We start from the raw sequence: 72,089 nt of genomic DNA, 5'->3' as shown, positions 1-72,089 counted from the left end.
ACCATGGATGTCATCATACTACATGTTTTTCCATTATCACTTACTAGCGAAGCTACAACTTGATTGACTGAGCTTTCATACAACTCAATCACAACTTGGAATGAATTACATGAGGCGTTCGTTGAAAATTATTTCTCATTGTCAAAGAAGTTAAAGTTAACGGACCAAATTAATAATTTCCAAATGATGGTTGGAGAGTCAATTAGTGGAGCTTGGGAAAGATTTTTAAAGTATCTGGGAAGTGTGCCAAATCATAGAATAGCCGATGAGTCGCTTCTTCAGCTATTCTACCGTGCACTTTATGACAATGGAAAAGCTGTTGTAGACACCATTTTTGGAGGAGCATTCTTGGCCATCATGTTTGAAGAGGCTGCGGAGAAACTAGATCGTGTTGCAAAAATTAATCGAGCTTGGATCACTAGGGAGACCAAAATTCAAAAAGCTCTTTTTTATTGGTACAAATCATGGTTCCAAGATACCAAACAAAGAGATACTCCAAGAGATCACTCAATAAAGAACTGAATTTAAACTGTCATTCAAGAACTTGGGACTAGAGAAGATCAATGCAATTCACCATCAAGGTAGGGCACCAAGTCATGATGATTATAGATATGAGAAATATGCATACTATGTGAATGATCAAGAAAAGGGTTTTCGGACTAACGCCCAAGCATCCAATTAGGATTCTTGGCGCCAAGGTCAAGGAAATCATGGTCGGAACTATAACAACTTCAATTGAAAGGGGCATTACAACTGCGACAACAACTATACTCTTGAAGAGAATAATAGTAGTGAGAATAACTACAATCATAATGGATATAATAATCATAACCGCGGGCAAGACAAAGAAGGAGATTGGGGAAGGAGAGATAACAACAACAGTGGTGCATACATCCCAATTGAAATTTGAGATGGGGGATCCAGACTTGCAAGAATCAAAGTCATGATGACAAAGATGATGAAAAAGTATGACACAACAAAGGATAACCTTAAGGACATACATAACGATCTTTCAGGAATAAATCAAAAAGTTGAGTCATACTACACATTCATAAAGCTTATTGAGCAACAATTGGGGCAGATTTCATCGTGTTTGAATCCATACTAGAAAGGACCTCTCCCAAATAATACAATTCAAAATTTAAATAATGACGGGAAATGCATGTCTATGACCACCCAAGGTGGCATTCAAATAGTGGATCCTCCAATGCCAAAACTTAAGAATGATGCATACAACTCAGCTATTAGTGAGGATAAAACATAAAGCAAAACCGAGGAAGAGGCAATGGGTGAAAATCTAAGCACCAAATAGCCAGAGAAAGGAGATAAAAAGCATGATGAGAAAACTAGCAATAAGAAATAAGATACTCCAACTCTGATTCTAATGCCATGACCTCCTCCACCTTTTCCAAGATTGAAAAAGAAGGCCAAAGATAGGAACTTTCTTAAGTTTATATCAATGTTGAAACAAATTTAGTGAATTTTCCTTTGATAGAGGCGTTAGAACAAATGTCTAGATATGCCAAGTTTATAAAGGATCTTGTTACAAAGAAGAGAATGGTGAATTTTGAACCAGCCAACAACTTGCATCATTGTAGTGCAATAGCGACTTGATCACTTGTGCAGAAGAAAAAAGGACCCTGGAGCATTCACCATACCATGTACCATAGGGGTATTCAACTTTGTAAAGGTGTTTGTGCGACTTGGGTGCTAGCATTAACTTGATGCCCTAGCAGTGTTCTGACAATTGGCATAGAAGCCCCTAAATCAATGTCAATGTAGCTCTTGATGGCAGATCGTACTATGAAGAAGCCCGTGGGCATTATTTATGATGATATAGTAAAGGTTGAATCATTTATATTCCCTGCTGACTTTATCATTTTTTACTGTGAGGTAGATTTTGATGTTCCTACCATCCTGGGTAAACCATTCTTGGCAACTGGACGTGCTCTGGAAGACATGGAAATTCGTCAACTAAAGTTTGGATTAAATAATGAAAAAGTGGTTTTTGATGTATGACGAGCAATAAAGCACACAATGAGCTACGAGTATTGTTCGTGATTGATGTTATTGATAATATGTAACTGGAAATACCTATTAAGGAAAGATTAGGTATTGAAGCTCTAGCTGTTGTCATCATGAATTTCGATGGAGATCACATTGGGAAGTATGAGGAGATGGTTTATACACTCAATGGCCTTGGTATATTCAATCACCCACCAAAGAGACTTGACTTAGACTTGAAGAATAGAGCAACCCTTCCTACAAAACTATCCATCGAGGAACCTCCAAGTTTAGAACTTAAAACGCTGCCATCTTAGTTGCAATATTCATTCTTAAGGCCCAACAACACACTACTGCTGTAAATCTTCACCAAAAGCAAGAGGAAGCTCTAACATCTATCTTGAAGTGTTTTAAATGAGCAATATGAAGGTCCATAGTTGACATCATAGGTAACCCATCGGGCATATGTACTCACAAAATATAACTCATACCAAACTTTAAACCAAGCATTGAGTACCAAAGGAGACTCAACCCACCTATGTAAGAGGCAGTTACAAAGGACATCATCTAGTGGTTAGATGTTGGGGTTGTTTACCCAATTGCTAATAGTAATTGGGTAAGTCCTGTCCAATGCGTGCAAAAGAAAAGTGGTATTAATGTGGTGCCAAATGTAAAGAATGTGCTTATTCCAATGAGGCATGTCACTGTATTTTATTGTCGCTTTATCAAAGACTTCTCCAAAATAGCACATTCATTATGCAAATTACTTGAGAAAGAGATCAAATTCATTTTTGATGAGGCCTATTATCACGACCCAACCCTGCGGGCCGTGATGGGTGACTGAACTAGAAACTCGCATATACCCCTGCTAACTATAAGTAAACCTATCTCCTATTTGAGTCATAGCGTGCCAACAAGCAAGATAATATATAAGCCGATAAGGCTATCGTAACATATAGGCACAACTGTTCACATATACATATACAACCCATACACATGTATACACAACCCACGTACATGTATACACAACCCATGTACATGTATACACAACCCACGTATATGTATACACAACCCACGTATATGTTCACCGACCTCTAAGAGTGAGAACAGTAACATAAGATGGGACAGGGCCCCTGCCGTATCCGTAATCAAATAAATATATATACATAGAAGGTTTAGTACCAAAACTCGGCTCTAATTCAATGGAGCTTCTTCCAAATTTGCTGAGTGGAATCCTAAGTTGGCGGATCCCCAAAACACGCGCCTGTACCTGCGGGCATGAAACGCAACCCCCTAGAAAGAGGGAGTCAGTACGACATATATACTGAGTATGTAAAGTATAAAATATCAAAAGGAGGGCACAACTAACATAGGGATGCAGGAGGAAAGTATAACATTCAACAAACCACTATACTTGCATCTCATAAAATAAAGTCATACATACTATCATCTCATACGGTACTCTGCCCATTCGGGGACCCAGTGTAACAACCACATCACTCTGTTATCACAAGCATATATGTGCTATTAGTGCTATCTCATATAATAACACCGAGGAACGTATGACCCGATCCATTTATCATATAGTAATGCCGAGGAACATTCGACCCGATCCATATATCATATAGTAATGCCGAGGAACATTTGGCCCAATCCATATATCATATAATAATACCGAGGAGCATTCAGCCCGATCCATTTATCATATAATTATATTATAGCCAGCTCGGGACTCGGTAAAAGATGTATCAAAATATATATGAGTGGAGTAGTGAGTAACCATATGCAATTTAAACTATCATTGGAGACTTGTTGAAATAATCAAAATGAACTATCACTCAAAAATTAATACAACAGCCGTAACAAGTACCTTTGGAGTGTCCTTATGGTTTGCATCAAAGTAGCACTTTTGGAGTCATCTACTCGTATAAAGGCATAATAAAATATCTTTTAGAAATCAAGAAAATGGCCATCTTAGTGGCCTTGAGAATGGGGCTTCCTTGGGACCACCCATACTTCGTCTATTTGTTTCATACAGTTCATACCAAAAAAAAGAAGATTAACTTTACCTACTTACTACTTCCCAAGGTATAGAAAAACTTGAGAAGACATAGTTCAATTATTAGAAGGGTTTTAGCTTAAAGGAGTGAATAAGGGGCATGTTTTATACCAAAATCTAAATTATACCAACTTAGGATGGTTGGACACTTTCACATGAATCGAGGCAAAAGGACATAAGTTTTAGGAAATTAAAAACGTTAGCCATCTTAGTGTACTTAAGAATAAGAGCTTCTTGTAGACTTTGTGCATTCTTCGTCCATTGCTTTCTATGGTTCATGCCAAAATAAGAAAGAGAATAAGCTTTATATACCCTCTACTTTCCCTCATAGATTCATTATATATATATATATATATATATATATATATATATATATATATATATATGTGTGTTGTGGAACGTACGGCCCGATCCTTAGGTAGTAACATATATCATACTTGGCCCATCAAGGGACTCGGTACCATAAATATATAATCATAAGATCATAACTTACGTCAAGCGCATATCAAGAGGGAAAAAGGGTAGCTCTATTTACTCATGCCAAAGACATGCCAAGAGAAGAAAGGGCTTCACATACCTTTGTCGGGATTAATTGAAATCCGTCTTGCCTTGATACCTCCTTAACCTATTGACATGAAAGTAATACTAAGATTAATAGTATTTCACTTTCCAATATCTCACTCTACAACCAAGTACTAATAGGAGTCATTTCCTTATCCGTTACCCCCGATTAGTTTGTTACTAGTTCCGATGCTACCGAATATCGGGCAGCATTTCCCATATAACTTCAACATCTCCGAGATTTAAACTCGGCCACAATGTCAACAACCATACCAACAACAACAACCAGCAACATATTTATAAGTAATTCACTTCAACTTTACACAATACAAGCTCCAAACAACTACCTCCCAACTAATCTTTATTTCGCAAAATCTTTAACCATACCAAATAGAGGGTCGTATGGCTGCAACCAGCAGCACCCACACCCTTTTTAAATCACTTTAAATATCTGCAACATGCAACCCCACCATCTTCACCCACAGCACCACAACGGCAACACAACACGCAACTTTGATTTAGCTACTACGACTTTAATCTAGTTTGTTTCTATCGCCAAGCATCCTTATGCGATTTTTCTAATTACAACCTTATTTAATACATATAATATACCCCATAACATCATCATAAACTCCAGTTCTAAATAGAAACTTTACCTTACCCGAAACTCGCCAAAACTTGTCGGAACTCGCCTCGGAATTTCCTTTAGCGCAGATGAAACTTCGGGGCTGTTTGATAACATTTTGGGATGATCCAAACCATAAATTTTTATTTCTAACACCTTTATAATATCGTGGTGCAACCTATATAATTAATTCACAGAAAGAAACTGGAGGACTTACCTTTTTTTCTCCCAATTTGTAGCCCTCTTTCTTCTAGCTTAAGGTTTCTTTTTTTTTCTCTAGTTCATTCTTGAATGTAGATGAAGTGTATGGATAAAGATAACTTAAAATTCATCAACATATATATATATAGTCTACTTTGTGAATTTTCCTTTTTGCCCTTTGCCTTTCCCAATATTTCCACACTATTAATGTTCATAACCAACTTGTATATTAAAATAAATTTTGAAAGATGGTCATTCCCTTAACTTCACCATGGCTACCTTAAAATATCCAACAGTATAAAATACAGGATATAACATCCTCCCCCCTTTAGAACATTCGTCCTCGAATGTGAACCAAAACTCATACTTTGTTTCGCTTTCAAGATCTTATATATTACAGGGGAAATTTCTTTCTATTGCAATAACTTATACTTGTTTCGCTTTCTTTACTTACTCTTAAGTTCTCTTATATTCTAACATAGGAAAGATCTCTTATTCTCTCCCTTATGCTACTTGTATGTCATATTATCAGTAGCCAATAACCCTGTTGCCAATGTTTTAACCCTTAGTCAAGTATAGCCTTGCTACCCTTCACAATATAATATCTCACAAGTTGTTTTATTCATACTTCATATCCATCACCATTCTCTTTCCCTTGTACTCTTGTCTCAATCACACCATTACTCCTTTAGCTATAACTCATCACAATTTCTCCCTGTTTATCAATTCAGTCGGTGCCTTCATATATTCATCTATTAAGATATACTAGTCCTCTCTAAAGCATCTTTTAGTATCACAAGTCTTTTCTAAGTCCCTTTCTACCATACCAGCATTGATCTCCCAATTACTATTGCCGTCAAGTCAGTAATTAACTCATTACTCGAGGTCAGCCAAACTTGTAGTTTAGTCAAATCTTATCATTACGGTGGACACGACCTTTCAAGACACACTACAACCCCATATCTCATTCTCTTTTCATTTTTTGGAAAATTTTGGCAGATTTTCCTCTATATTTCTTACCATCTCAAAAACCTACACGCAGGAAATACTAACATTGCCTCACAGGGCTCCCAATATCAGTGCATATATATTCCGGAAGAAAATTGATAATATACCTATTACCACATTTGGTGACGCCTCCTGATCCTATCTGCTAGCTAAGGCGTAAATGCGATTCGAAGGACCACTAGTACTGGAAGCTCCCCCACGGCCTCTACCACGGCCTGCTGGTACCTGCATACCCCGACCCATAGGGCGTATAGCTACAGAAAAAGAAGAACTAGCCATCAATCTAGTAGGCTGAGTTGCACCAACCAGGTTACTCTTAAGTGGGCAATCTCTCATAAAATGGCCTTGACGACCGCAAGTGAAACAACTACCTCTATTCATCTGTGAGCCTGAGACCCTGGAGCTTTGTTCAGCACTCGTATACTCGGCGCTATCAAGTCTCCTGCCTACAAACTGTAGGGGTTCACTCTAGGCTGATTGAGGAGGATATCTGCTATACTATTGAGGTTGCCCGCCTCGAAAATAACCATAATAACTAGCTAATTTAGTTTTCTTTCCCTGTTCTCTGTCATAATCTCGGTCAGATTGACGCCCTCTATGCCGATCCTCCACTCCTTGTGCATATGCCTGTATCCGAGCAATATCCATGCCTACTGAAAAGACATGGCCATACAACTATCAATCAAGTGACAATCTAGCCCCATCACATAGCGATGTACCCTATTAGCAATATCGGCCACAATAGTGGGCGCATGTCTTACCAATGAGTCAAACTCAAGGCTATAGTCTCTAATGCTCCTACCATTCTATTTCAACTATAAGAATTTATCAACTCTAGCTCATTTCATTTTTGGAGGCAGAAAATGTCTAACAAAGACTTCTACGAACTCATCCCATTCAGCTGGAGGAGCACCCTCGCCCCTTGATAATTCCCACAACTCATACCAGTTAGCAGCTACGTCACGCAGCCGATATAAAGCCAATTTAACCGACTTAGTCTCCGAGGCCCTAATGATTCACAGTGTGCACCGCATCTATCGAGTGTACTCCTGTGGATCCTCTACAGGTCTTGACCCATGAAATTCCAGGGGATTGCAGGCTAGGAAGTCACGGACCCTCAAGCTGCCTTATCTGTTTGCATCATCTAGGTCATGCCTACGAGCTTGTCCTGCTATTAGTCCGGTCAACAACTATACTGCATCTCTTATAGCTCTATCCCCCGCCCCTTGCTGTGGGGATGGAGGCTCCGGTACTGGGGCTTCAGGACCTGCGGCTGCTGCCCCAAACTCCTCTGGAGGTGGCGGCATAGTAGAACTCTCCAACTGAGGCACAATCCTCGGCATAGTCTAGGAACGAGCCCTAGTAACTCTCGGGGCCTGACTGGTTTCCCCCACTGCCGACTTGCCATTCTGGGTGGTTGTTGCTTTCCTCGGAGGCATTACTGCAACCATAAGGGTAGATTAGTGAAAGGTCATCCTAAGAACACAACTCTATCGTAAGATCTAAGACAAGAAAGAAAGATAACATCCTAAATGTCCTGTAGCCTCTTGTTTATAGAGGTGGTTCACAACACACCGATAAACAAGACGCTACTAGACACGGTCTATAGAAATTCTAAGGAAGGACCGCTTTGATACCACTTTTATCATAACCCAACCCCATGGGCCGTGACGTGTGCCCAAACTGGACACTCGCATATACCCCTGCTAACTATAAGTAAACATGTCTCCTATTTGAGTCATATCTTGCCAACAAGCAAGACAATATATAAGCCGACGAGGTTATCGTAACATATAGGCACAACTATTCACACATACATATACAACCCACATACATATATACACAACCCACGTACATGTATACACAACCCATGTACATATATACACAACCCACGTACATGTATACATAACCCACGTACATGTCCACTGACCTCTAAGAGTAAGAACACTAACATAAGGCGGAACAGGGCCCCCTTCGTACCCATAATCAAACAAATATATATACATAGAAGGTTTAGTATCAAAAATTAGCTCTGATTCAATGGAGCTTCTACCAAATTTGCTGAGTGGAATCCTAAGCAAGCGGATCCCCAAAGCGCGCGTCTGTACCTGCGAGCATGAAATGCAACCCCCTAGAAAGAGAGGGTCAGTACTACATATGCACTGAGTATGTAAAGTATAAAACATCAAAAGGAGGGCACAACTAACATAGGGATACAGGGGGCAAGTATAACATTCAACAAACCACTGTACCTGCATCTCATAAAATAAAGTCGTACATACTATCATCACATACGGTACTCAGCCCATTTGGGGACCTGATGTAACAACCACATCACTCTGTTATCATAAGCATCTATGTGCTATTAGTGGTATCTCATATAATAATGCCGAAGAACATACGGCCCGATCCATTTATCATATAGTAATGCCGAGGAACGTTCGACTCGATCCATATATCATATAGTAATGTCGAGGAATATTCAGCCCAATCTATATATCATATAATAATACTGAGGAGCATTCGGCATGATCCATTTATCATATAATTATATTACAGCCGGCCTGGGACTCGATGAAAGATGTATCACAATATATATGAGTGGAGTAGTGAGTAACCATATGCAGTTTAAACCATCATTAGAGACTTGTTGAAATAATCAAAATGAACTATCACTCAAAAATTAAGACAATAGCCATAACAAGTACCTTTGGAGTGTCCTTATGGTTTGTATCAAAGTAGCACCTTTGGAGTCATCTACTCATATCAAGGTGTAATAAAATATCTTTTGGAAGTCAAGAAAATGGCCATCTTAGTGGCCTTGAGAATGGGGATTCCTTGGGACTACCCATACTTTATCTATTTGTTTCATAAAGTTCATACCAAAAAAAAAGATTAACTTTACCTACTTACTACTTCCCAAGGTATAGAAAAACTTGAGAAGCCATAGTTCAATTATTAGAAGGGTTCTAGCATAAAGGAGTGAATAAGGGTCATGCTTTATACCACAACCTAAATTATAACAACTTAGGATGGTTGGACACTTTTACATGAATAGAGGCAAAAGGACATAAGTTCTAGGAAATTAAAAACGTTAGCCATCTTAGTGTACTTAAGAATAAGAGCTTCTTGTAGACTTTGTGCATTCTTCGTCCATTGCTTTCTATGGTTCATGCCAAAATAAGAAAGAGAATAAGCTTTATATACCCTCTACTTTCCCTCATAGATTCATTATATATATATATATATATATATATATATATATGTGTGTGTGTTGTGGAACGTACGGCCCGATCCTTAGGTAGATATATATATGTGTGTGTGTTGTGGAACGTACGGCCCGATCCTTAGGTAGTAACATATATCATACTTGGCCCATCAAGGGACTCGGTACCATAAATATATAATCATAAGATCATAACTTACGTTAAGCGCATATCAAGAGGGAAAAAGGGTAGCTCTATTTACTCATGCCAAAGACATGCCAAGAGAAGAAAGGGCTTCACATACCTTTTCTGGGATTAATTGAAATCCGGCTTGCCTTGATACCTCCTTAACCTATTGAAATGAAAGTAATACTAAGATTAATAGTATTTCACTTTCCAATATCTCACTCTACAACCAAGTACTAATAGGAGTCATTTCCTTATCCATTACCCCCGATTAGTTTGTTACTAGTTCCGATGCTACCAAAAATCGGACAACATTTCCCATATAGTTTCAGCATCCCTGAGATTTCAACTCAGCCACAATGTAAACAAACATACCAACAACAAAAACCAGAAACATATTTATAAGTAATTCACTTCAACTTTACATAATACAAGATCCAAACAACTAGCTCCCAACTACGATATAAAAATAGAGTTTTTAATCTTTATTTCGCAAAATCTTTAACCATATCAAATGGAGGGTCGTGTGGCTGAAACCAGAAGCACCCACACCCTTTTTAAATCACTTTAAATCCCTGCAACATGCAACCCCATCAGCTGTATCCGCAGCACCACAACGGCAATACAACACGCAGCTTTGATTTAGCTACTACGACTTTAATCTAGTTTATTTCTATCGTCAAGCATCCTTATGCGATTTTTCTACTAAAAATTTATTTAATACATGTAATATACCCCATATCATCATCATAAACTCCAGTTTTAAAGAGAAACTTTACCTTACCCGAAACTCGCCAAAACTTGCCGGAACTCGCCTCAGAATTTCCTTTAGCGCAGCTGAAACTTCGGGGCTGTTTTATAACATTTTGGGCTGCTCCAAACCATAAAGTTTCATTAATAATAACTTTATAACATCTTGGTGCACCCTATATAATTAATTCACGAAACGAAACCGGAGGACTTACCTTTGTTTCTCCCAATTTGTAGCCCTCTTTCTTCTAGCTTAAGGTTTCTTCTTCTTTTTTTTCTAGATCATTCTTGAATGTAGATGAAGTGTATGGATAAATATGACTTAAAAGTCATCAACATATATATATATATATAGGCTACTTTGTGAATTTTCCTTTTTTCCCTTTGCCTTTCCCAATATTTCCACACTATTAATGTTCATAGCCAACTTGTATATTAAAATAAATTTTGGAAGGTGGTCATTCCCTTAACTTCACCACGGCTACCTTAAAATATCCAACGGTATAAAATATGGGATATAACACCAAAAAGTGTTCAAGGAATTGAAGCAAAGGCTAGTATCGGCTTTTATCATTATTACATGTGATTCGGAGCAGCCATTTGAAGTCATGTGTGATACAAGTAGAGTAGCATTTGGCATAGTACTAAGATAAAGGAGCGAGAAGATTCTACGTCCAATATACGATACTAGCAAATCCCTTAATGTTGCCCAAAGAAACTACACTATGACCGAACAAGAGTTGCTCGCAAGTTTAGATCCTACTTGATCGGTACCAAAGTCATTGTACACACAGATCATGCATCATTGAGATACCTCATGGCAAAGAAAGACGCTAAGTTGAGAATGATTCATTTGGTGTTATTATTTTAAGAGTTTGATTTCAAAGTGAAAGATCGAAAAGAGACTATAAATGTCATGACCAAAGCCTAGAGCCTAGACGTGACATAGCGAATAAGATACCTGGAGGTCCCTTACCCAATCCTCTTAGGATTTATTTAGCTTTTATAGGTAATGACATTCAATACAAGCAAAAATAAATGGGATAATGGTACTAAGGAAAACGACATAGAATAAAATCCAACAACAATCTTAGATCAATATATATTTCGTCTGAATATACCTCTACTAATAGACTAGGCTGGAGCTAAGGCATGTCTCTATATCACCCTCAACTGTAGTTTCAAAAGTACCCAAAGATAACCAAAAGTTTATTCATGTCATAAGCTAGAAAAGGAAAAGGGGATGTTGTTCCCAAAACATGGGAACTCACCTATTATGTAGCCTTCAACGAATTAACTAGCCACATGGAGGTGAGTATGGAGAAACTCTAGTCCTACATGGTGATATCATATAGGTAATAGAGTATGCGTTAGGACTTTGAATGTACTAAGTATGTATATATACATGAGAAAATAGAAGAAATATTAGAACATTAAAGTAGTATGAAACATAGTGCAATGCATGCATAATCAATCATGTAAATAACATGTGAAACATTCATTTTGTGGGAACATAACCATAATCAACATTTAAGACCATGTGAGCTATTACATGGAATCAAACATAACCCCCTACGTTGGCACGGGGAGACTACTTGCCGAAATGAACTCGGTCCACTTCATTCATTTCTTTAACTTTTACTTTAAGGGATTTTGTGCATCCACTAGCCTAAGCCTACAAGGGCTCCTATGTTAGCATATAGTTAATGAGACAAGGGATTGCAACTAGAATTCCCTTACCTAATCCTACCTCAATTCCCCATTCGGTGCTAAGTCAATCCCATGGAATAGTTCATATAACATAAGAACATAATCATTTACATAGCTTTAGATCATCAAAACATCATTCGGTGGAATAGCTCAGTAAAACCTTTCATTTGATTCACACAAGCGAGAATTGGCCTTTCACAAGTGGAATACATTATTTTATCATTCTTTTATTTCATAAGACTCCCTTTAATCATAGACATTTGCTTTCTTAAGCATTTATTTTAGAGTCAACGCCTTCAATTCAAACTTCATCGAAACATAATGAAACTAGGTGGGTTCTATTCAATCAACTTTCAAACCATTTAAATCAATGCTAGCATGCATGAGAGTAATATAATGCATCAATTAAAACATCTTTAAGCAAACCATCAATACACTTTAAAACTCCTTTTCATGCCTTCATATAAGGTCATTTGTTAAATCACCATTTTATGAAATTAAGAGTCAATATAAGCTAAAATAGGTAGATAAACTTCAAATATCCCATAATCTATGCATTTGTAATCATAATATAAAAACCCATAAAATTCACCATTTAAAATTGAATTGCTAGGTTTAGAAAATACTTGGGCTCCATATATGGAAGAACCCATGAATAAGACCCACATACCTTGGAGAATAAAGCCCTAATGAAATCTTGAAAGTGGAGACTTGAAGTTGTAAGAAAACCCTAGCTTTCTTGGTGAAGAGGAAGACTTGAGAGAAACTTGAGAGGATAGGGTTTTGGATCTTAGGATGTGAGTGAGAATAAATAAGTATGGGAAGGCTTAGGGTCCTTTATATAGGTGAATTCATTCCCCAAAATGACCATACTTTGACAATAAAAGAAAAAGACTAAAATACCCCTTTTAAAAAATGGCCAAACTAACTCTATGGATGACCCATCATAATCCGTGGTGCTCACTAGGGCCCGTGGTGGTGTCCTATGGTAAATGACTTGGAGGAGAAAATTTTGGGGTTTGCAGGAAAGTCTCTGAATTTCCTCCACGGAGACCTTCACGGTCCATGAAGGGCATCACGACACGTGAAATATGGTCGTGGTGCAGCACCTGCAGGAGTGACTACCATGGAGCACACCATAGTCCGTGAAAAGCTCCACGGCTTGTGGTCGTCACTCGTGGTCCTTGCCTTGGAAAAGTTTCTGAGGATTATGGGGAGGGATCACCACGAAAGTCTTCACAACTCGTAGTGTTCACCATGGTCTGTGGTCCCTTGTCGCGGGCCCTACCCTATAAGACTAATTTCCTGAATCACCACTATGGTGGATCACCATGAGCATAGTGCGTACCACGGTTCATGATGACCTTTCGTGGTCATCACCTGGTGCTAGTTTTCTACATTTCTCTGGGATTTCATCCTTTAATCCTCAGTTTAGGACTTTTCAAATTTCCATGGTCTTACAATATCTCTTCCTTGGGATCATTCGTCATCGAATGAGATTTAACTATCATAGAAATGACATGGAATGAGGACTAGCAACCCAATACGAATACAATGACACTTTGAAATGCATAAAATATGAGATCTTTAAACTTAGCATAAAACATGACTTTAAAACTCACTTCATGAACATGTATGCATATAAAGACTTAGGAAAATCTGAAACATAGGATTCTTAAACAAATCATGAATAGCTTAGTACCTTAGGTTTATGTAGAGTGAAAGAGATAAGGGTAACATTTCATCATATCCGCTTTTGCTTCCCATGTAGTGCTTCAACTTGTTGATTTCCCCAAAGTACTTTGACGAATGCAACTTCCTTATTCCTTAATCTCTTGACTTACAGATCTAAAATTTCAACCGGAACCTCTTCATAGGTCAAGTTTTCTTCAACATTCACTACTTCCAATGACAGAAAAAAACTAGGATCACCCACACATTTCCTCAATATAGACACATGGAACACCGGATGAACCATGTCCATTTCCAATGGCAACTCCAACTCATAAGCAACCTTTCCAACATATCTCAAGATTTTATACGGCCCTAAATAACTAGGGCTCAATTTCCCTTTCTTACCAAACCGTACTACACCCTTTATGGGTGAAACCTTCAAATATACTCGGTCATCCACATTGAACTCAAGATCTCTTCTCCTTGTATGGGGATAGGACTTTTCGCAACTTTGAGCTATCTTCAGCCTTTCTCTAACGACTCTCACCTTTTCCAAAGCATCAAGCACCAAATTAGGAACCAACAAGGTCATCCCACCTACTTTGAAACCAACCAGAGACCTACATCGCCTCCTATACAAAGCCTGAAACAGTGCCATCTCAATACTTGAGTGGTAGCTATCATTGTAGGTGAATTCAATAAGCGGTAGATGGTCATATCAACTTTCCTTAAAATTCAACACACAAGCCCTAAACATATCCTCTAGTGTTTGAATTGTCTGTTTGGCTTGCACATCGATTTGAGGATAGAATGTGGTACTTAGCTTCATCTTAGTGCTAAGACCTCATTTGAAATGATCTCCAAAAGTGAGTAGTGAATGGGCTACCACAATTAGAAATAATTGACAAAGGCACACCATACAACCTTACCAATTCCTGAATATATAACTTAGCATAATCCTTGGCACTATAAGAAGTCTTGACCGTTAGAACATGAGCCAAAATTTTCATTCTATCAACAATCACCCAAATCAAATCATGATGTTTCTGAGTGTGAGGGAAACCTACTATAAAGTTCACGTTCACCTCTTCCCACTTCAAAGTTGGGATTTCAATGTATTGTGCTAGGCCACCCGATATTTATTGTTCGTCCATGACTTGTTGGCAATTTGAGCATTCGGCCACGAACTGTGGTATGTCCTTTTTCATGCCATCCCACCAATAAAGCTCAGTTAAGTCTCGATACATTTTAGTCAAACTAGGGTGAATAGAATGTGAAGAGTTACGAGCCTTCTTCAAGATCAAACTCCTTAGACCATCCACATTCGGAACACATAATCTACCTTGGTAGTGAAGTACTCCATCTCCTCTTTGGGAAAAGAGTTGTACCTTATTTACTTTCATTAACTTTTTTAACTCCACAAATGTCAGGTCAAGGTCTTGTTTTGACTTAACATCCGCCATCAAAGATGATTCGAACCCTATATGAACAAATATACCACCATAATTAGAATAATTCAACTTCACCTCTAATATAGACAATCGATGAACATCCTTTACCAACTCTCTCTTCCCTTTATCAAAATAAGCCACACTCCCCATAGACACCCTACTAAGTGCATGGGCAACCACATTAGCTTTACCCAGATGATAATTCATACTTATGTTGTAGTCCTTGAGGAGTTCAAGCCACCTCATTTGCCTTAGATTGATGTCCTTTTGAGTGAACACATATTGGACACTTTTGTGATTAGTGAACACATCTAGATGTACTCCATAGAGGTAATGCTGCCAAATCTTTAAACCAAATATAACCGCCCAAACTCAAGACCATGGGTAGGTTAGGGTAGTTACGTTCATGCACCTTCAATTGTCTAGAAACATAGTCTATAAACTTACCATTTTGCATTAAGACATAAACAAAATCAATCTTTGAAGCATCACAATAAACCACAAACCCTTCTAACCCTTCGGGTAGAGTCAAGATAGGGGTAGAGGTAAGTCAATCTTTTTTAAAGTTTGGAAACTCTTTTCATACTCATCCATCCATAGGAACTTTGCCTTCTTTTGAGTTAGTTCCATCATCAGAGATGACATAGAATAGAACCCTTCAATAAACCTTCTATAATAATCGGATAGACCCAAAAAGCTCCTAATGTCTGAAAGAGACAATGATATAGGCCAATTTCTCACCACATTCGTTTTCTTAGTGTTAACCTTGATCCCATCACTGTACACTATGTGACCAAGAAAAGCCACCTCTTTCAACCAAAACTCATATTTACAAAACTTGGCGAACAATTGCCTATCCCTCAAGGTTTGAAGCACAACCCTTAAATGATTTTTATGTTCTTCCTCACTCCGGGAGTAAATCAAAATATCATCAATGAAGACCACCACAAAAGTATCTAAGTAATGCTTGAAAACCCTATTCATTAGATCTATAAACACCACCGATGCATTCGTCAACCAAAATAACATCACTACAAACTCAAAGTGACCATACCTTGTCCAAAATATCGTCTTGGGAATGTTGCACTCCCTTAGCCTTAGTTGATGATACCCAGATTGGAGATCGATCTCCAATCTTGGATAAATGACTTGCTTCTTCCAATTGATCAAATAAATCATCTATCCAAGGGAACGTATATTTGTTGCTAATGTTTACTTTGTTCAATTGATGATATTCTATGCACATCCGAAGCGAACCATCTTTCTTCCTCACAAACAAAGAGGAAGCACCCAATGATGGCTTAATTTAAATATCTAAACATAGCATAAGCTAGATAAGGTAGGAGTGTCATTCTCGGAACACGAGAACTCACCAAAGTGATAGCCTTCAATGTTCAACTTAGCCATGGGGAAGAGAGTATAGAGGGATGTTGGTTCTTACATAGTGATATCATATAGACAAAAGTATGCGTTAGTACTTTGAATGTACTAAGTATGTGAGTGTGCTATGAAATAAAGAACATAAGAGAGAGACATGTATATGCAATATGATAAGTGAATGCATGCATAAGAAATCATCATATGAATCCTTAAAATATTCATTTTATGGGAAAACGACCTTAATTGATATTTAAGACCATGCAAGCTATTACATAGAATCCAATGTAAACCCCTACATTGGCATATAGAGACTACTTGCTGGGTAGAACTCCGTCAACTTTACATTTATTCTTTAACTTTGACTTTAAGGGCTAATTGTGGATCTACTAGCATAAAATAGCCCACAAGGGCCCCTATAGTGGGACATAGTTAATACAATATGAGACTTTACTTAAGGACCCCTTTGGTTGAGCCCCTATCTACATGCTACATTCGATGCTAGGTCAAGTCCCACGGAATAACATTTAAACATCAATATAGCATAAGCATAATGTAACTTTAGCATTAAAACATCAATCGGTGGAATAGCTCATTAAAACCTTTCGTTTGATTCAATACGAGAATTGTCCTTTCACATTGAAACCTTACTTTGGCTAAGAATCCCTTCATCAATCAATCATTTCATAAAGATTCCCATTCATAAGAATTTACTTTATAATATTCATTGGATTCAAACTTCATTTCAACTTTACCTCATCATAAGAAACTAGGTACATTCATTTCGTAAAAACCTTTCAATACTTTTAAAGAACTCTTACATGCATGAGAGTAATGGAAATGCATAAAATACACATTCTTAAAACAACCTACCATATATGTCTTAAAACTCTTTTCAAGCCTTCATATAGGCACTTTAATAACATCATAACTTCATAAAATCAAGAGTCAACATCCATCAATATGTGTAAGAAAACTTTAAATATATTGTAATCTATGCATTTAAAGTCATCATATAAAAGCCCATAAGATTTTATAATTTTAAATTGAAATACTAGATTGAGAAAATATTTGGGCTCCAAGGGTGGAGGGACCCATGGATGAAAACCCATATACCTTGCTTGAATTAACTAGGAATTAAAAAAGAACCTTGAAGAAGTTGGAAACCCTAGCTTGAATTTGGAGAGAAATCTTGAGGAGACATGTGAGTTCTTACCTTGGAAGTTTTGAGAGAATGAATTGAATCGGAGGGGGTCTTAAAGAGAAGAGTGTTTTCAGACTTTGAACTTGGCCATAAAAGTTTCTAGGTTCATTAAACCGAACTTTAGAAAAGACACAATTATCTTTCATTAAATCTGGAAAATTGGCCCTACGGGGCCCTTATACAGGTCATCATCATAACAATGATTCATGCAAATGACCCTCTTGCAGGCCTGAGAAAAGGGCCTAAAACATAGTCTCTGAAGTTTGGGAACGACTCGTGTAAATGTCTCATTCTCAAGGAAATGGCCTGTTTTCTTGGCTTGTCTTGCGGTTTCCCAAAACCTACAAATATTCAAGCCTCTAAAGTTCATGAACGGCTCATGTATATGACACGTCCCCAAGAAACAGCCATTCCTTGGGCTCATAGACTTTTCCCTGAGAGGTCCTTGAAACTTTGCCTACGAACTTAGCATACGAGGGGTTTCTACGACCCGTCTTCTAGAGGATGACTCATCCTGGGAGGTCATAGAACCTCTCTTGAGTGGTTTATATGACCCAACCTTATGATCCATTGAAGGACCTATGAGCCATATAGGGATCATTCACATAGATGGGTTCCAGATTTTGAGACTTTCCTCTTTGGTTCCAACTTTTCAATTTACGGGGTCTTACACTTTGGACACCCTTTACCGATTAGGAGGAGAAAAACATGCAATATCTTCCACTTCGCTTGGTCCACTTGAATCCCATGTCCCAAAATTTTGTGGCCCAATATTATACCTTCTTTCACCATAAAGTGGTACTTCTCCTAGTTTAGCACAAGATTTGTTTTGACACATATTTTCAACACTTGACTAAGATGTTCAATACAAGCATCAAATGTATCCCCCACTAACAGGAAATCATCCATAATGACCTCCATGGTGTCTTCTACCATGTTGGCAAAAATTGAGAACATACATCTTTGAAATGTCGCCGGAGCATTGCATAACCTAAAAAGTATCCTCCTAAAAGCAAAAGTGCCATATGGGCACATGAAAGTAATCTTCTCTTGATCTTTAGGAGTAATAGAAATTTGGTTATACTTAGAGTATCCATCTAAAAAGCAATACCAACCCCGACCTGCAAGACGATCCAATATTTGATCTATGAAAGACATAGGGAAATGGTCTTTCGTGTACGCATTCAGGTTTCAATAATCAATGCATAATCTCCAACTGATTACCAGTTGCATTGATACAAGCACATTATTTTCATTCAGTACGACTATCATGCCACTCTTTTTAGGAACGCATTGCACTGGGATCTCACATTTGCTATCGGCAATGAGATACACAACACTAGCATCGAGCCACTTAAGGATTTCTTTCTTCACCACTTCTTGCATTGGAGGGTTTAATCTTTTTTGGTGCTCCATACTAGGCTTACTATCACTGTCCAGTTTAATCTTATATGTATACACACCACGAGGGATGCGTACAATGTTGGCAATTGTCCACCCAATATCTTTGATGAATTTCTATAACACGCTGGCAAGAGCATTCACTTGCTCCTCAACTTTATCAGCAGCTATTATGGTGGGTAATGTAGAACTGGCCCCCAAAAACCCATATTGCAAAGGAGATGAAAGTACCTTAAGTTCAAGCTTTGGCGGTTCATCTATAGATGGCTTGGCAGGTGGTGAGTCTCTATTCTACAAATCAATCCTCTAACCGTACATGGCTTTTGGGGTAGGAACCAATACTCGTAAGTGCTGCCACCACTTCATCATAGTCAGGAATTTCTTCCCTATTATAATTCAGCAACACTGCCTCTAACGACTCTCCAACATTAGAAACTTCTTGTACACTTTCCACGGCTTCATTCATAACGTCGATCACGGAGATGACATAAAGATGACTAGGTTATTTTATTGACTTACAAACATTAAAAGTGGCCTCCTCACCTGTAATGACCCGTTAGGTTATTTTGAGAACGAGTCTTCTTCCCTTCATAAAAGCCTCCTTCCGTATATTTAAGTTGAAAATTTTAGACCTTTCGGTAACTTCGGTTAATTAGTTGAGGGATAATTTTAGAGAATTAATTTAATTGGTGGGCTAAAGTATTCATTTATTTAATACTTATACCACTTTTCTTATATTTATTAAAATAGGTTAGTGGGGTTTGTTACTTTAGTACCTAATTAATTAGAAAAAGAAGGAAATAAATAATAATAAAAGAAAAGAAAAACATAATAATATATATACATAATTTCTGATGGCATTAAGCCACAGATGTGAAGCAGAAATTGGAAGCGGCGAAAATGAGAAACTAATGCAGAAATTGGAAAAAGAAATACGGAGGAAGAAAGAAAAGAAAGGGGAAAATAAAAATAAAGGAGAAGAGAAAAATAGAGATTTTCATTCCAAAGCGTCAAGGTAATTATTTTCATCCTTTCCATTAAATTTTCATGTGATTATGAATATATTTTTAGGGTATATTGGTGGAGAAACAATGCTGAAATAAGAAAATATGACCCTAGGGTTCTTCATAAAAAATCTTGATATGGGGGTCGAATAATGATCCGTTTTAGCTTAAATTTGACATGTGGGTTTATTTTATCATGAGTGAACATAATCAGAAAAAAAAATTAGATTTGACTTCAATGACATAGAATGAGTTAGTTTCCGAATTTTGATATATTGAGATAGATAATTAAATATTAGGTATATTATATTTTATGAATTCCATTAAATTTATGATATTGGGGATATTAGAACCTAACCCTAGGCTTAAAATTTAGAAATATGAGAGTTGACATGTTATTTGACATCAACATTAGGAACTTAATTATAGATTTGGGTAGGTTTTGGGTCTAGGCTAGATATATAATAATATGGGTGTTGTTAGTTTCAAAATCTTATTGTGGTTATTTATTTGATTAGATTATACTTATTTGGAGGCCCAACGAAAAGGGAAGGGTCAAGTACTGGAGTAATTGCTTGATTAATTAAAGCAAATGAATTTCTAAACCTCAGTTTAAGCTTGTAGATGCTTGTATTTCCGTGTTATGTGTACTAGAGAGTAATGAAAATTGGATTGGATTATTGACTGTATGATTGGCCTTAAAAATGGAGATGAGGGGTATAAAATAGTGATCTAATGACATATATTGGTGAAATTGATATATTGTGATTATGAATTTATTTTGGACATGTGAAATGACTATGTCAATGTGAGATAGGAAAAATTACTATTGTTGTCATGTTATTATCGTGAATTATATGAGTATAAATTAATTGCATTAGTTCTGACATATTGTGTTGAGACTAAAAATGATATAAAACAAAGGGGTCGGGCCATACGCTCCATGGCAGGTATTATAAAACAAAGGGGTCGGGCCACATGCTCTGTGGTAGGTATTATTATGAAATAAAAGGGTCGGGACACACGCTCTGTGGTAGGATATATATATTGAGGGGATGGGCCACACGCTCCATGGTAGGTTACATAGACAAAAATGTCCATCATGGGTTCCAGACTATAGTTCATCGGATGTGTACTGATAGGACAGACATACATCATCTCATTGCATTGCATCGCATTTTATTGATATTTGTGAATTTTTGTTTACTACTTATTGCTCTGTATATGCTGAACTTGACTTGATATGATTCATTGATGAGACTATTGATGAGTATTCATAGACTGTATTACTGTTATTATTGTATAAGTGTAAAGTTTGGCTGGTTTTATGCAGGTTGTAGTTAAGGAGGTTCGGTTGGGAGGACAGGAGTACTTGTATCTATTGAGCTTTGCTTAGTTTTAGTTGTCCACTTGTTGAGTACCATGTTGTTTGGTACTTACCCCTTGCTTCTACTCTTGTGTAGGTTGTGAGCCCGGACCTGCTTGATCTCCTACTATTTTATACTACATCCACGGCTATCATTCCGAGTGTTGAGGTAGTTGTTACATCCATCTAGCGGACACCTCTTACTTGTTAATATGTTTTTAGTCCTATTCTAGAGACAAAGACATTGTGACTGTATTTTCCTTTCTTACTTCGTCAATGTATTAGTGGCTTGTATATGTGACAATCAGTCTTGGGGGAATTTGAGATTATTTATTTATCTTTGAATAAGTTAAGCCTCACTATATCTTAATTACTTCTGCATTCACTTTCCATTGAGTTTTAGGCTGACTTATCTCGGTGGGTTGAGATGAGTGCCATCGCACCCAGATTCGGGTCATGACATCACCATTTACCCTAAATTTTAGTTCACCACTCTCCACATCAATCAAAGCTCATCTCGTAGACAAGAACAGCCTGCCAAGAATAATAGGCACCTCCATATCAATTTCACAATCGAGGATGATGAAATCCGTAGAAAAAATTAATTTTTCAACCTTTACCAAGATATCATAGAGAATACCAATGGGATGCTTGATTGTTCGATCGGCCATGAGTAATCGCATAGTAGTTGGCTAGGGTTCACCCAACCCGAGTAGTTTGAAAATGGCATAGGGAATTAAATTTATACTTGCAACTAGATCTCAAAGTGCCTTAGAGAATTGGTATAACCCTATAGTGTATGGAATTGTGAACGCCCCTGGATCATCTCTTTTCAACACAATGTTGCTTGACATAATCACACTAGAGAAGTGAGATACTTTGATAGTTTCGAAGTCCATATTAAATTTTTTCATCACAAGCTCCTTCATAAACTTGGCATACCTAGGCATCTCCAATAGTGTTTCAATCAATGGCAAATTTATAGAAAGGGTCTTGAAGACCGAGAGGAACTTTTGAAACTTTATATCTTCATCTTTTTTTTTTCAAACATTAAGGGAAATGAGGCTTTACTTTTGGAAGTGGCTTTGAAGAAACCATCGGTGGAATAACACCCGTATTGAACATTGGAGACACACCGGAATCAATCTCTGTTGGTGCATCTTTCACTTCATCGAATTGATCATTATTGAGATATTCGGATAGCTCATCCTTTTTGAGTACCCTAGTCTTCCCTTTGGCTAAACTTGTTGCTTCATTAGTTGGAACTTCCTCACCGACAACCTTTCCACTTCTTCTCAAAATAGCCATGCATTGTGCATTGTCTTTCTTAGGAGTAACAACGGTATCATTTGGGAGACCTCCCTTCGGCCTTGGGTTAGGATGAGCTGAGATCTGACCTATTTGAGCTTCCAGTTGCTTAATTAAAACTGAATGCAAAGTGACTATTTGTTTTAAAGAAGAGATATCAGATTTTATCTCCTTCAACACCTTGTCCAACCCCTCGACTTTGTTCAAAATTCTGGCAAGCATGTCCTCTGTACGAAAACTTTTTGGATCATCACTCACCGCTTTAGGATTTTGATGAGGATGAACATATCTATCATGATCACCATTACCATCCCTCCAAGCATTACCTCTGTCATGCCAATCCCTATATCTCCAACTATTGTCATGCTCTTTGGTACAACATGGTTCCCACCCGACCTTGGATAGATTGGTTAGGAACCCTCCAACTGATTTGCTAAAAATTGTACTTCATTATACATGACATAGAATTTGGCATCTTCTGGGCTTACTCTAACATTTGCATTAACCGCTTTGTAGCCTCCCCCATAACATGTTTGGAGAGAAAATCTAGTTGGGTCATCATTTTGCCATGTTCTCATCCCATGCATGGTCCTTCTCAAGATACTCTTTAGTCATCCCAACATGAAGAGGAGATATATGATCCTCTCGGGTGTGCCAATCATGATTAATCTTTGTTATTTCATCAAGCAAAGAAGAGGCAATAGCGATAGGTTGGCGCATAAGGCCACCCCTAATGAGCTGGTCTGCTACCCCATTGCTTACCGTATCAAGACTACGGTAGGAATATTGGAATAATGCATTGTGAGGCAGCCCATGTGTTGGGCATTGCAGCAGTTGTTTTTGAAACCTAAGCCACATTTCATGTAGCGGTTCTCCATCAATCCATTTGAAGTTTTGAATATTGTCTCTTAGTTTCATCATCTTAGATGGGGAAAAACTGCTCATAGAATGTTGTAGTGAGTTCATCCCATAAGGTAATTAAATCCTGTGATAGTTCTGCTAGCCATTTGGCCGTTTCCCCATAAGATAGAAAGGCAACAACCTTAATCGGATAGACTCTTGTGAGATGTTTTTAAATGAGAAGGGGATGCATACATACATTAAATTTTGGATATGATCATGAGGATCCTCGTGAGCGAGGCCTCCAAAGAACCCTTTCATTTGCAACAACTATAATATAGTATCTGTGACATGAAAGTTAGTGTTACCCACATTAGGGGGTAACCTTATAGCTCCAACACTACCCATTTGATCAACAGTCACATCGTGTAAATTCCCAATGTCATCATTCATGTCTACAGAATTACTTTAATTAACACTCATTTCTTCATCTATCAAAGACAAACAAACAATAGTAAAGTAGTCCTACTATAAATAACTAGATCACAAACCACTTCACTAAAAGAAATCTAATCATCATTACCCTGAATCGGTGCCATTTTTGATAATGCTCAAACTATACTTCAATTTTGAGTGTAGACATTCGTTAGGAATATAAACCCAACATGTGAGGTCAGGGTCTAATCCCATAAGGAATGGTTAGGAATAGACATTAATCATGAATTAAGAATGTGTTCTAGACTTTAATAGCATAAAAAATATTAAATTGTAACATAAATTAAATCTATAACTTTCATTATCAAATTTTTGAGAGTTAACTAGATTCAACATCAACATAAGCAACGCTAATTGGGTTGTAAAAAGGTAGAAAGGACTTCTAGGGTAGGTGCATAGTTAATTATAATATTCAGATAAGGGTAATTGAATAGCTCAATTTCGTAATTGTCAATGGATAGGCAAATATTAATCAATCATATGAAAAGCATCTCCCAATCACTAGTCATCTATCCATGCTAGCTCTCTCAAGCCTAGACAAGGGTATTAACACAACTAATCTGATACTTAGCAAAACTTTCTCTCTCGAGCGAGATTATAATTGATACGTTCAAATCCACTATCAATGGCTATTTGTTAAGCTAACGACTTTATATCACCCTCTCGGGGCTGACATAAAGGTCTAACATAGACATATGTTTGCAACCATAAATCATAAATGAAACATGTTAAATTAACAAAACCCATATCGAATTAATAATTCTTGAGATGAATACAAAACCCAGATCCTAAAACAACAAATTAACTACATAAGCACCCCCCTCCTCGCCCCACTAGAAGTATGGGGTTTAGCTACACTGAGAAATTAAAGAGAGTTTTACCAAAGTAATTGTTCTCCATTCAATTCAGTAAGTTAACAACTTCAAATCACAATGCCCAAAACAAAAATCTCAAAAATAAAATCCAAAACTCCAAGATAGATTCAAGGTTCTTGTTTTTGAGTCTTAGCAGTAAAAAAATGTCCCACATTTGCCTTTGAAAAATCTACTTATAGCATGCAAAACTTTAGGCAAAACTGTTACTTAGGATAATTTTGGTGACGTTAGTTGTGCTCGCCAAAGTGGTCGGCGAATCACCTCTCATATATTTTGTCTCGCCTTATAAAGCATTTCTCCTTCAGTTCATAATATCCAATTAGGCAAGCTCAATCACTCACGCCGGCAAGTTTTATAAGTCACTCTTTTCACCTCTTGCATAGTTTTTTAGTCACTTTGTTTCCCTAAAGCTCTGATCTTTTGGACGAGCTCGAAATATCTTGTTTTACTGATTTGCGAGTTGCTGAGTCTATCACCTACTCGTCTTTCTAATATTCTGTTCATGCTTATCTTCCAATACTTTTAAGAGAGCGGGATGCAACTTGCCTATATCAACTCAGTGTATCGCCAAAATTTCTATTTTCCTCACCAAACTGCTCAAGTTGTTAGACTTGAGTTCTGATATGATTGGCGAACTGTTGACACCTTTGGTGACTCACAAATAGCTCTTTGCAAGCTTCAACTTCCATTTTGCTCAATTTTATCCTTCTTTAGATCTTTTCTTTAATGTTTATCTCATGACTGATCCTCAACTCCTTGCATCTACAAATAATACTTTAGAGTCAGTTTTGGACATAACAAAGGTAAAGAGGACACTAATTTCTTATTTTTTGAGCTATAAATGAGTCCAAATTCCCGACTCATCAGTGCTTCCTCAACCTGTTGTCTCCCATAAAAAGCATAAAAGTTGTTGGTGCATTAGCCACCTCCTTGAGCTTGTTGACCATGATCAATTTGGCCTTGAGTCCTACCACCACTACCTCTATAATCTCTAGCATGGTGACCCAGTTTACCACACTTAAAGCATGTATTAAAGCTGGCTAAGCATTCCCTTTTATGAGTCTTTCCACAGTTCTTACAAGCGGGGAAAGCTTGAGCACCAACATTCTCTCTTGGAACCATAGGAATTGGACCCTTGTCCTTGTTGAATCTTAGAGGAGGAATATTGGTGGAACCTTGCCCCATAAATCATTGCCCATCTTGGCCCTTTCCACTACCACCATAACTGGATCTTTGAGGATTGAACCCTCCACCATCAACTTTAGCCTTCTTAAACCATCTTTACCTCTCCCTCAACTTCTCTTCCCTAATTTTTTCAATATATGTCATGAGTCGGGGGATGTCCATCTCTTGGACCAACATAGCCGTCTTGCACTCTTTGGATACCAAACTAGAAACACAAAAAATAAACTTGTTCATCCTTGCCCTTAGGTCGGAGACCATGAAAGGAGAATACTTAGAAAATTTAGTGAATTTAAAGGGATACTCCCTCACACTCATACTCCCTTGGCAAAGGTTGATGAACTCTTGAATCTTTGCCTCCCTTAGCTCCAAAGGAAAGAAATGATCTAACAAGGCACTCTTGATATCTTTCCATTCTATTGTCCCCATGCCCTCACCCTATCAACGACCCATTGCTTATACCAAACCCTTGACATGCCTTTTAGTTGATAGGCTACTAATTTGGACTTCTGATTTGGAAGCACACCCATGATAGCCACATTTTAGTAAACCTCCTTAATGAACTCCATAGGGTCCTCTACTTTATAACCATCAAACTCAGGCGGATTCAATCTCTTAAAGTCCCTGAATTCTAGAAGCCAGAGTAGGCACGATTCAATCTCTTAAAGTCCCTGAATTCTAGAATCCAGAGTAGGAACTTATGGAGGAGGAGAAGGAACAATGCCTTGGTTAGTTTGGTTGGCTATGGCTTGAGCCAACAAAGTAATGACATTTTAGAATTCCACATGTGTAACTCCTTCCTCATGATGTGGAGCCTCGGGAACAGAAGGAGCTTGGTCCTCACCATCAACCCTTGCTCTAGGTGGAAGCACTCTTCTTGGAGGTATGATCTAGATGACATAAAATGATGCGTTAGTTAGAGAAATTCTTAGGATGACTTTAGGGCACAACATGAATATGAAAAAAATGAAAACTTTCCTAAATGTAGCATAGTCTTCTATTCATCATTGTGGCATGCTTCACAACCATGAATAAGACCCTACTTGATGAGGTATGTTGGACTCCGAGGACCATTCAAAACCTCAAGATCTGATACCAAGTTTTTCATGACCCAAGCCTAGGGCCTAGAGCCTAGACGTGACACAGTGAATCAGACTCTCGGAGGTCCCTCACCCAACCCTCTTAGCATTCATTTAGTTTTTCATATGTAATAACATTCAATACAAGAATAAATAAATGGTATAATGGGACTAAGAGAAACGACATAGAATAAAATCTAAAAACAATCTTAGACCATCATACATTTCATCCCAACATATCTCTACTAATAGACTTGGTGGAGGCTAAGACATGTCCCTAGCTCACCCTCAAATATAGTTTCAAATTTACCCAAATATAACCAAAATTTTATACATGTCATAAGCCATAAAAGGAAAAGGGGATCTTGTTCCCGAAACATGGTAACTCACCAACTATGTAGCCTTTAACGAATCAACTAGCCACGTGGAGGTGAATGTGGAGCAAGGCCAGTCCTACAAGGTGATATCATGTAGTCAATAGAGTATGTGTTAGTACTTTGAATGTACTAAGTATGTAGGTATGCATGAGAACATTGAAGAAACATAGAATATTAATGTAGTATGAAATATAGTGCAATGCATGTATAATCAATCATGTAAATAACATATGAACCATTTATTTTGTAGGGAGATAACCATAACCGACATTTAAGACCATGTGAGTTATTACATCGAATCCAACATAACCCCATACGGTCTCACAAGGATACTACTTGTCGGATAGAACTCTATTAACTTCATCAATTTCTTTAACTTTAACTTTAAGATCTTTTGTGGATCCACTAGCCTAACCCTACAAGGGCTCCTATATTGACACATAGTTAATGAGACAAGAAGTTATTACGGAATATTTCATATAACATAAGAACATAATCATTTACATAACTTTAGATTATCAAAACATCATTCGGTGGAATAGCTCGTTAAAATCTTTCATTTGATTCAAACAAGTGAGAATTGGCCTTTCACAAGTGGAATGCATCATTTGATAATCATCATTCTTTCATTTCATAAGACTCCATTTAATCATAGACATTTTCTTTCTTAAACATTTATTTTAGAGTCAAAGCCTTCAATTCAAACTTTATTGCAATATAGTGAAACTAGGTAGGTTCTATTCAATCAACTTTCAAACCATTTAAATCAATGCTAGCATGCATGAGAGTAATATAATGCATTAATTAAAACATCTTTAAGTAGACCACCAATACACTTTAAAACTCTTTTTCATGCCTTCATATAAGGACCGTTGTTAAACCACCCATTTCATGAATTAAGAGTCAATACAAGCTAAAATAGGTAGATAAACCTCAAATATCCAATAATCTATCCATTTAAAATCATAATATAAAAACCCATAAAATTCACCATTTGAAATTAAATTGCTAGGTTTAGAAAATACTTGGGCTCCATGGGTGGAAGCACCCATGAATAAGACCCACATATCTTGGAAAATAAAGCCCTAATAAAAGCTTGAAAGTGTAGACTTGAAGTTGTAAGGAAACCCTAGCTTTCTTGGTGAAGAGGAAGACTTGAGAGAAACTTGAGAGGTTAGAGTCTTGGGTCTTAGGATATGAGTGGGAATAAATGAGTGTGGGAAGGCTTAGGTTCCTTTACGTAGGTGAATTCAGTCCTAAAATGACCACACTTTGACATTAAAACATGGGAAAAGACTAAAATGAACATTTTAAAAACAAGCCAAACTAGCTCCACGGAGGACCCATCATGATCTGTGGTGCTCACCACGGCCCGTGGTAAATGACTTGGAGGAGAAAAATTTGGGGTTTGCAGGAAAGTCTCTAAACTTTCTCCACTGAGACCATCACGGTCCGTAGAGGGCATCACGATCCGTGAAATATGGTCATACAAGACAACCAGCAGGAGCGACCACCACAGAGTACACCACTGTTCATGAAGAGCTTCATGGCCCTTTGTGGTCACTTGTGATACTTTCCTTGTAAAGTTTTCTAAGGCTTTAGAGGAAACGTCACCATGGCCCATGGTGCGCACAACGGTATGTGGTGTGTGGTCCCTTGTCGTAGGCTTTACCTTATAGGACTGAGTTCCTGAATCACCATCATGGTGGCTCACCATAAGGCGTAGTATGTACCACAGCTCGTGATGACCATCCGTGGTCATCGCCTAGTGCCAGTTTTCTGCATTTCTCTGTGATTTCATCCTTTGATCCTTGTTTCAAGGCCTTCCAAATATTTGGGGTCTTACTGAAAACCAGGTTGCTAACTATCTTTCTAGACTTGAAGAAGAGGCAATGTTAAAGTTAAAAGATGGAGTTGAGATAGATGACATATTTCCGGATAAACAAGCATCGGCAACACAACAAGACTTGATTCCATGGTTTGTCGATGTTGCTAACTACTTGGTAAGTAATATAGTGTCTTCCGAATTGAATGTTTACCAATACTGCATGTTCAAGTCCGATGTAAAGAAGTTATTTTGGGAAGAACCTTACTTGTTCTATTTTTTCCCCGATGGTATTATTCATCACTACGTACCCGAAGTTAAGATGATGAGTATTTTAGAGGCATTCCATTCGTCACCCATTAAAGGTCATTATAGTTGTATCCAGACAGCCTACAAAATTCTGTAATGTGGGTGCAACTAGCTAATAATTCATCAAGACGCTCATGATTTTTCCAGGTCTTATGATCATTGTCAAAGAGAAGAAAGAATTTAAAGGAAACATGAACTTCCACTCACTCTTATTCTAGTCATTGAACTGTTCGATATATGAGAAATTGACTTCATGGGTCCTTTTGTGAGTTTGAGTGGAATGAAGCACATCCTTGTTGCGGTTGCCTATGTATCTAAATGGGTAGAAGCTTTGACACTTCCCAACAATGAAGCAAGGAGTGTCACCAGCTTTATCAAGTGAAATATCATCTCAATATTCGGTACACCAAGGGCAATAGTCAGCGATGGAGGTTCCTACTTTTGAAATCGATTGTTCAAAGCATTACTTGAGAAGTAAGGCATAGTGTAGTAACTCTTTATCATCTGCAAACTAGTGGACAAGGTCAAGGTCTCCAATCGCGAAATCAAGCAAATACTTGCAAATATGGTTAATGCAAATAGGAAGGATTGGTCAAAGAAACTTACTGATGCTCTATGGGCTTACCGCACTGCATTCAATACTTCAATAGGTATGTCACCTTATCAATGTATCTTTGGGAAATCTTGTCATTTGCCTGTAGCACTAGAACATAAAGCCATGTGGGCATTGAAGAAGTTGAATATGGATTGGGATGTCACATGAAAGCAAAGGATGAATTAAATAAATGATCTTGATGAGTTCCACCTAAATGCATATGAGAGCACAGCCTTATACAAAAAGAGAATGAAGAAGTACCATGACCAAAAGATTGAAAAGCGAACATCTGCACCTAGAGATCTAGTCTTTCTTTTCAATTCAAGCATGCATTTATTTCCTGGCAAACTTAAGTCAAAGTGGTTAGGAACACTCCGAGTGAGTCAAGTTTTTCTGCATGGTGTAGTCAAGCTAGAAAAGAAGGATGGAATGAAATTCAAAGTTAATGGTCAAATGATCAAAGCATGCATGGGCACAGAGGATAAGATCAAAACTGTGGAAGCATGGGAGCTTAGTGAAGTTTGAGTAAGTAGGCAAATATAGGTTGTGCCGCGATGTTAAATCAAGCACTACATGGGAGGCAACCCAAGCTATTTTTCCTTTTGTTGTCCTTTTTTATGTTAACTTATTAGTTTTTATGATAGAATAGACTTTTTTAGGGTCCATGTCAAATAAGAGTCACAAAAAGCATACAAAATAGGCAAAAATATGAGTACGTACCCATGTCAGAATGCAAATACTAGAAACTGAAAGGATCAAAGAGGCATACGAGTATTTCTTATGGGTCATAGAAAATTCTACGACTCATAAACTCAACTCCTCCATTTCAAAATGTCAGACATGAAGTAGCTTTAAGTCTAATACTGTACTCTACAACTCGTAGCCTACACTCGTGGACTCTAGGTATAATTTCTTTCATTAGTCTAAGTGTTAAAGTCAACTTATGACACTAGTTAGTGACTCATAATACTATGACTCGTAACTAGAAATTTTAACAGATGACATGTTGTAACTGACCTGACTCACACTACAAACAAATAAAAGAAATGAAATTTAAAATTTCCAATTCCATTTTCCCCTCACAACAAACCCTTTCAGTCCAAAACACCAAATGGCCCATGTTCATCTACTTCTCCAAACAACCTCTCCATTTCCATCTTCACCATCACCTACCTCATCTACCATTGAAGCCCAACGTAGTGAAAAGCCCATTACCCTAAGTCTCCAAGCGTCTCACAGTACCAGCCCGAAAATAAACTCAAAGGATTCAATCCTTATTTGTGGTATATTGATCTCCCCATGTTATTACATCTAGGACATGTTTTACTAACTCCATAATATTATGAGACAAAAGGAATAGATGATAACAAATTAGGGCACTTGTGATTTTGAAATTAAATTTTTGTACTGATTTGTGAATTGGGGAACTGGAAATATGCTTAACTTAAAGTTAAAATCAATGAATAGAAGAGGTATGGGGATATTGAACTAAGTGGTTGTGCTAACTTTGTGAGGGAATCACTGAACTTAAAGTTTTTCCAATTAGGGGTTTTCTACGAGTCATAGGTCAATTTACAATTTGTAGTTACCTCTTGTAAACGCGACCACAAGATCAGTGATTAAACCCTCACAAGCAACAAGTGTTTGGACACTTAACTAGTACGAGTACATCCTATGAGTCATTGACTTATCTATGGATCGTAGAGTTGACTCGTACAAGTCAAGTACCCAAAACAAAGGCATAAAAACAGAGTTTACGAATGACATTATGATACTGTAGACATTTCTACAAATTGTAAGGTCAAATCATAGACAATATTTAGAGACCAACTAATTCTACGAGTTGGATGTATGAGTCGTAGATCCTTCTACGACCCATAGACACCTACTCGTAGAACCAAAAAACTATTAGAGTTCCAATTAAACTTTTTTTATTTTCTCGGTTCTTTTTGCTACGTGTGTGTACTACCTCCTACTTCTCATGTACAATGCCTCCCAAATAAGTCCTGAAGAAGAGTGGTGGAAAGAAAAAGAGTTCAAATAAATAGGCCACAGATATATTGAAGCACCAAATATGGGATGAACCGATGAACACCGAGATCAATGGGTCAGAGGAGGAATACTCCATTGACTCTGAGATACCACTAATTCAACAGACCCAATCAAACCACTCCAAAAAAATCTCCCCAGTTTCAGAAAAAAGTGCAGGCTCTTCTCCTCCTCACACAACAGTACCATCCATATTCCCCCAGTCCAATAAGGGGGTTTAGTTGAGGCATAGGAGAGTAACGACGAGTTGATGGCCTAATCTGCCTCCGAGTTACTGTCTGAGGGAAAATCAACACCCGAGCAACCACGGAAAACCAAAATAATAGTGTGTGGAAGAGATATTTGACTTCTATAGGATGAAAAAAGAAAGGAACAACCGCCAAAACTTAAGACAACCCATTACTAAGGAGCCGCGAGTCATCATAATTGGCCTTGAAGCAATTCTACAGATCCATGATCTATTTCGATGCCATAAATATGAGTGGATGGAAAAGAATTTGGACAGCTACAGTAATGCTATGTTACGCGAGTTCTATACATCATATGTTGTAACCATTAAGAAGACAGCTCTGTCCAAGGCAAAGGAGTTAGAAAAGCTTGTCTTATTGACCACACTAATCCAGGATATCCTAGTTGATTTGTCCGAGGATATAATCCGATGGGTTGTTTATGTCCCAAACTTTCGACAAGCAACCCAACGGTTGAGTTTGACCAAAAGATAAAAGTGGTTTGGGACAAAAATGTTATGAAGGATTCGGTGCAATATAGGAAACTATTGAGATGGGTTATTGGTTACATAGTTGGGCAGAGAATAGCTGTAGATTGGGTATTGCACCTGTCTCTAATCAAGAGAGATTCTATAAACTTTGCAGCCAATTTTTGGTAGGCTATCATCTGACACTAATTGTGCCCAACAAATGCCGACAATCACTTAACTCTGTATCAATTTGTGATAGTTACTAGTTTGATGGATGGATATGAGGTCAAATCCATTAAGATTATCATCTCCAAGATACATGTGCGGGCTATTTAGAAGAATACCATAATTTTCTTGCCTTGCCTTGTGATTGCATTGTGTCGCGAGGCCATAGTCCCATTGATTATAGGGTCGACCTATTGATCAGTGTGAATAGGAAATAAGATGTCAAGCTCATTCGGGATGATACAAATCCTTTTGGCCAGTAGTGTGATCCATATCCGGAGGTGAGGTTACCTGACTTTGAGAGCGTCTAGTAGACTGCCAAGTTGATCCGGCAGCTGTTTTAGACTATGATAGACCTTTCATGGAGCCATATGAGGCTACCCCGACTGCCTCTATAGTCCCATCTATTAGCATGTCATATCCACAACCTATAGTCTTGGTCACCATCTCAGCTGATGCATTATAAACCTTGATGCAATGGCAGGCTCAAACAGAGCCCAACTTGGATACTTAATTCAGCAGCTCAAACCGTCGGTCCGCAAAGATATCACTAAATCGGAGGAGCACGCAGTGGCAAAGTTGGAGGTTGTCTTGGCTGATTGGGAGAATCAAATACATGCACGTATTGATGACTTTGATCTTAGGGTGAATGAGAGGTTCCAGCCCTCTTCAAGTGTTGATATCACTGCCATTCAGATAGAGGTTGGCCTAATACGTGTCGAGATCATATTCTTAGCTACACCAGCTTCTATACCATTAACTATGTTTGTCTTCCGGCCACCTCACTTATTTAATTTGTTTGAGGATGATGATTTAAAGGTGTCAAATAGATAAAAGACCTTGTATTAATGATGACACTCCATAGATAGATAAGGCTCGGAAGAGGAAGAAGAAGGAGTACCATGATCTAGAGGAGGCCATACGGGCATATAGACTGACCAAAGAGCTATGATGAGAGGAGGAAAGGCATCTAGGTATTAGAGATTTGAGCTCATGAGTCGACACTCATGGTGACTCATAGACAACCATGGAGCCGCATGATACCACTTCGATGGACCCGAATGCCACTAGATAGACTTCGGTGCATATGTGCCATGGGTTATTTTCCTCTCCCTCTTACATTTTACGTAGTATTACATTGAGAAAAAATTTAGGGTTTTTCGAGTAGGGATAAGGAGGTTATTAATGAACGAGTATCTAGACAAAGTCTGAGTACCTTAGACACTCGATTAAATCCTTGGGGTTTTCTTGTCTGTATTCTTTTTTCCCATAGGACCCTTTTTATTTATGTTGAACTGGCATGTTTAGAATAAAAATGTGAGATAAGAGTAGGAATATATGGCATGATGGCTAGAAGGTTTAAAATGAAAAAAATAGACCCCTCCAAAATTTAATTGAAATGTTGTGACTGTTTTTTTGATATATTGACTATGTAGGATCTTTATATGACATGATATAAACTGATATGATAACAGATAACTTAGACTAAAACATGAACCAAAGATTAATAATTGATAATGAAACTTGAATCCAACAGTGTGTGAGATATTTTGTGTATTCTACCCATTTGTATCAATCTAGAACTTGCCTCGTTGGTCATACTATGATAATTGAACAGTTGACTAGGAAAGGATCATATGTCATTGTTGAATTAGTCTACTTAGACTTAAATGAACCAACCAAAGATTTTTTTTACCCTTTTGAACAAAAGATTTGAGCCTCTTAAAAGACCTTTTTGATTCAATAAAGCATACTTCTAATGTCCCTATTACTAATTGTAATCCTTTGTTTTGGCCTAAGTCCCTCCTAGGGCAATGTGCACCTCAAATTAGGCTAAAATCCTAAGTTGAGGGTGGCCAATATGAGAGGAAAGTGATAAGAAAAGGAGAATGTGTAATGCCAAAAAATTTCTATGCCAAGATCCGAACTATTCTTCCCATGAGTATAGGCTTGAACTCGATGACTTTAAATTTTACATATGAGTTAGGATTAATTCCTATGTATTTTAAGGGTATTAGATGTGGTTTAGGCCCATAAGAGATCTCTAATACCAAGACAAGTCCAAAGAATTTCTATCGATTAAGTTTTCAGATGAGCCTGTATAAGGGTCAACTTCAAGTGACCACATCTCTCAAAATATTAAGAGTTAGTAGCCTATGACTTATCAAATTAAAGAATTTTGAGTCTTGTTTTAAACACCACTACGTTTGACTCTTTTGGAGTTCGGAGTAAAAGGTTATAGCTATTTTAGTGACGATACTCAAAAAAAAGAGGACCACCACCCATGGTGGCCTTCCGTGAAACTCAGTACGGTATGTAGTTGCCTCCCGTGAAAGTCACCTTTTTAACCAGTTTAATCCCTAGGATTACTGGTGAGCATCATGACTCGTGGTGGTCTTCCGTAAAATGATCCATATTGGCTTCCATGAAGAAAGTTCAGAGACTTCTCTGCAATACTTTCCAAAATATTCTCCCAACTCAAACACCACGGTCTATGGTGGGCATCAGAGACCATGAAGGTCCCTCATAAAGCCAGTTTCGGGCAGATTTTTAAAGGGGCATTTTGGTCTTTTTCTTTATTTTAACCCAAAGTGAGGTCATTTTGAAGGTATATTTCACCTATCTAAAAGACCCCAAAGTCCTTCTAAACTTATTCACTCTCACTCACACTCTAAGAATAAAAACCCTAATCTTCCAATGCTCTCAAGTCTTCCTCCATCTTCAAGAAAGGTTCTAGAGTTTCACTCTAAGAAGTTCAAGGCTCCATTCTTCTCAAAGTTTTGCATTAAGGGTTTCATCCCCAAGGTATGTGAGTTTTCATCCATTGGTTCTTTCACCTATGGAGCCCAAATATTTTCTCAACTTAGCATTTTAATTTTTAATGATGAAATCTTATGGGTTTTTACATGATGATTCAAAATACATAGATTATGATATATTTGACTTTTATTTACTTATATTGATATATATTAACTTTCAATGTCATAAAATGTATGATTTGATAAAGTGCTTATATGACGACTTGAAAATGGTTTTAAAGTGTATATGGTGGGTTATTTCAAGATGTGTAATTTGATTCATTTCCATCACTATGATGCATGCAATTATTGTTTAAAGCTTTATGAAATGAATCCACCTAGTCTCCTTATGTTGAAATAAAGTTGGAATAAAAGAATTCACTCCAAAATGAAAGTTTATGAAAAGAAAATGTTTATCATCAAAGGGAGTCTTATGAAATGATATGAAAGAATGAATGTTGGTGAAAAGTTTTCTCACCCAAGCTAATGAGCAAATGGCTCATGAAAAGTAACGAATGATGACGAATGAATTATCACTATGATACATTTATAATTATGATATGACATGTATGACATCCCGATATGCCATCAATGCTTTTGAATATTTTTTCTAAAGGTAGGTCCCAATTAGTATGGTACCCGAAGTACGATCAATGATCATGGATCAATTTTCTTATAAATCAAAGTTTATTAGTAGTATGGTAAATAGGGTATGGCAGCCATGATGATATTATAAATCAAAGTTCACTAATGGATTTTTTATGCAATAAGGACAATTCTTGCATACTTGAATCACTAAAGGTTTTAATGAGCTATTCTACCGAACGTGATATTTTAAATTCTCAAGATATATACTATGACTATTTTGAAGTATTACACTATTGGGTAAGGTAATCCTAGTAGCAACCCCTTGTCTCATTAACTATGTGTCACCATAGGAGCCCTTGTAGGCTAAGCCTTTGTAGCTATCAAATATTAAACAAATGAATGTAAATTTGAAAGAGTCTACCTTGGCAAGTAGTTTCCCCCTATCCTCTGATGTAGGGGTAACATCGAAATTTCATTTAATAGCTCGCATTGTCTTAAATGTTGGTTATGGTCATCTCCTCACAAGTAAAGGTTTCAAATATTATGTACATGATTGATTATATATGCATTTCATTATGTTCACATTATGTTAATGTTATAATGTCTTTTAAAGTTCACTCATGCCTACATACTTAGTACATCTAAAGTACTAACACATACTCTATTGCCTATATGATATCACTATGTAGGGACCGGCATTGCTTCACATTCTCCTCCACGTGGCTAGTTTGATCATTGAAGGCTACTTAATTGGTGAGTTCCCATGTTCCGGAAATAACATCCCATTTATTTTCTTGCTTGTGACATGTAAAGACTTTGGTTATCTTTTGGTATTTTTGGTACTACATTTGAGGGTGAAATAGGGACATGTCTTATCCTCTGCTAAGTCTAAGGAAAGTAGATGTATTGTTGGACAAATAGATGATGTTTGATGTTGTAAATGACTTTTATTCTATGTTATATCCCTTAGTCCCATTACCCCATTTATTTCCGCTTGAGTGATTTGTCATTAATAGACATGAAAAAATATTTCAACGTGCGAAGCTTGTTATTAAAAATAAGAATAATAAAGATAGTAGTAATAATATTAATAAATAGCAAAAATATTATAAAATATAAATGCCAAAAGATATAATTTATTAGGTAAAACTAAATATAAATTTATTTATTTAATAAAGAAATAAATTTTGAAAAATGCCTATCTATTAAGATAGCAATCCAAAAAGTAATTATAGGTCGGTCAAAATTGGGTGTCAACATCTTGCCTCTTCTTGGCTTGGGAATGAGGGATGAATTGATGAGCAAAGAAATTTGATGGAGTAGCTGATTTTTTCCAACCGATGGAATAATTTAGGAGGAACCTAACGAAATGAGTTTGAATTGCAAAAAATATTGTGGCTGAGACTTCAGTTTCAAGTTTCCTACATATCTCTAGTTATACGAGAACCAGGCTGTGTGAGTTCTAGATGGTAGAATCACAACAAATTTTGATCAAATTCAAAATTTACCCCAGTGTTCAATTATGGTAACACTGAGTTCTTATGGGTGATGGCGTATGAAGATGTTGGTATAAATAAAATGAATATGATCATGCTCAAACTGAGGTTATCTGCATATTCTAAGATGTGGGAAATCAGGTTGGATGTAATTCTAAGGAACGACTCGAAATAAGAAATGCTCCATAGTAATTTCTACTAAAGACCAATGGTAGAGAAAACAAATCCAAACTTTATGGATTCAAAAGGTTGGTGATGCTGAGACGTGAAAGAGTTATGAATAAATTCAAATCCAAACTTTAAAAAATTGAGTCAAATTGAGTTTTGAAAGAGAATCCTTGACGTAGCTACAGATGCTTGATATTCTAATAGCTTGCCCTAATTTGATTCTTAGAGGGAGTTCAACATTGTAATGTGGTGTCTTGCAAAATAGGTAAAAGGGTAAAAAGTACCTATCATGGTTCAAAATAATAGATTGAAATATTAATATAAAGAGCAAAGTGTATATGTTTAAACGATTGTTTATGTCTATTTTATGGGATGAATGGGATATAGGAAAAGTAACTTATAATGTAAAACCTCTGACTGCTAGGTGATTGTAATGTAACACCTGTATCTGGCAGTGTAAAGCTTATAATTGTAAAGCCTCCGATAGGCGGGGCGATAGTAATGAAACGCTTGTATCCGGCTGTGTAAAACTTATAATATAATGCCTGTATTCGATGGTGTAGATCTTGTAAATGTGACGCCTATATCCGGTGATGTAGAGTTGTAATGTAATGTCCGTATCTGGTGGTGTAGAAACTTATAATGTAATGCCTAAATTCGGCATAGAGATTGTAAATGTAACGCCTATATCTAGCGATGTAAAGCTTGTAATGTAATGCCTGTATCCGACAGTGTAAAACTTGTAATGTAATACATGTATCCAATGGTGTAGAGCTTGTAATGTAATATCTGCATCCGGCGGTGTAAAACTTGTAATGTAACACTTGTATCTGGCGGTATAAAACTTATAATGTAACGCTTGTATTCGGTGGTGTAGATCTTGTAAATATGGCACCTGTATCCAGTAATGTAAAGCTTGTAATGTAATGCCTGTTTTTGGCGATGTAGAAACTTATAATGTAACGCTTGTATCTGGCGATGTAAAGCTTGTAATGTAATACTTGTATCCGACGGTGTAAAATTTTGTAATGTAACACCTGTATCCAGCGGTGTAGACACTGTAAATATAACACCTATATCTGTTGATGTAAAACTTGTATTGTAATGTCTGTATCCGATGGTGTAAGTCTTGTAATGTAACGCCTGTATCCGATGGTGTAAAACTTATAATATGGAATTTAACTATAGATGTACGATGATGTTGTATGCATGCTCCTGATCGGTAGAATTTGATAAGGTTTTCTCTGTACAGCCTCTGATTAGAGGAGTTTGAATGGCGTTTTCTATATAAACCTCCAGACAGTGGAGTTTGAACGATGTTTGCTATACAAAGCCTCCAGAAGGTGGAGTTTGAATAATGTTTGCTCTATATCATTGAAGGCTACTTAGTTGGTGAGTTCCCATTTTCGAGAACAACATCCTATTTCTTTTCTTGCTTGTGACATGTAAAGACTTTGGTTATCTTTTGGTATTTTTGGTAATACATTTGAGGGTGAGCTAGGGATATGTCTTAGCCTCCTCCAAGTCTAGGGAAAGTAGAGGTATTGTTGGACAAATAGATGATGTTTGATGTTGTAAATGACTTTTATTCTATGTTATCTCCCTTAGTCCCACTACCCCATTTATTTCTGCTTGTGTGATTTATCATTACCAATGAAAAGCTTAATAATTGCTAAGAGGCTTGGATGAGGTACCTCCGGATGCTTCGTTCGTCGTGTCACATCTATACCCTAAGCTTGGATTGTACAACATAAGGGGAAAAAATCAAGAAAAGAAAAGGTGTGAAAAGATATGTGCGATAAAGAAGAGAGAAAAGAAGAAAAAAAGGGGTGAGTGGCCGAGATGAACAAACAACTTAGCAAACATTAGCAATGAAAAGCGTAAAACATAAGAAAAATATTGAGAAACAAACAAAAAAAAGCCACGCCCGAAGTAAAAGTGAAGAATAGGAGTAAAGCGAGTTGTGGGTTGTAAGATGTGGAATCAAGGTTAAGGTAGTGTTTGAGGAGGGTCAAAAGTCACTAAAATCCAAATACACCACACCTATCCTCGAGCCTACGTTACAAGCCAAAAAAGTCCTATAGTAATCCTAATTCAACTGTTCAAGTCTAACTATTGAAAATAAGGGCAAGTCTATGGTATTGTGCATAAAGATCTGAATTTATTTTGTGAGCGTGAGTATTTTCCGCATCCCTGAGTTTCAATGAAATATTTACACTATGTGTGAAAAAGGTACTTCTTTTAAGTGAGGGCACAGTGATATTGTCGAAATAGTCATTAAAATGGTGAATGTTATTTTTGCATGTGAATTTGTCTATTAGTATTGAAATGTCTCATATTGATCCACATAATTTAGTTTGATTTGAAATATTGGTTGCAAGGATATAATGAATGAATATTGGAAGAGGTCGGGACTAAAATAGCCTTGTGATTGGTGTAGATTCTTGATCTTATGTTGTATTGTGTCGTTTTAGTATAGTAGTGTTGCTTGAGGACAAGCAACCATTTTAAGTTGAGGGTGTCGATGTACTGTGGATTGACGATATTTCTAATACTTTAAACTTGAGAATTTGCATGTCGTTTGAGTGTTTGTTAGTATATTTGATGTCATTTATGTTTGTTTTGCAGGAAACTAAGTCGGAGTATTAATCAAGGAAGCACAACACTGATTTCAGGAGTTTTCAGAGTTTATGAGTCCATCCTATGAGTCGTAGTAACTTCTATGGGTCGTAGATATCAATCGTCAAAATAGAGGTGAGGAATAAGGCTACGACTCATTTAAAAGTCTACGAATCATAAAGACTCTCGTAGAAGAGACTGCAGAAGATGAAACCAGGACCTGATCTACGACTAAATCTTATGAGTCATCCTGGAAATTATGAGTCGTAGAAGAATTTTGTGAAGAAGAAGAGTTCCTCAGTGCAAAGTGCTAGATTACGAGTTGGGTCTACAACCCATCAACCTAATGACAACTCGTAAAAACGAGTCATAGAACCCAACTGACTTAAACTTTCCTATTTTTCCAAATTCATATTTACTTAGGATTAGTTGTCTATAAATACACTCCTTAGGGTTTTTTTACATTAGGTACATTTTTGGGTTTGAGAATATAACTTGAACTACTTTTGCGCTTTTATTCTTGAATTTTGATTTTTGTTATCAACGATTACGTTAGGATTTTATTTGAAGATTTTGGATTCTCACGTTCATTATTGTAAGTGCTTGATTTCTTTTAACCTAAATATTATTGATTGTGATCACGTAGTTATGAGTAGCTAATTTCCCAACTAGGGTTGTGGGAACCATGAAGAATTAACGGCATAGACTTAATAAAAATTAATTCTTGGATAGTGTGCATACATGTATTGCCTTTCCTTTGTTTTGATAGATTTTTAACAGTGACAAACGTTAGAACTCGTTTTATCCTTACTTGCTAGATCAAGGAGGTAATGTATGGGGAAAAGGATTAAACAATGAGATTTGGGTATAATCATCCTCATCTAATAAGCTTGAACGGATCAAGGAATGGCTAAATTTGGGATCATTAGTAAGGTGTCACGACCCAAGCCTAGGGCCTAGACGTGACATGGCGAATGAGGAACCCGAAAGTACCTCAAACAAGCCTCTTAGCATTCTTTTAGCCTTTCATAGGTAATGATGATAAATAGACAAGCGGAAATCATAATAATAAATCTTCAACTTACATATGTCCAACAATACCTCTAACTATTAGATTCAATGGGGCTAAGACAAGTTCCTAGCTCACCCTCAATCATAATAGAAGAAATACCATAATAAAATATCTTAACATATCATAAGCTAAAAAGACAAAGGAGTATTGTTCCCGGAACATGGGAACTCACCAAAAGTAGTCTTCAATGGAATATATACTAGCCACGTGGAGGAGAACGAGGAGGAGCAGCGATCCCTACATGGTGATATCATGTAGGCAAAAGAGTATGCGTTAGTACTTTGAATGTACTAAGTATGTAAGGATGCATGAACATTGAGAAAATATTATAACATTTATGTAATATGGAACATAATGTAATACATGCATAATAAATCATATGGATATCCTTTAAAACATTCATTTTGTGGGAAATTAACCATAACCGACATTTAAGACCATGCGAGCTATTACATGGAATCCAACATAACCCCCTACGTTGGCCGGGGAGACTACTTGCCAGGTAGAACTCCGTCAACTTCATTCATTTCTTTAACTTTAACTTTAAGGGCTATTTATGGATCCATTAGCCTAAGCCTACAAGGGCTCCTATGTTGGCACATAGTTAATGAGACAAGGGGTTGCTACTAGGATTCCCTTACCGAATCCCACCTCAATGCCTCATTCGGTGCTAAGTCAATCCCACGGAATAGTTTAATACTTCAAAATATTCATAGTATATAACTTGAGAATTCAAACATCATATTCGGTAGAATAGCTCATTAAAACATTTGATAATTCAAATATGCAAGAATTGTCCTTATTGCATAAAGAATTCATCATTCATATTATTTCATCATTCTTTCATTTCATAAGACTCCTTTTTTTATCATAGATATTTCTTTCATAAACATTTATTTGGAGTCAAAGCTTTCAAGTCAAACTTTATTAAAAACATAGTAAAACTAGGTGGGTTCAAATCACTTCAACTTGCAAATATGTATGTAATTAAATATACATAAATACTTTAAAAATCATTAATTAAAAATCATGCTTTAAACAACCCACCATGAATTTCAAGAACCTTTAAATAGATAAATAGAGGAATTACTTGCAAACTATAAATTCATATATATAAAATTACGTTGTATCAAAATAGAGCAATAATCATTAGTTTAACCATGATTCATACTATTAAGTAAAAATAAGAATTAACATAAGAAAATATTTCTTAAAATCAAGATATTTAATTGAAAGAGTTTTTGGACTACATGGATGGAAGAATTCATGGATAAACACCACATAACTTAGAGTAAAGCTTAAAGAAAATAAACATAATTTATTATATAATCAAAATAATTTAGACATGAGAGTGGAAGGAATACTCTCATTGAAACCTTACATACCTGGAAACCGAAGCTTTAGTTGGTACCGGAAGACTTAATGAACACTCTTGAGTCCTAGCTTCCTTCCTTGCCGGAACGTTTTGTGTACTACCCGGAATATATGAATCACCGGAATAGTATTTCTTCACTACTAAGAACTAAAACTATATTTGAGAATGTGTATAGAGAGAAGATTTGCTTGAGAAAGCTTGATGAATAAAATGAGGAAATAAGGTGGGTATTTATAGGTGGGAAAGATGACCTAACAATAAATAAAATAATTATAAATAAAAATCTGAAAATTTAGTGGAATATATTGATGTCATGGATGATGTTAAATGGAGGACAATTTATGTCATGAGTGATGTCAAATGTATCTAGATCTTTCTATGGTAGGTGAAATGAGTTATCTTTGACAGAATACTCTTTTTGGGAGCTGCGTTTGAATAAGATAAATTCCTTATTAGGATTTGGTGTCTTCATAAGAATTGTAGATATGGAAGTCTAGTTTCATATCGTTCAAGAATCAACCAATTTGGATAAACCTACAGTGCGATATGATTTTTCTTCTATAAACACTCATTTCCGTAACAGCATCCTATCTTACAAAGATTAATTTATTTGACCTACTTAACCTCCGAATCTTAAAATATGGTCTTCATAAAAGTTGTAGGTAATGATCTTGTGGTTACTCAGAAATTTGAATAACTCAATTTGGATATTTGTATGAAAAGTTATGACCAAAATACAGAGGCTGTATCATGTTTAGGCAAAAATTGAAACATCGTATACAACGTTTTTAGGGGATGTTACATTATCTCCCCCTTGGGAATATTCGTCCTCGGATGAGAAAAGACTTAGTTTGAGTAGAGTAGAGTGTTAACAAACAACCTATCATTAATGCAACAGTGTAATTTAAAATATCGTTTAAAATATATTTCATAATTTTGCAAGCATATGACAAGAAAAGTTGAGATGTAAGAATTTCAAGTAATTGAGCAAGGACAACTTAATACCTTAGGTTTGGGTAGAGGGGAAAAGATGAGGGTATCTCTTAATCATTTCCGCTTCCGCTTCCCATGTTGCGCTTTCTATTTGTTGATTCCTCCAAAGGACTTTAACAGATGCAATTTCTTTATTCCTCAATCTCTTAACTTGCCGATCCAAAATTTCCACAGGAACTTCTTCATAGGTCAAGTTTTCTTCAATATTCACTACTGCCATAGGTACAATGGAACTAGAATCACCCACATGTTTTTTCAACATAGACACGTGAAACACCGGATGAACCATGGCCATTTCCAATGGTAATTCCAACTCATATGCAACCTTACCAACACGTCTCACAATTCTATAAGGCCCTACATATCTAGGGCTCAATTTCCCTTTCTTACCAAATCGAACCACACCTTTCATGGGTGAAACCTTCAGATACACCCAATCATCCACATTAAACTCAAGATCCCTTCTTCTAGTGTCAGAATAGGACTTTTGACGACTTTGAGCCGTCTTCAACCTCTCTCTAATGATCTTCACCTTCTCTAAAGCATCAAGTACCAAATCGGGGCCCAACAAGGTCATCTCACCTACTTCGTACCAACCTACCGGTGATCTACATCGTCTCCCATACAAAGCCTCAAACGGTGCCATCTCAATACTTGAGTGGTAACTATTATTATAGGCAAACTCGATGAGAGGTAGATGATCATCCCAATTCCCTTTAAACTCCAACACACAAGCCCTTAACATATCCTCTAGTGTTTGAATCGTCCTTTCGGCTTGCCCATCCGTTTGAGGATGGAATGCTGTGCTCAACTTTACCTTAGTACCGAGGCCTTTTTGAAATGATCTCCAGAAGTGAGAAGTGAATTGGGTACCACGATCCGAAATAATGGATAATAGCATACCATGCAACCTCATCAACTCCCGAATATATAACTTGGCATAGTCTTCGGCACTATAGGAAGTTTTAACCGGTAAGAAGTGAGCTGACTTAGTCATTCTATCAATAATTACCCAAATCGAGTCATGACGTTTCCGAGTATGAGGCAAACCCACTACAAAATCCATATTCACATTTTCCCATTTCCAAGTTGGGATTTCAATGTCTTGGGCTAGGCCACCCGGTCTTTGATGTTCGGCCTTCACTTGTTGACAATTTGTACATTCGGACACAAACCTTGCTATGTCCTTCTTCATGCCACCCCACCAATACAACTCCTTTAAGTCTCGGTACATTTTTGTTGAACCAGGATGAATGGAGTATCTAGAATTATGAGCCTCCATCAAGATCAAACTCCTTAGGCCATCAACATCTGGAACACATATCCGACCTTGGTAGTATAGAACCCCATCTCCCCCTTGGGAAAAGACTTCTATCTTCTTTTCCTTTACCAACTTCTTTAACTCGATAAACTTTGGGTCAAGATCTTGCTTTGATTTAACATCCACCACCAAAGAGGATTCAGAACTATTTTGAACAACCATACCCCCATCATTAGTACTACCCAACTTCACCCCTAATCTAGCCAATCGGTGAACATCTTTCACCAACTCCCTCTTCCTTTCATCCACATGGGCCACACTCCCCATAGATATTCTACTAAGTGCATCAGCAACCACATTGGCTTTACCCGGATGATAGTGCACACTCATGTCATAGTCCTTAAGGAGTTCTAGCCACCTCCTTTGCCTTAGATTAAGGTCCTTTTGGGTAAACACATATTGAAGACTCTTATGATCAGTATATACATCCACATGCACCCCATAGAGGTAATGCCTCCAAATCTTCAGAGCAAAAACAACAGCCGCCAATTCAAGGTCATGGGTAGGGTAGTTGCGCTCATGCACCTTTAATTGCCTAGAAGCATAGGCTATTACCTTGCCTTTTTGCATTAAGACACAACCTAAACCAATCTTTGAAGCATCACAATAAACTACAAATCCTTCTAATCCTTCTGGGAGAGTCAAAATAGGAGCAGAGGTAAGTCGATCTTTTAAGGTCTGGAAACTCTTCTCACACTCATCTGTCCATATGAATTTGGATTTCTTTTGGGTCAATTTTGTCATAGGAGATGAGATGGAAGAAAAGCCTTTGACGAACCGTCTATAGTACCCGGCTAGACCTAAGAAGCTCCTAATGTCTGAAGGAGATAATGGTCTAGGCCAATTTTAGACTGCCTCTATTTTCTTAGGATCAACCTTGACACTACGTGACCAAGAAATGCTACCTCCTTTAACCAAAATTCACACTTACTAAATTTTGCAAATAATTGTTTATCCCTCAATGTTTGAAGCACAACTCTCAAGTGATTTTTATGTTCTTCCTCACCCCGAGAGTAAATTAAAATATCATCAATGAAGACTACTACAAAGGTATCAAGGTAAGGTTTGAACACCCTATTCATCAAGTCCATAAACACCGCTGGTGCATTCGTCAACCCAAAACTCATCACCACAAACTCATAGTGACCATACCTTGTTCGGAAGGCTGTTTTGGGAATGTCACACTCCCTTACCCGTAGTTGGTGGTAGCCGGACCGAAGGTCGATCTTGGAGAAGTGACTTGCCCCTTGTAATTGATCAAACAAGTCATCTATTCTAGGGAGTGGGTACTTGTTCTTAATGGTCATCTTATTTAATTGCCGATAGTCTATGCACATTCGAAGTGACCCATCCTTCTTTCTTACAAATAGAACGGGAGCACCCCATGGCGAAATACTTGGTCTTATGAACCCCTTCTCTAACAAGTCCTTTAATTGTTCCTTCAGCTCTTTCAATTCTGCTGGGGCCATGTGGTAAGGAGGAATAGAGATAGGTTGGGTATCGGAGAGGATATCAATACCAAAATCAACTTCCCTTTCGAGAGGGATACCGGGAAGGTCATCAGGAAAGACATCGGGGAATTCATTGACTATAGGAACTGACTCAAGAGAAGGACTTTTGGAGTCGACATCCCTAACCCTCACAATATGGTAAATACATCCCTTAGAAATCATTTTGCGAGCCTTAAGATAAGAAATGAACTGACCCTTAACCACCGAATCACGACCCTGCCATTCAATAACAGGCTCATTTGGAAATTGGAACTTGACTCGACGATTCCTACAATCTATGGAAGCATAAGATGCATGTAACCAATCCATCCCAAGAATGACATCGAAATCTACCATATCTAGCTCAATGAGATCACAAGGAATAACTTTATGCAAGATAGACACAAGGCAATCCCTATAGACCTTTCTAGCAATAACTGACTCACCAACGGGGGTAGACACCAAATAGGGCTCTAATAATATTTCAGGTAAAACATCAAATCTATTAGCAAGGAATGGAGTAACAAAAGATAAATTTGCACCCGGATCTAATAGTGCATACACATCAAAAGAAAAGACCTTTAACATACCGGTAATGACATTGGGTGCATCCTCAACCTCTTGTCTCCCATGCAAGGCGTAAAAGCGGTTGGTGCGTTGGACACCTCCTTGGACTTGTTGACCATGAGCAATTTGGCCTTGAGTCCTACCACCACCATCTCTACAATCCTTAGCATGGTGGCCCAGCTTGCCACACTTAAAGCATGCATTGGAACCAGCTAAGCATTCCCCTTTTTGAGTCCTTCCACACTTCTTGCAAGCAGGGAAAGTTTGAGTAGCAACATTCTCTCTTGGAATCATTGGTTTACCACTCTTGTCCTTGTTGAACCTTGGAGGAGGAGTATTGGTGGAACCTTGTCCCACAAATCGTTGCCCACCTTGACCTTTGCCATTGTTACCATAATCGGACCTTTGAGGGTTAAACCCTCCACCATCCACTCTAGCCTTTTTGAACCCCCTTGATCTCTCTCTAAGCTTCTCTTCTTCAATTTGTTCTGCGTAAGTCATTAACCGAGAGATATCCATCTCCTTGATCAACATGGCCGTTTTGCACTCCTTGGACACCAAGCTTGAGGACACCGGAAATAAACTTGCTCATCCTAGCTCTTGGGTCGGAAACCATAAAAGGAGCATACTTTGACAACTTAGTGAATTTGAGAGCATACTCCCTCACGCTCATACTCCCTTGACGGAGGTTGATGAACTCTTGGATTTTGGCCTCCCTTAGCTCTAATGGGAAAAAAGCGGTCTAGGAAGGCACCTTTGAACTCTTCCCATCCTATCGACCCTATTTCTTCATCCCTCTCAACAATCCATTGTTCGTACCATACTCGAGCCACACCTTTGAGTTGATAGGCCACTAGCTCGGCCTTCTCATTTGGTGGCACACCCATGATAGCCACAATCCGGTACACCTCATTAATGAACTCCATAGGGTCCTCATCTAGTTTAGAACCATCGAACTCGGGTGGATTCATCCTTTGGAAATCCCGAATCCTAGAGGCTGGATTTTGCATTTGGGGAGAAGGAACACCTAGATTCCCTTGGTTAGCTACGACTTGAGCTAACAAAGTAATAACACTGCGAAACTCGGCATGGGTTACCCCGTCCTCATGATGTTGGGCATTAGGAATCGGAGGAGTTTGGTCCTCATCGTCAACCCTTGCTCTTCGAGGTGGTCTTCCATGAGTCATTATCTAGAGAACACAAAATGGGTCGTTAGTTAAAGGAAAGCTTAGGACACTCTAAGGCACGACATGAATTTGAAAGAAGTGAAAATTTTCCTAAACGCCTCATAGTCTCTTATTCATAATTGTGGCGCGCTTCACAACCATGAACAAGAACCTATTCGACGCGGCATGTTGGACTTCCAAGGATCATTCAAAACCTCGGGCTCTGATACCAAGTTTGTCACGACCCAAGCCTAGGGCCTAGACGTGACATGGCGAATGAGGAACCCGAAAGTACCTCAAACAAGCCTCTTAGCATTCTTTTAGCCTTTCATAGGTAATGATGATAAATAGACAAGCGGAAATCATAATAATAAATCTTCAACTTACATATGTCCAACAATACCTCTAACTATTAGATTCAATGGGGCTAAGACAAGTTCCTAGCTCACCCTCAATCATAATAGAAGAAATACCATAATAAAATATCTTAACATATCATAAGCTAGAAAGACAAAGGGAGTATTGTTCCCGGAACATGGGAACTCACCAAAAGTAGTCTTCAATGGAATATATACTAGCCACGTGGAGGAGAACGAGGAGGAGCAGCGATCCCTGCATGGTGATATCATGTAGGCAAAAAGAGTATGCGTTAGTACTTTGAATGTACTAAGTATGTAAGGATGCATGAACATTGAGAAAATATTATAACATTTATGTAATATGGAACATAATGTAATACATGCATAATAAATCATATGGATATCCTTTAAAACATTCATTTTGTGGGAAATTAACCATAACCGACATTTAAGACCATGCGAGCTATTACATGGAATCCAACATAACCCCCTACGTTGGCCGGGGAGACTACTTGCCAGGTAGAACTCCGTCAACTTCATTCATTTCTTTAACTTTAACTTTAAGGGCTATTTATGGATCCATTAGCCTAAGCCTACAAGGGCTCCTATGTTGGCACATAGTTAATGAGACAAGGGGTTGCTACTAGGATTCCCTTACCGAATCCCACCTCAATGCCTCATTCGGTGCTAAGTCAATCCCACGGAATAGTTTAATACTTCAAAATATTCATAGTATATAACTTGAGAATTCAAACATCATATTCGGTAGAATAGCTCATTAAAACATTTGATAATTCAAATATGCAAGAATTGTCCTTATTGCATAAAGAATTCATCATTCATATTATTTCATCATTCTTTCATTTCATAAGACTCCTTTTTTTATCATAGATATTTCTTTCATAAACATTTATTTGGAGTCAAAGCTTTCAAGTCAAACTTTATTAAAAACATAGTAAAACTAGGTGGGTTCAAATCACTTCAACTTGCAAATATGTATGTAATTAAATATACATAAATACTTTAAAAATCATTAATTAAAAATCATGCTTTAAACAACCCACCATGAATTTCAAGAACCTTTAAATAGATAAATAGAGGAATTACTTGCAAACTATAAATTCATATATATAAAATTACGTTGTATCAAAATAGAGCAATAATCATTAGTTTAACCATGATTCATACTATTAAGTAAAAATAAGAATTAACATAAGAAAATATTACTTAAAATCAAGATATTTAATTGAAAGAGTTTTTGGACTACATGGATGGAAGAATTCATGGATAAACACCACATAACTTAGAGTAAAGCTTAAAGAAAATAAACATAATTTATTATATAATCAAAATAATTTAGACATGAGAGTGGAAGGAATACTCTCATTGAAACCTTACATACCTGGAAACCGAAGCTTTAGTTGGTACCGGAAGACTTAATGAACACTCTTGAGTCCTAGCTTCTCTCCTTGCCGGAATGTTTTGTGTACTACCCGGAATATATGAATCACCGGAATAGTATTTCTTCACTACTAAGAACTAAAACTATATTTGAGAATGTGTATAGAGAGAAGATTTGCTTGAGAAAGCTTGATGAATAAAATGAGGAAATAAGGTGGGTATTTATAGGTGGGAAAGATGACCTAACAATAAATAAAATAATTATAAATAAAAATCTGAAAATTTAGTGGAATATATTGATGTCATGGATGATGTTAAATGGAGGATAATTTATGTCATGAGTGATGTCAAATGTATCTAGATCTTTCTATGGTAGGTGAAATGAGTTATCTTTGACAGAATACTCTTTTTGGGAGCTGCGTTTGAATAAGATAAATTCCTTATTAGGATTTGGTGTCTTCATAAGAATTGTAGATATGGAAGTCTAGTTTCATATCGTTCAAGAATCAACCAATTGGGATAAACCTACAGTGTGATATGATTTTTCTTCTATAAACACTCATTTCCGTAACAGCATCCTACCTTACAAAGATTAATTTATTTGACCTACTTAACCTCCGAATCTTAAAATATGGTCTTCATAAAAGTTGTAGGTAATGATCTTGTGGTTACTCAGAAATTTGAATAACTCAATTTGGATATTTGTATGAAAAGTTATGACCAAAATACAGAGGCTGTATCATGTTTAGGCAAAAATTGAAACATCGTATACAACGTTTTTAGGGGATGTTACATAAGGGTTAGTAAAGCATACACTCGTAGACAGATTAAGTTGCGTAGTAAAATTCACTTATTTGTCGAATCAAGGATTTAGGTGAAATTGACTTACTGATTCTTTATGTAACACACTAGAAAAGGATTACTAATAAAAAAGGTCTACCTCGTTAATGATTCTTGGGGAACACACAAATCCTAGTTTCACTTCCTATTGATTTAAAACCACATTAAACTGTTGCTTTGTTACTTGATGCTTATTATTTGATTTGTTAATTAGTTTTTATAAAAAAAAAACCTTTCTTTACGTAAATAATTTGATTACCATAACAAATAGTAAATGATTAACCTAAGTCTAAACCGTGTTCCTCGTGGATCGACCCTAACCTCTGTTAGATTCTATATTTGATCAAAAACTACTTTATACCCTTAGGGATGTCTAATTTGGGCATATCAATTATGAAGCTTATTAAATTTAACAATATAAATAATTATTTTGAAATAAAGTGACCAATTAAGTAACTTAATTGATTTTTGAAGAAATAAAATGCATACTTAATTGAGATACTAATTTGGTTTGATGCTTTTCAAATATTTATTTAAAGTAAAACTTATATAAATATATATAAGGGATATAGAAATATATTGATTTATTGATAATGACAAAATTGCCTTGGAAATAATTTTGAAAATATTTTAGTCTTTGTAAAGTAATTATTTTAAATTTAAGAAACTCAAAAAATTAATTAAATCATGGAGGGATAGATTTGGATGGCAACAATTACAATACAGATCTAATGGTACTATTAAAACACCATTTGAAGCTCATTTGATTCAGTTGGTACCATTGATGTCACGACCCGACCTAGGGTCTAGTCGTAACACAGCGATTGAAACCCCGAAGGGCTCCAACCAAGCCTCTTGTACATATCATAAGCATTCATAAGGTAAAGCAAAAACGGAAATATCATAAGAGAGTCTAAATCATGAATAAAAATTTAAGAACGACACATGACAACATAAGCTCGAAACATTTGTCCAACTAGATGCCTCTACTCATGAATATGGGCGGGGGCTAAGACATGTCCCTAGCTCACCCTCAATATAAAACATAACAGAAAGTCTTTGAAACAATAACCAACTCGATGACTAGTCCCTGATAAATGAGGACTCACCTGTAATATCCCCTAAAAACGTTGTATACGATGTTTCAATTTTTGCCTAAACATGATACAGCCTCTGTATGTTGGTCATAACTTTTCATATAAATATCCAAATTGAGTTATTCAAATTTCTGAGTAACCACAAGATCATTACCTACAACTTTTATGAAGACCATATTTTAAGATTCGGAGGTTAAGTAGGTCAAATAAATTAATCTTTGTAAGGTAGGATACTGTTACGGAAATGAGTGTTTATAGACGAAAATTCATATCTCACTGTAGGTTTATCCAAATTGGTTGATTCTTGAACGATATGAAACTAGACTTCCATATCTACAATTCTTATGAAGACACCAAATCCTAATAAGGAATTTATCTTATTCAAACGCAGCTCCCAAAAAGAGTATTCTGTCAAAGATAACTCATTTCACCTACCATAGAAAGATCTAGATACATTTGACATCACTCATGACATAAATTGTCCTCCATTTAACATCATCCATGATATCAATATATTCCACTAAATTTTCAGATTTTTATTTATAATTATTTTATTTATTGTTAGGTCATCTTTCCCACCTATAAATACCCACCTTATTTCCTCATTTTATTCATCAAGCTTTCTCAAGCAAATCTTCTCTCTATACACATTCTCAAATATAGTTTTAGTTCTTAGTAGTGAAGAAATACTATTCCGGTGATACATAAATTCCGGGTAGTACACAAAACGTTCCGGCAAGGAGAGAAGCTAGGACTCAAGAGTGTTCATTAAGTCTTCCGGTACCAACTAAAGCTTCGGTTTCCAGGTATGTAAGGTTTCAATGAGAGTATTCCTTCCACTCTCATGTCTAAATTATTTTGATTATATGATAAATTATATTTATTTTCTTTAAGCTTTACTCTAAGTTATGTGGTGCATATTCATTAATTCTTCCATCCATATAGTCCAAAAACTCTTTCAATTAAGTCTCTTGATTTCAAGTAATATTTTTGTTATGGTAATTTTTATTTTTACTTAATAGTATGAATCATGGTTAAATTAATGATTATTGGTCTATTTTGATACAACATAATTTTATATGTATGAATTGATGGATTGCAAGTAATTTATTTATTTATATTTTTAAAGGTTGTTGAAATTCATGGTGGGTTGTTTAAAGCATGATTTTTAATTAATGGATTTCAAAGTATTTATGAATATTTATTTACATACATATTTGCAAGTTGAAGTGATTCGAACCCACCTAGTTTTACTATGTTTTTAATAAAGTTTGACTTGAAAGCTTTGACTCCAAATAAATGTTTATGAAAGCAATATCTATGATCAAAAAGGGAGTCTTATGAAATGAAAGAATGATGAAATGATATGAATGATGGATTCTTTATGCAATAAGGACAATTCTTGCATATTTGAATTATCAAATATTTTAATGAGCTATTCTACCGAATATGATGTTTGAATTCTCAAGTTATATGCTATGAATATTTTGAAGTATTAAACTATTCCGTGGAATTGACTTAGCACCGAATGAGGCATTGAGGTGGGATTCGGTAAGGGAATCCTAGTAGCAACCCCTTGTCTCATTAACTATGTGCCAACATAGGAGCCCTTGTAGGCTTAGGCTAATGGATCCATAAATAGCCCTTAAAGTTAAAGATAAAGAAATGAATGAAGTTGACGGAGTTCTACCTGGCAAGTAGTCTCCCCGGCCAACGTAGGGGGTTATGTTGGATTCCATGTAATAGCTCGCATGGTCTTAAATGTCGGTTATGGTTAGCTTCCCACAAAATGAATGTTTTAAAGGATATCCATATGATTTATTATGCATGTATTACATTATGTTCCATATTACATAAATGTTATAATATTTTCTCAATGTTCATGCATCCTTACATACTTAGTACATTCAAAGTACTAACGCATACTCTTTTGCCTACATGATATCACCATGTAGGGATCGGTGCTCCTCCTCATTCTCCTCCACGTGGCTAGTTGATATTCCATTGAAGACTACTTTTGATGAGTTCCCATGTTCCGGGAACAATACTCCTTTGTCTTTCTAGCTTATGATATGTTAAGATATTTTATTATGGCATTTCTTTTATTATGATTGAGGGTGAGCTAGGAACTTGTCTTAGCCCCATTAAATCTAATAGTTAGAGGTATTGTTGGACATATGTAAGTTGAAGATTTATTATTATGATTTCCGCTTGTCTATTTATCATCATTACCTATGAAAGGCTAAAAAAATGCTAAGAGGCTTGTTTGAGGTACTTTCGGGTTCCTCATTCGCCATGTCACGTCTAGGCCCCAGGCTTGGGTCGTGACAAACTTGGTATCAGAGCCCGAGGTTTTGAATGATCCTTGGAGTCCAACATACCGCGTCGAATAGGGTCTTGTTCATGGTTGTGAAGCGCGCCACAATTATGAATAAGAGACTATGAGGCGTTTAGGAAAATTTTTACTTCTTTCAAATTCATGTCGTGCCTTAGAGTGTCCTAAGCTTTCCTTTAACTAACGACCCATTTTGTGTTCTCTAGATAATGACTCGTGGAAGACCACCTCAAAGAGAAAGGGTTGACGATGAGGACCAAACTCCTCTGATTCCTAATGCCCAACATCATGAGGATGGGGTAACCCATGCCGAGTTTCGCAGTGTTATTACTTTGTTAGCTCAAGTCGTAGCTAACCAAGGGAATCTAGGTGTTCCTCCTCCCCAAATGCAAAATCCAGCCTCTAGGATTCGGGATTTCCAAAGGATGAATCCGCCCGAGTTCGATGGTTCTAAACTAGATGAGGACCCTATGGAGTTCATTAATGAGGTGTACCGGATTGTGGCTATCATGGGTGTGCCACCAAATGAGAAGGCCGAGCTAGTGGCCTATCAACTCAAAGGTGTGGCTCGAGTGTGGTACGAACAATGGATTGTTGAGAGGGATGAAGAAATAGGGTCGATAGGATGGGAAGAGTTCAAAGGTGCCTTCCTAGACCGCTTCTTCCCATTGGAGCTAAGGGACGCCAAAATCCAAGAGTTCATCAACCTCCGTCAAGGAAGTATGAGTGTGAGGGAGTATGCTCTCAAATTCACTAAGTTGTCAAAGTATGCTCCCTTCATGGTCTCTGACCCAAGAGCTAGAATGAGCAAGTTTATTTCCGGTGTCTCAAGCTTGGTGTCCAAGGAGTGCAAAACGGCCATGTTGATCAAGGAGATGGATATCTCTCGGTTAATGACTTACGCAGAACAAATTGAAGAAGAGAAGCTTAGAGAGAGATCAAGGGGGTTCAAAAAGGCTAGAGTGGATGGTGGAGGGTTTAACCCTCAAAGGTCCGATTATGGTAACAATGGCAAAGGCCAAGGTGGGCAACGATTTATGGGGCAAGGTTCCACCAATACTCTTCCTCCAAGGTTCAACAAAGACAAGAGTGGTAAACCAATGATTCCAAGAGAGAATGTTGCTACTCAAACTTTCCCTGCTTGCAAGAAGTGTGGAAGGACTCACATAGGGGAATGCTTAGCTGGCTCCAATGTATGCTTTAAGTGTGGCAAGCTGGGCCACCATGCTAAGGATTGTAGAGATGGTGGTGGTAGGACTCAAGGCCAAATTGCTCATGGTCAACAAGTCCAAGGAGGTGTCCAACGCACCAACCGCTTTTACGCCTTGCATGGGAGACAAGAGGTTGAGGATGCACCCAATGTCATTACCGGTATGTTAAAGGTCTTTTCTTTTGATGTGTATGCACTATTAGATCCGGGTGCAAATTTATCTTTTGTTACTCCATTCCCATCTAATAGATTTGATGTTTTACCTGAAATGTTATTAGAGACTTATTTGGTGTCTACCCCTGTTGGTGAGTCAGTTATTGCTAGAAAGGTCTATAGGGATTGCCTTGTGTCTATCTTGCATAAAGTTATTCCTTGTGATCTCATTGAGCTAGATATGGTAGATTTCGATGTCATTCTTGGGATGGATTGGTTACATGCATCTTATGCTTCCATAGATTGTAGGAATCGTCGAGTCAAGTTCCAATTTCCAAATGAGCCTGTTATTGAATGGCAGGGTCGTGATTCGGTGGTTAAGGGTCAGTTCATTTCTTATCTTAAGGCTCGCAAAATGATTTCTAAGGGATGTATTTACCATATTGTGAGGGTTAGGGATGTCGACTCCAAAAGTCCTTCTCTTGAGTCAGTTCCTATAGTCAATGAATTCCCCGATGTCTTTCCTGATGACCTTCCCGGTATCCCTCTCGAAAGGGAAGTTGATTTTGGTATTGATATCCTCTCCGATACCCAACCTATCTCTATTCCTCCTTACCACATGGCCCCAGCAGAATTGAAAGAGCTGAAGGAACAATTAAAGGACTTGTTAGAGAAGGGGTTCATAAGACCAAGTATTTCGCCATGGGGTGCTCCCGTTCTATTTGTAAGAAAGAAGGATGGGTCACTTCGAATGTGCATAGACTATCGGCAATTAAATAAGATGACCATTAAGAACAAGTACCCACTCCCTAGAATAGATGACTTGTTTGATCAATTACAAGGGGCAAGTCACTTCTCCAAGATCGACCTTCGGTCCGGCTACCACCAACTACGGGTAAGGGAGTGTGACATTCCCAAAACAGCCTTCCGAACAAGGTATGGTCACTATGAGTTTGTGGTGATGAGTTTTGGGTTGACGAATGCACCAGCGGTGTTTATGGACTTGATGAATAGGGTGTTCAAACCTTACCTTGATACCTTTGTAGTAGTCTTCATCGATGATATTTTAATTTACTCTCGGGGTGAGGAAGAATATAAAAATCACTTGAGAGTTGTGCTTCAAACATTGAGGGATAAACAATTATTTGCAAAATTTAGTAAGTGTGAATTTTGGTTAAAGGAGGTAGCATTTCTTGGTCACGTAGTGTCCGGTGATGGAATCAAGGTTGATCCTAAGAAAATAGAGGCAGTCAAAAATTGGCCTAGACCATTATCTCCTTCAGACATTAGGAGCCTCTTAGGTCTAGCCGGGTACTATAGACGGTTCGTCAAAGGATTTTCTTCCATCTCATCTCCTATGACAAAATTGACCCAAAAGAAATCTAAATTCATATGGACAGATGAGTGTGAGAAGAGTTTCCAGACCTTAAAAGATCGACTTACCTCTGCTCCTATTTTGACTCTCCCAGAAGGATTAGAAGGGTTTGTAGTTTATTGTGATGCTTCAAAGATTGGTTTAGGTTGTGTCTTAATGCAAAAAGGCAAGGTAATAGCCTATGCTTCTAGGCAATTAAAGGTGCATGAGCGCAACTACCCTACCCATGACCTTGAATTGGCGGCTGTTGTTTTTGCTCTGAAGATTTGGAGGCATTACCTCTATGGGGTGCATGTGGATGTCTACACTGATCATAAGAGTCTTCAATATGTGTTTACCCAAAAGGACCTTAACCTAAGGCAAAGGAGGTGGCTAGAACTCCTTAAGGACTATGACATGAGTGTGCACTATCATCCGGGTAAAGCCAATGTGGTTGCTGATGCACTTAGTAGAATATCTATGGGGAGTGTGGCCCATGTGGATGAAAGTAAGAGAGAGTTGGTGAAAGATGTTCATCGATTGGCTAGATTAGGGGTAAAGTTGGGTAGTATTAATGATGGGGGTATGGTTGTTCAAAATAGTTCTGAATCCTCTTTGGTGGTGGATGTTAAATCAAAGCAAGATCTTGACCCAAAGTTTATCGAGTTAAAGAAGTTGGTAAAGGAAAAGAAGATAGAAGTCTTTTCCCAAGGGGGAGATGGGGTTCTATACTACCAAGGTCGGATATGTGTTCCAGATGTTGATGGCCTAAGGAGTTTGATCTTGATGGAGGCTCATAATTCTAGATACTCCATTCATCCTGGTTCAACAAAAATGTACCGAGACTTAAAGGAGTTGTATTGGTGGGGTGGCATGAAGAAGGACATAGCAAGGTTTGTGTCCGAATGTACAAATTGTCAACAAGTGAAGGCCGAACATCAAAGACCGGGTGGCCTAGCCCAAGACATTGAAATCCCAACTTGGAAATGGGAAAATGTGAATATGGATTTTGTAGTGGGTTTGCCTCATACTCGGAAACGTCATGACTCGATTTGGGTAATTATTGATAGAATGACTAAGTCAGCTCACTTCTTACCGGTTAAAACTTCCTATAGTGCCGAAGACTATGCCAAGTTGTATATTCGGGAGTTGGTGAGGTTGCATGGTGTGCCATTATCCATTATTTCGGATCGTGGTACCCAATTCACTTCTCACTTCTGGAGATCATTTCAAAAAGGTCTCGGTACTAAGGTAAAGTTGAGCACAGCATTCCATCCTCAAACGGATGGGCAAGCCGAAAGGACGATTCAAACACTAGAGGATATGTTAAGGGCTTGTGTGTTGGAGTTTAAAGGGAATTGGGATGATCATCTACCTCTCATCGAGTTTGCCTATAATAATAGTTACCACTCAAGTATTGAGATGGCACCGTTTGAGGCTTTGTATGGGAGACAATGTAGATCACCGGTAGGTTGGTTTGAAGTTGGTGAGATGACCTTGTTGGGCCCCGATTTGGTACTTGATGCTTTAGAGAAGGTGAAGATCATTAGAGAAAGGTTGAAGACGGCTCAAAGTCGTCAAAAGTCCTATTCTGACACTAGAAGAAGGGATCTTGAGTTTAATGTGGATGATTGGGTGTATCTGAAGGTTTCACCCATGAAAGGTGTGGTTCGATTTGGTAAGAAAGGGAAATTGAGCCCTAGATATGTAGGGCCTTATAGAATCGTGAGACGTGTTGGTAAGGTTGCATATGAGTTGGAATTACCATTGGAAATGGCCATGGTTCATCCGGTGTTTCACGTGTCTATGTTGAAAAAACATGTGGGTGATTCTAGTTCCATTGTATGGCAGTAGTGAATATTGAAGAAAACTTGACCTATGAAGAAGTTCCTGTGGAAATTTTGGACCGGCAAGTTAAGAGATTGAGGAACAAAGAAATTGCATCTGTTAAAGTCCTTTGGAGGAATCAACAAATAGAAAGTGCAACATGGGAAGCGGAAGCGGATATGATTAAGAGATACCCTCATCTTTTCCCCTCTACCCAAACCTAAGGTATTAAGTTGTCCTTGCTCAATTATTTGAAATCCTTACATCTCAACTTTTCTTGTCATATGCTTGCAAAATTATGAAATATTTTTTAAACGATATTTTAAATTACACTGTTGCATTAATGATATGTTGTTTGTTAATACTTTACTCTACTCAAGCTAAGTCTTTTCTCATTCGAGGACGAATGTTCCCAAGGGGGAGATAATGTAATATCCCCTAAAAACGTTGTATACGATGTTTCAATTTTTGCCTAAACATGATACAGCCTCTGTATTTTGGTCATAACTTTTTATAGAAATATCCAAATTGAGTGATTCAAATTTCTGAGTAACCACAAGATCATTACCTACAACTTTTATGAAGACCATATTTTAAGATTCGGAGGTTAAGTAGGTCAAATAAATTAATCTTTGTAAGGTAGGATACTGTTACGGAAATGAGTGTTTATAGAAGAAAAATCATATCTCACTGTAGGTTTATCCAAATTGGTTGATTCTTGAACGATATGAAACTAGACTTCCATATCTACAATTCTTATGAAGACACCAAATCCTAATAAGGAATTTATCTTATTCAAACGCAGCTCCCAAAAAGAGTATTCTGTCAAAGATAACTCATTTCACCTACCATAGAAAGATCTAGATACATTTGACATCACTCATGACATAAATTGTCCTCCATTTAACATCATCCATGACATCAATATATTCCACTAAATTTTCAGATTTTTATTTATAATTATTTTATTTATTGTTAGGTCATCTTTCCCACCTATAAATACCCACCTTATTTCCTCATTTTATTCATCAAGCTTTCTCAAGCAAATCTTCTCTCTATACACATTCTCAAATATAGTTTTAGTTCTTAGTAGTGAAGAAATACTATTCCGGTGATTCATAAATTCCGGGTAGTACACAAAACGTTCCGGCAAGGAGAGAAGCTAGGACTCAAGAGTGTTCATTAAGTCTTCCGGTACCAACTAAAGCTTCGGTTTCCAGGTATGTAAGGTTTCAATGAGAGTATTCCTTCCACTCTCATGTCTAAATTATTTTGATTATATGATAAATTATATTTATTTTCTTTAAGCTTTACTCTAAGTTATGTGGTGCATATTCATTAATTCTTCCATCCATATAGTCCAAAAACTCTTTCAATTAAGTCTCTTGATTTCAAGTAATATTTTTGTTATGGTAATTTTTATTTTTACTTAATAGTATGAATCATGGTTAAATTAATGATTATTGGTCTATTTTGATACAACATAATTTTATATGTATGAATTGATGGATTGCAAGTAATTTATTTATTTATATTTTTAAAGGTTGTTGAAATTCATGGTGGGTTGTTTAAAGCATGATTTTTAATTAATGGATTTCAAAGTATTTATGAATATTTATTTACATACATATTTGCAAGTTGAAGTGATTCGAACCCACCTAGTTTTACTATGTTTTTAATAAAGTTTGACTTGAAAGCTTTGACTCCAAATAAATGTTTATGAAAGCAATATCTATGATCAAAAAGGGAGTCTTATGAAATGAAAGAATGATGAAATGATATGAATGATGGATTCTTTATGCAATAAGGACAATTCTTGCATATTTGAATTATCAAATATTTTAATGAGCTATTCTACCGAATATGATGTTTGAATTCTCAAGTTATATACTATGAATATTTTGAAGTATTAAACTATTCCGTGGAATTGACTTAGCACCGAATGAGTCATTGAGGTGGGATTCGGTAAGGGAATCCTAGTAGCAACCCCTTGTCTCATTAACTATGTGCCAACATAGGAGCCCTTGTAGGCTTAGGCTAATGGATCCATAAATAGCCCTTAAAGTTAAAGTTAAAGAAATGAATGAAGTTGATGGAGTTCTACCTGGCAAGTAGTCTCCCCGGCCAACGTAGGGGGTTATGTTGGATTCCATGTAATAGCTCGCATGGTCTTAAATGTCGGTTATGGTTAATTTCCCACAAAATGAATGTTTTAAAGGATATCCATATGATTTATTATGCATGTATTACATTATGTTCCATATTACATAAATGTTATAATATTTTCTCAATGTTCATGCATCCTTACATACTTAGTACATTCAAAGTACTAACGCATACTCTTTTGCCTACATGATATCACCATGTAGGGATCGCTGCTCCTCCTCGTTCTCCTCCACGTGGCTAGTATATATTCCATTGAAGACTACTTTTGGTGAGTTCCCATGTTCCGGGAACAATACTCCTTTGTCTTTCTAGCTTATGATATGTTAAGATATTTTATTATGGTATTTCTTCTATTATGATTGAGGGTGAGCTAGGAACTTGTCTTAGCCCCATTGAATCTAATAGTTAGAGGTATTGTTGGACATATGTAAGTTGAAGATTTATTATTATGATTTCCGCTTGTCTATTTATCATCATTACCTATGAAAGGCTAAAAAAATGCTAAGAGGCTTGTTTGAGGTACTTTCGGGTTCTTCATTCGCCATGTCACGTCTAGGCCCCAGGCTTGGATCGTGACATCACCACAAACATCGTCGGATAGAAAAGCTTAACTAGCCATGTGGACGAATATGATCTTCAACCTCAACCCCTACATTATAACGTAGGGAAAAAGTATGCATTAGTATGTTGGAATGTACTAAGTATGTAGGCAATGCAATGCATAGAAAACCATGTTTGTACAAATGATAATTTTAAATAGCATGATAGGAGAAGTAGTAAAAATCATAAGTAGTCTTTAACAAGGATCAATGCATAATAAACCATATGAGTATCATATAAAGTAAAAGATAGAATTAGTTATTTAGAACATGAAAAGGACCATACATATGTGGGATAGGAACCATAACCGACAATAAGACCATGCGAGCTATACCATGGAATCCCAATGTTACCCCTACATCGGAGGAAAAGGGGAGACTACTTGCCAAGGTAGACTCCTACATACCTAAGTGGATCCACTAAGCGGTTATGTGAACCGGGTACTCACTCCTAGTTCTTAGACTCAGATACTCACCTCCAAGCCTTGATATTTCGGGTACTCACCTCTTAGAGATTTAGGTATTCGCCTCTAATCTCTTTGTACCTACGGTGGCACATAATTATGCGACAAGAGACTTTATATAAGGACCCCATATTTCGATTCCCCACCTCAAGTCCACATCCGGTGCTAAGTCAAATCCCATGAAATATATATATATATATATATATATACATATGTATATATAGCATAGAAATCATAATTGACATATATCATAGTCATGATCATAGGTTTGAAAATCATAGAGTATCTCATTTTCATAACATAAATGCAATGCGGGTATTTTCCTTCCACATTACAAATCATACATACATAGTACATATCATTAGGCTTTAAGGCACCACATTGGACCCTAAGTCACCCTTTTCATAATTTGCATGAAAATCATCATTCAAAACATACTTATAGTCCATGATCATAGTTAAATACATAATTATAATTCATACTTGAAAATTCATGATCATAGCTTATACTTGAAATTGGGGTAAGGCGTGAATGCATGATCAATTGACTTACAAATCATGAAATTGGCTTGAAAACATGCATGATCATAAACTTTCTTTCAGCCCATACATAATTCATATAGATAATATCATTAGGAAGTATAATTGAAAATACTCATATTTGATATCATGAATCCTAGAAATCAAAATAGGAGAATTCATGAAAAAACTCTTCAATTTAATACAATAACCATCAATTTATATCAAAATAGACTTATGATCATACTTTGAATCATAATTCATGCAACAGGAGTAGAGATCATAAAACCCATAAAATACCATATTTTAATTTGATAGAAAACCTTGAGAAATTGATTGGGTTTCTGGGTGAAAGGATCCATAAATCAATACCCACATACATTAAGTGAGAACACCAAATAATTTGGAAGAACTTGAGAGTTTTGATGGAGAGCTTGAGTGAATTTACTTGAAGTCTTCAATGGAGTTCTTGAGAGTTTTTTGTAGAGAGAGAAATATTTGAGTAGGTGAATTGTAGAAGAATGAATAGAATTAGAGGTTTAGGTTAATTTATAGAATTAAATTAGGTCCTAAAAATGTTTAGATTCATTAGTTAACAATTTGGAAAAATTCTAAAATGCCCTTACTAAAAATTCAACTCGGCCAGAAAACCCTTGTCAGGTCTGCGACGCAGACTTGTCGCGGACATTTCTATTTTATGCAGTTTCTCCTAAAAATCTATCTTTCGATATACTGGTCCTAAAAATCCACCGAGACTATTTTTCCGCAGGTTTTGACCCCCTAATCGATACTTCGAACTCAATTTTTTTAAAAAGATTAAGGATAATGCATTACATGAGTGACCTAATCCCAAGACATTTTTAAGGCACTTATGAGCATTTTGAGGGATGTTACAATTGAAGCTTAACATGTCAAAACTCGAATCTTCGAGCAAGCACCTAAAACTCATTTGGGACTCTCCGAATGCAAACTAAAAATGCAATTCAATCATAAACCACGTTCCAAACTTGTTAGAAACACCAAATCACCAATACAAGGTCGTCTTGACATTGATCGAACTTGGCTTTTTAAAAAATTTCAATCAAAGGCTCAACTCTCTCTAGAACACCTTGTGATTGTTCCAATCATCCAATCAGGTCAAATATTATCTTCTAAACATAACAAAATTATGAGAACAAGGAACTGACCTCGTCAACCCAAAACGTTGACTTTGGACAAACTTCTCAAATTTTAAACTTTCAAAATTAAAAAAACTCAACTAATTATTATCTGATCACCGTGCCACCCATTCTTTCAAGTCATAAACAACATAATGAAACTACCAAAAGGTTCAAATTGAAAAAACAAATCCAAAGAAATAAAACAATCATACGAGTCATTACAAAGCAATGCTATAAAAGAGTGAATAGAAGAATGCAAAAAGCAAAATTAAAAGAGTGACACGAATGAAGATTACATAATGGTAGAAGTTAGTAAATGTAAGTAGGTGTTTGACATGTTAGCACACCAGCAAAATCTAAGAGCTAAAATGACTATAATGTCCGTAAAATGAATTTTAAGTGCATGGCTTTACTAATATATAGAAAAACTTCTAGTTTATGAAAATAAGAAAGAAAATCTAAAACAAGAAAAATATTTTTCTTCACTTTTTAAATACTTTTGTATACCACTAAAGGATGTGGTGTAGTATATGAGACTGCTTCTCCCTTAATCAGAGGTCTCGAGCCCGAGCTCTGGATATAAAACATTTTTGTAGGAAGCACTTCTCTTTGAAAATTTCATAGAAAGCGCTTCCTCATGAATGGGACCCTATGCGGCACAAATTCAGAATAATTGAGGTTTCAATTCGAGTACCAGACACCGATTGAAAAACCTAAAAAAATACTTTTGTATAATATAACCTTTTAGAATTCTTTATAAAATTTTGAACTAGCTTTCAATCACACGTGTAATAAAAATAAATAAAATAGATATTGAATTACTTTTGGAAACAATCACAAATTTATTTTTCAATACTTTAGATTCATACTTAGTAACAACAATAATAACATATTTACTGTATAATTTTATAAAATAGAATTTAAAAAATTAAAATGTATACATATCTTATCTCTACATTTAAGAGGCCACGAACAAGGGCGAATCTAAGAGGGCAGGAAGCGATTTGCCCAAACCCTCTCACTAAAAAATTACACTATATATATAAGGTAAATGTAATATCCCTGGTATTTGAAGGTTGAAATATAATATAATAAGGTTAACCATTCAAAAAATGGCATCGGTGGATATTTAGGACCCGTATATCGAAGGATAAAGTGTAATGACCCATTAGGTCATTATGAGAACGAGTCCTCCTCCTTTCATAGAAGACCCTTTGCGTAAATTTAAGTTGAAAATTTTGGACCTTTCGATAACTTCGGTTAATTAGTTGATGAATCATTTTAGAGAATTAATTTAATTACTGGGCTAAAGTTCTCATTTATTTAATACTTATACCACTTTTTTTATATTTAATAAAATAGGTTAGTAGGGTTTATCACTTTTAGTACATGATTAATTTGGAAAAGAAAAAAAAGGAAATAAATAATAATAAAAGAAAATATTAATATATACATATATAATCTGATGGCATTAAGCCATCAGAAGTGTAGCGGCGGCGTAAACAAGAAACAAATACAGAAACTGAAAAAAAATACGGAGAAAAAAAGAAAAGAAAGGGAAAAAGAAAAATAAAGAGAAAAATAGGAATTTTCATTCCAAAGCATCAAGGTAATTATTCTCATCCTTTTCATTAAATTTTTATGTGATTATGAATATATTTTTAGGGTATATTGGTGGAGAAATAACGCTGAAATAAGAAAATATGACCATAGGGTTCTTCACATAAAATTTTGATTTGGGGGTCGAATAATGATATGTTTTAGCTGAAATTTGACATGTGATTTTATTTTATCATGAGTGAATATAATCGGAAAGAAAATTTTAGATTTGACTTCAATGACCCAGGATGACTTTTTGACCCAATTTTTTATTCGAAAATAAATATAGCAATATGGTTGTCATTGAATTCGTATTCTTATGAAGATTATGTATTTGAATAGATTTTGATCATTCGGAAGCTACAAAAGGCTCAAGTTTTAAAGTTATTATTTAATTTAATGGAGGTTTAACCCTAGTTTTGAAATTCAGAAAATATGGGAGTTGACATGTTAAGTGGCATTAAGATTAGGAACGTGTTTATAGATTTGTTTAAATTTTTGGGTCTAGGCTAGACATATGGTAATAAGGGTATTTTTAGTTACGAAAATCTTATTGTGATTATTTATTTGACTAGATTATGTTGATTTGGAGGCCCAACGAAAAGGAAAGGCTCAAGTCCCAGAGTGATTGCTTGATTAATTAAGGCAAGTGAATTTCTAAACCTCAATTTAAGTTTGTAGATGCTTGTATTTCTGTGTTATGTATAGTGGAGTAATGAGAATTGGACTGGGTAATTGACTATATAATTGGCCTTAGAAATGGAGATGAGGGGTATAAAATGGTGATCTAATGACATGTATTGGTGGAGTTGATATGTTGTGAGTATGGATTTATTTTGGATATGTGAAATAACTATGTTGATGTGAGATAGGAAGAATTATTATTGTTGTCATGTTATTATCATTAATTATATGAACATGAATTGATTGCATTGGTTCTGACATATTGTGTTGAGATTGAAAATGATATAAAATAAAAGGGGTCGGGCCACACACTCTGTGGTAGGTATTATAAAACAAAAGGGTCGGGTTACACTCTTCGTGTTAGGTATTATGAAATAAAGGGGTCGGGCCACACGCTTCGTGGCAGGATAGGTATATTGAGGGGATGGACCAGACGCTCCGTATCAGGTTGCATGGATAGAAATGTCTCCCATGGGTTTTGGACTGTAATTCAGCGGATGTGTACCGATAGGACAGACATGCATCATCTCATTGCATTGCATCGCATTTTGTTGATATTTGTGAATTCGTGTTTACCACTTATTGCTCTGTATATGCTGAACTTGACTTGATATGATTCATTTAAGAGACTATTTATGAGTATTCGTAGACTATATTACTGTTATTATTGTATAAGTGTAGAGTTGGGCTGGTTTTATGCAGGTTGTAGTTAACGAGGTTTGGTTGGGAGGATAGGAGTACTTGTATCTATTAAGCTTTGCTTAGTTTTAGTTGTCCACTTGCTGAGTACCGTGTTGTTTGGTACTCACCCCTTGCTTCTACATTTGTGTAGGTTATGAGCCCGGACCTGTTTGATCTCCTAGTGTTTCCTACCAATTCCAAGGCTATCATCTCGAGTGTTGAGGTAGCTATAACATCCATCTAACGGACACCTCTGACTCTTTTATTATGTTTTAGTCCTATTCTAGAGACAAAGACATTGTGCCTATATTTTCTTTCATATTTTGGTAATATACTAGTGGCTTGTATACATGTAATGACCTTGAGAGTGATTTTTGAAAATTTATACAAAACACGCGTGAACACTAACACGCGTGAACAGTAACTTTTTGGGCAGAAAATGCCCTTTTCTTCCCATTTTAATATTTTTCATCATTTGTTTGAGTTCTTGAACTCCTTGAGGTGATTTAAGAAGAGATTTTTAAGGCAAAGTATTGGGTAAGTGATTTTTGACCTAAAACCTTCCCTTTTCATTAAGTTTTTGATAATTTTAACCCCTAAATTTTAGTTCAAACCCCAAATATCTTTGTTTCATCTCTAATTCGAATTTTAAGAAAATAGTGATTTCTAACTCATTTTGAGCACTATTTTTATGGGTTTTTCAACCATGAGTTCCTTATTACAAGTAGAATGTGATTTTCTAATAAATTTCCAAATTTGACTTTTTTGGAAATAATTGATTTTTGGATCATTTTACCCCCAGTTCCGAAACCTATCAATATGGGTATCATTGGACTCCTTGTGATGTGTATGTTTTATTATTGATAGTGGGTTATTATTTCGGAACTTTTTGATGCAGATACTAATCTGGGTACCTCACGTGGCAGTTTATATTCTAGCGGATTATATATTCTTAGATTAGTGGGGAGGTTCGAGAATTTGGATCGTCACTAGTCTATTCTTATTTTTCAGTATTTTGTATCATTCAGAAACTTATGTTGTATCTTCAGATTCGAACCTTATATTAGATGTTTTTTATACTTATGACACCAGGTTTTAGGATAATTTTCTCTTTATTTTTTTTCTTTTTATTTAAATTGTGGCATCACTTTCCCCTTTGGGATTCTGGTATGAGTTTTATTTTTAGGGTTACACATCAGATTGGGTTTTGAGATGTGTGTCATCATGACCTCGATTTTTGGGCTGTGACAAATTGGTATCAGAGCACTAGGTTCACCAGTCTCATAAGTTAAAGAGCAGGGTGTCTAGTAGAGTCTTGCGGATCGGTACGTAGACGTTTTTACTTATCTTCGAGAGGCTAAAAGATACTTAATAGGAGGATTTCCTTCTTTTTACTCCATTCATGTGATTTATTCATATCAAGTGTTGTATACCTCTAATCTATTCCTTCTGCATAGATGGTGAGGACTAGAGCCACAATTACTAAGGGTAAGGTTGTACCTACTGCCCGAGCCCTAGTACGCGGGCAAGGTAGAGGACATGGTGGAGTTAGGGGTGAGGCCGAGCGAGGGGAGTAACACCTGCTCGTGGACGAGCTAGAGAGCCATCACCTGAACCCATGTACGAGCATGAGGATGACTTGGAGAAAAAGACTGAGGAGTAGAGGCCATCCCAGCCTCTTGTGGTTCCCGATAGTGATCTGATGCTTTAGGAGCTATTGGTTTGATTATTGGCTAGACTAGATGGTGCTCCTACCTCTAATATTCTTCCAAGTAGCGTAGGTTCTCCTATCATAGTTGGTGCTACACCACCAATTCAGGGGCCTAGTGTAGGATTTCATACTCATGGTTCTTCTTTAGTGCCTTCTATTGCACCTTCAAGATTTACAGCTCTGCCAGTTTCTACTAGTGCTGCCATGTCGATAGCTGAGCAAAAGAGCTTCGAGAGGTTTATTCGATTGGCGCCTCCAAGGTTTGATGGTACAGCCGGAGAGAAAGCATATGACTTTTTGACTAAGTGCCAAGACAGGTTGTTCAACCTAGGCATCATAAAGGCACATAGAGTAGCTTACACTTCATATCAATTTGCGGGAGTAGCCAAGGAGTGGTGGAGGTCGGTTCTTGCCTGTGGACCTATTAGTTCTCATATGATGAGCTGGGAACATTTTACTGAGATGTTCCTTAAGAGATTTGTGCCTTATAGCCTCTGTGATCAGCGTAGGGATGAGTTTGACAGACTGGAGCAGGAATCCCTATCTATATCTAAGTACGAAACTCGCTTTCATGAGTTATCTCATTATGCTATATCGAGTATTCCCACTGAGTTTGAGCAGATTTGCAAGCTAATGAAGGGATTCGCCATTTATCTCCAAGAGGCTACAGCCTCTCTTATACTGTCTGGAGGTACGTTTCAGAGTATTATTGATCATGCCAGGATAATAGCGAGTATCTGACGTGCTAGACAGGGTGGAGCCAAAAGGTTCCGTCAGCAGGGTCAGTTCAATGGTCATTCCTCCAAGGATAGAGAATATTCGGATTCAGAAACCCATGGTTATCAGGGCAGATCGGTCCAGGCAACTATTCATGGTTTTTCGGGCTCTAGAGGCCATTTTGACACTTTTAGTTATCCCCCATGGGGTTCAGGTCCTCGAGGTTGTTATGTGTGTGATGAGTTTGGGCATAACGCCCAAGATTGCCCCAAACGTGCTTCTTCTACTGGCGACCCAGGGCACTAATTGTTTGTTCTACAGATGTTCCAGCTATTCGGGGCTCTTTGTAGAATACTAGAAGTGGCACCCGTGGTGCTAAGGGTGGAGCACGAGATGGTGCTCGTGGTGGTTTGCAAGCTAAAGGTGACCATCAGTTATGTTATGCTATACCGAGTAGATATGAGGTAGAAGCCTCTGATGCAGTTATTATAGGTATTATTCCAGTTTGCCATCGTTCTGCTTCAGTATTATTTGACCCAGGGTCTACCTATTCTTATGTGTCGACTTATTTTGATATGGGTATTGATTATGTGAGTGAGTCCCTTATTGTGCCTATTACTATTTCTACCCCAGTAGGTGAATCTTTAGCGGTGGATTGGGTATATAAGGAATGTTTGGTTATATTTTCAGGTAGAGAGACCCGTGCAAACTTGATTATATTAGACATGCTTTATTTTAATGTGATATTGGGTATGGACTGGTTATCTCCTTATTATGCTATATTAGATTGTTATGCAAAGATCGTGACCTTAGCTTATCCCGGTTTACCTAGCATGGTTTGGAAGGGTAATCCGAATTTGTATCCTAAAGGGGTGATATCTTATATTCATGCTCATTGCTTGATGGATAAGGGTTGTTTGTCTTATTTGGCTCATGTACATGATCTCACTACAGAGTCATCTCCTATAGAGACTATGAGGGTGGTGAGAGAGTTTATGGATGTATTTCTTACAGACTTGCCGGGAGTTCCTCCTGACCGTGACATTGATTTTGTGATTGATTTGGAGCCTGATACTAAACCCATCTCTATTTCTCCTTATCGGATGGCTCTGGTAGAATTGAAAGAGTTAAAAGAACAATTGAAAGATTTATTAAAGAAGGGGTTTATTAGACCTAGTGTATCACCGTGGGGTGCAACGGTTTTATTTGTGAAAAAGAAAGATGGTACTATGAGGATGTGTATTGACTATCGACAGTTGAACAAAGTCACTATAAAGAACAAGTATCCTTTCCCTCACACTGATGATTTATTTGACTGGCTTCAGGGTGCATCAGTGTTCTCAAAGATTAATTTGAGGTCGGGTTACCATCAATTAAGATTTCAGGAATCTGATATCCCAAAGACTGCATTCAGAAGTCGTTATGGGCATTATGAGTTTGTGGTTATGTCCTTCAGGTTAACAAATGCCCCAATTGCTTTTATGGAGTTGATGAACCGGGTATTTCGACCTTATTTGGACTTGTTTGTGATCGTGTTTATTGATGACATCTTGGTTTATTCCAAGAATGAGGCGGATCATGTTAGGCACCTGAGGACAGTCCTTCAGAGATTGAGAGAGGAGAAGTTGTATGTAAAGTTCTCCAAATATGAGTTTTAGCTTGAGTCTGTGACATTCGTGGGTCATATAGTGACCAAGGATGGTATTATAGTTGATCCATCCAAAGTTAGAGTGGTTCGTGATTGGGTTAGGCCTACTTCGATTACCAAGATTTGGAGTTTTATTGGGTTTGCAAGCTATTATCGTCGGTTTGTTCAAGGATTCTCTTCTATTGCAGCCCCATTGACTAGGCTAACTCAAAAAACCATGGCATTTCAGTAGACTGATGAGTGTGAGGCAAGCTTTCAAAAATTGCAAGG

This window comes from Solanum dulcamara, chromosome 9 (genome assembly GCF_947179165.1).
Source record: "Solanum dulcamara chromosome 9, daSolDulc1.2, whole genome shotgun sequence".
In the NCBI taxonomy this organism is placed as follows: Eukaryota; Viridiplantae; Streptophyta; class Magnoliopsida; order Solanales; family Solanaceae; genus Solanum; species Solanum dulcamara.
This window is presented reverse-complemented; position numbering follows the sequence as displayed.